Here is a 72089-nt window from a genome sequence, read left to right on the forward strand (position 1 = left end):
TCGATTCCGAATATCCATAGATGGAGTATTTAATGCCATTAAATACTTGATCCGTTTACGTACTATTTGTGTGACCCTACGGGTTCAGTCAAGAGTAAGATGTGGATTAATATAATTAATTCCACTTGAACTGAAGCGGCCTCTAGTCAGGCATTCAGCTCACTTGATCTCACTGAATTATTAACTTGTTAATTAATACTGAACCGCATTTATTAGACTTAACATTGAATGCATACTTGGACCAAGGGCACTATTTCCTTCAAGACTACCGTAAGTTATGGTGGACTTAGTAATGAACTGTGTAAATTCAGCTAGGTTGCAGATTCTCTGGAATGGGGAGGCAACGGAGTCTTTCAGTTCAAGTCGTGGGATACGGCAAGGGGACCCTTTATCTCCGTATCTATATGTCATTTCTATGGAACGGTTGATTTCTTTTTATTGAGAGAGAGGTACAATTCGGTTGCTGGAAACCTGTGAGAGCTAGTAGAAATGATCAGCCTATTTCTAATTTGGCGTTTCCAGACGATTTGATATTATTCCGTGAAGCAAGCTCGGAGCAGGCACTAATAATGTAGAAGTGCCTAGACTAATTTTGTATGGCGTCAGGAAGCAAGGTTAGTAATGAGAAATCAAGAATTTATTTTTCCCCTAATACTAACCTTAATACTAGAGATGAGGTTTGCAATACTTTGAATATGTAGGCTACTGAGGACCTTGGCATGTATCTTGGGGTTCCAACTATTAATGGGAGGGCATCCAAGAGCAACTATCAATACTTGGTTGATAAAACTAATTCAAAACTCTCGGTCTAGAAATAGAAGACGTTGTCAATAGCGGGAAGGGCTACATTGGCTCAAACTTCGCTTTGCTCGCTCCCATACTGTACGATGAAAACTACTAAATTACCTAGAACAGTTTGTGATTCGATTGATAAGAAAGTGAGAGGTTTTCTTTGGGGGTGATACAGAGGAAAAGAAAAAGATGCACTTGGTGGCTTGGGAAAAGATTACCAAACCGAAGCTTGATGGGGGTCTTGGGTTAGAGATCAATGAGACAAGCCAATGCAGCCTTCTTGGCTAAATTTGACGGGTCTTTTAGTTTGGTTCTTTAAGGTAAAAAAATAAAAAAATTATTTTGGCGGGAAAAAATCGCACCAGGAAATGACACGTCATTTCCGGATAGATAGATAGATAGATACGGAGGGAGTAGAAAAAACGGTTTTTTCATGAAATGCCCCTGAGGTTTCACGAAATTCACCAAATACCCCTGCGCGTTTCAAAATACATAGTATACCCCTATTTTCTCATATTGTTCATAATATACCCCTAGACTTAACGGACGTTAGTCCTCCGTTAGCTGCAATTTACCATTTTACCCTTATGTGTTGTTTGGTACGATTCTTTACTTAAATCCCCACTCAACAGCTTTACCCACCCAAACTTTCTCTCTCATCCCACCCAACCCACCCAAACACTCTCTCTCCTCCCACTGAACCAAAACCACTCCTCACCGTCGTCACTGTTAGGTTATGATACATATGACAATTCATAAATCATGCGGAAACAACCATTAAGCCAGGAATACATATTATTTACACATAATCATATAGCATAGTCTAGAAGCATACTCTTTGTTGCGTGCCTTCCCTAGCTGCGCCCGAACCGAACAAGAACAAGTCTTTAGGACTCCAAGTGTCGTCCCTCCGTAGATAGTCCACAGCACGTCCGGATCCGCCTTAAGATTGACCAACTAGAATCGCCCTTAAGGTACTAATAATTTCGGCACTTTTAGGCAAGGTATGTGACTGAATTTTTCTCTCAAAAACTCACTTTGAATACTTGAAAACTCGTTATAAATTGTGAACCCAGGCCACATATTTATAGGGGTATGGAAAGAGAATCGGAATCCTACTAGGATACGAATTAATTAAATTAGAATCCTAATGGAACTCTTATTTAATTAATTTATCTTTTAGGATTAGGAATTTAATCATTAAACGAATTCTATACGCTTTAGGATTCGAGTAACACACTTCGAGTAATACGCTAGCACCACACGCAGGCCTTGCGGCCCACGCACAGCGCCAGCCCACTCGTCGCAGCCCCGCGCGCGCGCCCAAGCTTCGGCTGGGCCTGGCTTTTGCGCTGGGCCTGGTCGCATGCTTGGCGTGTGGTTGTTGCGCTTGGCTTGCTGGGCGATGGCCCGGCTTCGTGCTGGGCCTTCGTCTGGCAGGCCTCGTCCGATGCTAATTCGTACGATGCGCTTCCGATTAAATTCTCGATTCCGGAATTCATTTCCGATACGAACAATATTTAATATTTCCGATTCCGGAATTAATTTCCGTTTCGAACAAATATTTAATATTTCCGTTTCCGGAATTATTTTCCGATTCCGATAATATTTCCGATTCAGACAATATTTCCGTTTCCGGCAATATTTCCGATTCCGGCAATATTTCTATTTCCGATAATATTTTCCGATACGTACCATGTTTCCGTTTCCGGCAACATCTACGACTTGGATAATATTTATATTTCCGATACGATCCATATTTCCGTTTCCGGCAATATCATCGTTTCCGGAGTATTCATTTCTTGCCTGTGACGATCTCAGCTCCCACTGAAACCAAGATCCGTCGATTCCGAATATCCATAGTTGGAGTATTTAATGCCATTAAATACTTGATCCGTTTACGTACTATTTGTGTGACCCTACGGGTTCAGTCAAGAGTAAGCTGTGGATTAATATCATTAATTCCACTTGAACTGAAGCGGCCTCTAGCTAGGCATTCAGCTCACTTGATCTCACTGAATTATTAACTTGTTAATTAATACTGAACCGCATTTATTAGACTTAACATTGAATGCATACTTGGACCAAGGGCATTATTTCCTTCAGTCTCCCACTTGTCCTTAGGGACAAGTGTGCATTTCCTAATTCCTTTGTCGCTCGATGCTTGCTCTTGAACATAAGGTAAGAGTTGTCATCCTTGTTATGTCCAGAGGTGTTCCTCGGTTTCAGAGTTCAACTGATCAAATAAACAGATAATCATAGCCTATGATTCATCCGAGCACGGCCATGCATTTCACAGTTTCTAGCTCTCCGAGTGGCCTTGTACAACTTTTAAGCATCTCATCCCGATTTATGGGAGGACAATCCCAATCTTGCGATCTTGAGATTAGACTTCGTTTGATAGGTGATTACCTGAGCGTTGCCTTTATAGCCTCCTTTTACGGTGCGACGGTTGGTCAACGTCAAAGCAACCAGTTCTCAAACAAGTAATCTCAAATCACTCAGGTATTGAGGATTTAGTGTCTAATAATTTTAATGAAATTTACTTATGACAGATTCTCATCTCTTACAGTAAAGTTTCATAGGTCTTGTCCGATACTAGTCTTCCCAAAGTAAGTATCTATGCAAATGATTATGACATTGCCATGTCCACATAGTTCAAGAAACAGAACTACTAGTCATCTTGCATTCTAATCGTCTAACGTTTTCTATGCGTCCAATTTTATAGAAAACTCCGACTAGGGACCATTTTCAACCTTTGACATTCAAGTTCACTTGATAGACATTTCTTAGTCACAGGACTGGTCCTGACAGTCTATCTTGAATATATCGTCAAATTGAAGGGACTCATCATTTAATACTAAACCAAGATTAAATGGAATATGAAAATACATTTCATATATGATAAATGTTCAACCCCATTGTTTTACAACCATGGGCCTCAAACCCATCTTTAAAACAGTTCATGGAATTCAAAGCTATGCTTGATTTCCAGTGCTACAACGTGAGTGTTGCTTCTCACTTGTTGCATAGGTTTAGTTATCATGCTTTGCCAATCTTAATATCCTTTTCATCGAATGTTCTTCGAGATATGATGATAAGATCTTTTCGAGTTTGTTTATTATGTGATCTAGTCTTTCTTACTTTGATGGTGGTTTTACTCATTTTGCAATGAAGAACCATCAAGTTAGCAGACGTTTTTCTTGCTTCAAGAGTGGTTCTACGCATTTTTCAATGAAGAACCATCAAGCCAGCAGATAGGTGATCTACCCAAGTTCAGTGAAGAACTTTAAACAACCCTGTTTTATTGCTTCTTAGGCAATAATTACTTTTACTTCAACTGTATAGGTTGCTAGTGATGCTTTGTTTGGATTTACCTATCCAAGCAGTTCATAGATATGTGGAAAACTCTCCAACTATATCTTAGAACATAGAAATTATTATTTTAATTTCCCACGCAACAACTCATGGTCTCCAATCCATGTTGCCATTTCAAAACCCGATGCTCTATAGCTCGTCCTTATCAATGGTTAACTCCAAAGGGTCTTGCTTGATCCTTTGCCAGTGTTTATGCGTGTAGCATCAATATTTAGCATATCTTTATTTCCTTGAATCAAGAACTATTCCTATGTACCTTTTCAAGTACCATAAGTATTCTTGATCTCAATCTAGTTGATCTTTACTTAGATCAATAGAGATTGGTATATGTTCGTCATGGCTAAAGTCATACGATACGTTTTTGGCGATCCTCATATTATATCATACATGATAAATTCTTTTGCAGAATAATTCCCAATTGAATTCTATTCATGTAACTTTAGCTCATCTAGTTTCAGTAGATACTAAATCCAGCTAAATTTTTTGACATATAATATAGGTTTAAGAATCTTACTTAGATTCTTTGATGTTTAACTTAGTAAATGCTTATACATAGTTCAAACATCCTTTACTTAGATTTATTCATATGGGTCGAATATCTCCAATGGAGTCTTTCGTGTTTGATTTAGTAAATGCCATTACTTAATCCAAAACAATATCATAAGATCTTTGTAAATAGATCTTAATACCCAGTATGTACTAAGTTTCGCCATGGTCCATCATTGATGAATAATTTCAAATCTAAGTAATTAGCATTTGAATGTTATTTCACAATAGAGAGATATGTGTGTGATACACATAGGACCAATTAAGTTTTACGTACTCCCACTAAACTTCTTATATATCTATAAGAATCATGTATATTTTATGAAACTAAAATACTTATTAGCTTCACTAAAATGCAATTCCAATTCCCAATTGCTTGCTTAAATCTGTACTTAGATTTCCTAAGCTGGCATTCATTTCAAGCATTATTTGGATCCACAAATCCTATGACATGCCATGTACATAGTTTTCTTCCAACATTTGATTGAGGAATATGTTTTGTCATCCAATTGCCATATGTACCAATATGCAATCATTGCTTGATTTATAGACTTGAGCATTACGATTATGCATGAGGTTTCAACACAATCCATGCCATGAATTTGCTTGTAATCTTTTAGCAACTAATCTAGCTTTGTGTTGTGAACACAATTTCATGTTTGATGGTTTTTATCCTTAAAACAGACTTGCAACCAATAGGTGTGAAACTATTCTTGCAAATCAACAAAATTTCAATTTTGTCATCAAAACATTGAGTATGTTTTATGGCCTCTAACCATTTAAAACATTTGAGTCTATATATGGCCTCTAACCATTTTAGGGAATCTGGGTTTCGTCATAGCTTTCTTACAGGTCACAAACTCATTAATCTACATGATAATAGTTTGACTGTAAGTTGTAGGTTTCTTCACTATCTAATAGAAGAATCGCATAGCTTTAGTGACCTGAACTCCATGTTTCTTCACTATCCAATAGAAGAATATCATAGTTCCAGTGACTTGAACTCTATGCCTACTTTGGGTATAGAACATCAAACAAATAGAATATCAATAGCCACTTGAAAGTCCTTTGAATATTCTGTTCTCCTTGAAGCACTTGTAAAGTCTTCTAAGAGATGTCTATTCTTTAAAAGCCACTTCTAAAGTCCTTAAAGAATACGTGTTCGGATTTTCTAAAGAACTTCGAAAAGCCTCCGGAATGTCCGTCTATGTTTGTTGTTCGCCTCGAAGACTTTCAAGGTCTATTTTCTCCCACTTGTCATTTTGGAAACGAATCTCCAAAAAGACATTATTTCGAGCAAACAAACATTATGTTCTCAAAAATTCGTGGTAGAAACAATACCCTTGTGTATCATTTGAATAAATCACAATGAAACATATATCTAGACTTGGGCCTTAGTTTGTTGAATAACAAACACTAAGCTCCCACTGAGTTTAGCAACTCTTTAGATATATATAATTGAAAAGATATCCTGAAATTACTTTTCAATAGCTTTGACGAATTTGGTTTAGTTTGGTGGTAGTTGAGCATTTTGTTTTAGAAATTATAGGAAAAGTCTTTATGATTCATCATTGATTGAATCAAGTACTAATTGACTTCGATTATTCCAACTAAGATATGCCATATCTTATGGACCTAGATTGTGAAATTACAACACACAATCATTGATGATCATATTTGGTCTCAAGTAATCATCAACATGATCTAACCTAGATCTTTATGATTTCTTGCCAAGTGGATTTTATACTTCTGAATCTTTGAACTAGCCAAACAGATTCAACTTATATCACTTTTGAGTAAATAAACCTATATTCACTCAGATCCATGTGAAATAATAAAGTCATAAAATCTTTCTTTAGCTTTGAACTCTATTGTCTAGGCGTTCTAACAATAGTTCATATCTTTTGTTACTTTCAACAAGTAAGACTAGTCGTCTTAAATTGATCTAAAATCAATGAACTTTCAAAAGTCCATTAAAATAGAGCTTTTGAATGTTAACTTGTTGATATGGTCTAAGCAACAATGCCAAAGATTAGTGGAACTCAAACCAAGGGTTTGATTTGAACCTAGTAAAGTTCTTTAAAGAGTTGTTTGTTTTAATCAAGCATATTGAATCAACCTGTAATTGACCATTTCATTCAAATAAACAAACAAACATTGTTTTTGTTTTTCTTGAATGTGAGTCTTTCTGTGTTTGAAAACAGAAATTTAGGTATGTTGATTATGGAACAAAATAGCCATTAAGTTCCAGCCTTTGAAAGGACTTAAAACAAACTAGATGACCCTACAACTAATGTAGCATTGCCATGCTTCATTTCCCACTTGTAGGTCATTAGTGTATCCTAGCTTCCATTGTTTGAGTTATTACCGAAGTAAGAACCTCAAGCGGTATATGATACCAAGGAAGTTTGATTGCTAGGTTACTTCTCTTTAAACATAAACTTATAGGTAGAAACGGAATCGTAAATTCCTTTCATTTGTTCCTCGTTTTCCTATTTCTTGTACCCTTTCTTATAGTCTTAAGAATTGAATTCTTTAGTGTTGACTTTTATACTTTGTTAGACATATCCAATGTCACCCCAACAAGGTTCTTACCATTTAATTTATGTTGAATATTAAGTTTCAACTAGATGATCTTACCAGAAGCTTCTAAAGTTCTCTAAGCATCGATCTATTCGAATGTCTAGGGACTAGACTCATTCGAGAATTAAATGGACAAAGATATTAGGTTGTTAACCATTGGTAAAGCTGAGCGTATTAAACTCAATGCTTTATGATCTCAAAACTACAGTGTATTTTGAATTCACAAGCACCAATTGGTTTGCCATTCGACTTTGATGTTCGAAAACAACCATAAAAGTCGCTATAAGAAACGTACATTTTAAATTGCTCACTTTCTCTCATTTCCGTGAATCGTTCTTGGATTCACTACCAATCGAGGAAATTTACTGTTACCTTTCTAAAAGGATTTATTGCAGTGCAAGATATTTAATTATAAACAATAATTAAAACATACATTGAAGCATGCAAAGTCTAAACATTTATCATGAATAATAACTTGAAAATGAAAGCAATCATGCAATTTAAACAAGTCATTAGCATTTTATTCGAATTATGTGTTCCGGCAGGTGTGAATAAAATGATTCCAAGACCCTAAAACCATTGAAGAATTAAGCACAGTTTGTCGACTCAATTCTAAAACATTTTAGGTAAGCAAAAGCCTTTTGCTAATAGTCTAGAAACTACTCTTGGTTGATAGGTACGTCTAAGAACTTATTAGGTAAACCTATCGATTTTGCCACGACATAAAAGGACTCCTTACTTACATCGTTGAGTTTCACCAAAACTAACATGTACTCACAATTATTTGTGTACCTTGCCCCTTTAGGACCAATAAGTAACACCTCGCTGAGCGAAAACTATTACTAGATTGATGTAAAGGATGTCCAAGCAAGTGTATATTTTGGCATGGCACCTTATAACTCAATTTTTTTTAAGTTTGGAACTTAAGGCTCTTACTATGTTGGTTAGATTTTAAGTGAACTAAAATCCTTAATCATGCAACATAATCAAGCCATGATCTCATGCATTTTAAGACATATTTAAAAGCAATAAATAACTTAAAACATGCATAAGATAAATGTGATCTAGTATGGCCCGACTTCATCTTGAAGCTTTAACTTCAAAGTCCATCTTGAAAATCTCTGTGGGAGGCACCATTTTCTTCAAATAGAATAAGCTATAATTAAAACTAATTACAACTATTTGATGGTACGCAGACCATATTTGAATTGAAAAACAACTTTGGTACTTTAGACCAATTACATTCAAATTAATGGTACGCAGACCATATTTTCTATCCTATTTGGGCCATACTAGTCACTTCATAACCTGCAAAACAGTACATATACAATATATACCATTCACCCATTCATTATCATGAATGGCCCACATAGCTGGTTAGTAAAACACATTATGCATCACATAAACATTTGCAGCAATTAATCAAGGGCACCAATAATCTACAAATTATTCAGTCCTTATTAATTCTAATCAAGTTGTTTTAACCTTAAGGATTTGTAGACCTAATCAAGAGTTTATGACTAAAAAGGGCTCCCACTTAAACCAATAAATTCATATGCTTTACTAATTTTAAACATAAAAATGTATTTCTAGTCTAACCGGAAACATACAAATTTAATTAAAATTTAAAGCTCATATAAATTTATAATTGAATCCATAAATTTAATTTAATTTCAGTCGTATTTAAATTAATTCATGATTTTAATTTTAGTAAAATAATTAGAATAAATAAAATTTATTATAATTATAATATTCAAAATTAAAATCCAAGAAAATAATTTAAATTATTAATTTTAAAATTAATTAAAATTACGTAAACTGAAAATTTCAAATTAAAATTTCAAAACGATCTAATCGCAACGCAAACACCTCACGCATCACACGCCCATGGGCCACACGCACACAGCCATCGCTGGCCATGTGCGCGCAGCCCATGCGCTGCGTCGCATAGCTGCTGCTTCTACCCTTCGCAAGCCATCGCGCGAGCTGGTGCTCGCTGCGCGCGCGCCCGCGCTCGATGCACGCGAGCATGTGCTCGCTGCGCGCGCGCCAGCGCTCGATGCACGCGAGCCATCGCTCGCTGCGTTCGCTCGCTAGCGCTCGCTGCACGCGGGCCAGCGCTCGCTTCGTGCACTCGCCAGCGCATGCTGTGCGCGCTCGCTAGCGCTCGCTTGGTGCGAGCCAGCGCTCGCTGCGCGCGGCATCGACGCTGGGCGCAGCACTCGTGGCACGCGAGCTTGCGCTCGCTGCGCGCGAGGCTGCGCACGCTTGCCCCAGGCAGCGCGCGTTGTGGCGCAGCTCGCTTGCTGCCCACACGCGACTGTCGTGCCTTGCCTTCGCCCATGCCCATTCGTCCATTGCTCATAGCCCACGACACAAGGCAGGGCTGCTGCCTTGTGCTCGTGCACCATGCCCTTGCTCATTGCATTCGTGCCGCATGGGCGACGAGCTCCCTTGCTCGTCGTCACATGCCCGCACTATACAACACCCCTTAAGGGTAACACGTAGCGTCCAATGCTTTGTGCGTGCAAGTTATATGAACGAATCGCATAAAATTTAAAAATTTATACTTAAAATTAATGACAAATTAATAAATAATATTAATTTCATAATTTTAGGGCGAAAAATCGAAAATTTATTATTCAATTGATTTCCGATTATCATGGATTCAAGTCTAGGTCATAAAAATTTAAAATTTATCATAAATTTACAATTTTTATGGTGGTTTTTAATCATAGGTATCTAATTAAATTATAATTAATTATGAAAATCAAATTAATTCTAAATTATTCTAATTTTCAACAAATTAATCATAATTACAAATTAGATTGCATAATTAACAAGGCTAGGCATTCAAACTTGTTAAACATATACAGTAGGTCAATCAAAAATTCAAGATTTACCAACAAGAATCGCAAATATTTAATTTAACATCTTAAATTTACGAAATTTTGCATTCGAAAAACTAAAACCTCCGAAAAGTCATAGTTAGGCTTCGAATTTGAGAATTCTGGGTTCGGCCGAAAAATGTTATTTTGTCAAAATTTTAGAATGCCTTTTACATGCGGAATTGACACAAAAATCACTCAATTTGAATGAGTAACGAAGAAACTGCCGAAAAACTGCGTACGTATAATTAAATAAACGCAATTTGCAATTAATTAACAATTACGAAAATTAATCACCCCTTTTAATTCTTGCAAATTTGTAATATTTAACCATGTTCATGCAATTTAGATTATGAAAATAATAAGAGGCTCGTGATACCACTGTTAGGTTATGATACATATGACAATTCATAAATCATGCGGAAACAACCATTAAGCCAGGAATACATATTATTTACACATAATCATATAGCATAGTCTAGAAGCATACTCTTTGTTGCGTGCCTTCCCTAGCTGCGCCCGAACCGAACAAGAACAAGTCTTTAGGACTCCAAGTGTCGTCCCTCCGTAGATAGTCCACAGCACGTCCGGATCCGCCTTAAGATTGACCAACTAGAATCGCCCTTAAGGTACTAATAATTTCGGCACTTTTAGGCAAGGTATGTGACTGAATTTTTCTCTCAAAAACTCACTTTGAATACTTGAAAACTCGTTATAAATTGTGAACCCAGGCCACATATTTATAGGGGTATGGAAAGAGAATCGGAATCCTACTAGGATACGAATTAATTAAATTAGAATCCTAGTGGAACTCTTATTTAATTAATTTATCTTTTAGGATTAGGAATTTAATCATTAAACGAATTCTATACGCTTTAGGATTCGAGTAACACACTTCGAGTAATACGCTAGCACCGCACGCAGGCCTTGCGGCCCACGCACAGCGCCAGCCCACTCGTCGCAGCCCCGCGCGCGCGCCCAAGCTTCGGCTGGGCCTGGCTTTTGCGCTGGGCCTGGTCGCATGCTTGGCGTGTGGTTGTTGCGCTTGGCTTGCTGGGCGATGGCCCGGCTTCGTGCTGGGCCTTCGTCTGGCAGGCCTCGTCCGATGCTAATTCGTACGATGCGCTTCCGATTAAATTCTCGATTCCGGAATTCATTTCCGATACGAACAATATTTAATATTTCCGATTCCGGAATTAATTTCCGTTTCGAACAAATATTTAATATTTCCGTTTCCGGAATTATTTTCCGATTCCGATAATATTTCCGATTCAGACAATATTTCCGTTTCCGGCAATATTTCCGATTCCGGCAATATTTCTATTTCCGATAATATTTTCCGATACGTACCATGTTTCCGTTTCCGGCAACATCTACGACTTGGATAATATTTATATTTCCGATACGATCCATATTTCCGTTTCCGGCAATATCATCGTTTCCGGAGTATTCATTTCTTGCCTGTGACGATCTCAGCTCCCACTGAAACCAAGATCCGTCGATTCCGAATATCCATAGTTGGAGTATTTAATGCCATTAAATACTTGATCCGTTTACGTACTATTTGTGTGACCCTACGGGTTCAGTCAAGAGTAAGCTGTGGATTAATATCATTAATTCCACTTGAACTGAAGCGGCCTCTAGCTAGGCATTCAGCTCACTTGATCTCACTGAATTATTAACTTGTTAATTAATACTGAACCGCATTTATTAGACTTAACATTGAATGCATACTTGGACCAAGGGCATTATTTCCTTCAGTCACCACCTTCCCCTGCTACCGTCGCTTCTTCCTAACTTTCCAAAGATGAGCCTTTGTTCTCTCATTTCACCCTACCCCTGCAACACCACCATTATCATCACCAACAAGGCAACAACAAAAAATGACGGAGTATCCAACAACTACACCAACAATTACAACCCTAATTTCAATTCCAGTCATCAAGAATCGCCTAAAAAATCTTCAATTGGTGTTACCATAGCTGCTGCTACACTCTCATTCAGCCTCTTATTATCTCCGCCTGTTTCGGCTGCTGCTAATTTGACGGCTTCTGATCAATCGTCCGATGAGTATTTCCGCGAAGATGAGGGATTATTGGGGGATGATATGGCATTATCGGTGCCGAAATTGTGGACGAATGAGGGTATTGTGAGGCGGCTCGTTCACCAGTTCTTCTTCAGTTTCATCTCTTCCTTTTAAATTGTGGATGAATTCTGGCACAATTGTCTCATATGTTGTACAGAATTCGAGGGAAGAGAAGGAGATGAACTCTGGTCCAACGAGTCCCACTGAAGATGGCAGTGAGGTGATTTCTTTGGTGGTATTTGTAACTTGGCTGAGATCTTTTCAGCTTTTGAATGATTTAGTTATAGGGTTTTTGAAATCAGGGGATGTTGATAGGGCATTGTGGGTTTTAGGTGTGGTTCAGGGAATGGGTTGAGTCCTAAAACTGCCATGCTGATTTCGGTTATTTCAGCTTTGGGAAATTCTGGGAGGGCCGAGGTTAAGTCGATGGCCAGGTTTGCGAGGTGGTGGTGGTTTGCCAAAGAGGCGTGGGTCAATTCTTTTCCCTTGTTTAAGCTATCGGCTGCTTTTGAATCACCAGAACTACTGTAGTTGGACACCGAGACCTCAGCCACACTGTCCGTGTACTCCGAATCTCACCCATGAGAAGTTAAAGAGAGAGAATTTGTTTGGGAGGATAAATTGAGTGACTCTGGCGACCAAAGCGATTGATCCAAGAGGCCTTCATTTGGGGTAGTTGATAAGTAGTCCTCCTTCTATGCAATGTTTTTTCCTCACCCTTGTCATCGTTAGGAAACACTAGTTTAGCTTTTAGCTATTATCTGATTCTTGAAAAAAGCTTGGCTTCTCAGCTTTTGATCCTTAAGATTATTCACCTCCACTTTCGAAGTCCTTAGAGACAATTTGGCAGTCGAGGAAGCAAGCTGCAGTCTTCATGACAGCAGGCCTAGAAGTTCTTGGATTATCACCAACATTAGTCTTACTTATCTTGTTAACGAACCTAAAGAAGATTTTTGTAAAGCTTTTTAAGCAATGTCATGTATCTAAAGTGATCTTGGAAGAATACAATACTCAATTTCTTAATTTACAGGAGGCTTAACTTTGTAATATCCCTGTTTATTGATGGAATATAATCTATGTTTATTGCTGGAATTTTTTTACAAACTGCTCTACTTCATTGCGAAGAAAATTAGATATGTAAACTAGCCGTTAGATTCAAATTTTGCAGTTTAAAAGCAGATTGGGTATTTGGTTCAAGCAAGTTTACAAATAAGTGTATATTATGCAAAAAGTTTATAAATATGTGCATTTGGTGAATTATAAACATGACTTAACGGAGGACTAACGGAAAGTCATAATAGGGGTATTTGGTGAACAGTATGAAAAAAATAGGGGTATACTATGTATTTTGAAACGCGCAGGGGTATTTGGTGAATTTCGTGAAACCTCATGGACATTTCATGAAAAAACCGAAATCAAGTACAAAAAAGTCGAAAAATGGCGCGGAAAACTAAAAGAAGGTTCAGCAAAAACCCTGATATTAGGGTTTAATATTATCCGGACAACAACCCAAAATACGTCTTCTTTCTCTCTCCTCAGTTCACAAACCCCTCAATCTCTCCCTCTTCCCATGGAATGAACATCCATTCCTTCAATTCTCACCTCTCACCTCCGAAACTCTCTTCCATGGCCTTCTCAGCCGCTGGAAGCCGCCTCTTCCGCTGCTATAACCACCACTTATGGCGCTCCCCTAGTTTCTCGAAGCTTCGGCCTTTCTCGGAGGTCCGTTTCTTCTCCGTCACAAACCCTCGGCGTCCGGCGATTCGGGCGAAGCGGAGAGAGGCGAGAATAGTGGCTGCTGTGAACGGGGAAGATGGCAACGGCAGTGTTTCGCTGAAAGATAGGGGTATTAGTGGCGAGAGGATTGTACCTACTGAGCTTCATAAGGAAGCTACTGAGGCTTACATGGCGTACGCCATGTCGGTTTTGCTCGGCCGAGCTTTGCCTGATGTTCGTGATGGACTGAAGCCTGTTCACCGTAGAATTTTGTGAGTGAAGTTTTGTTATTTAATTTTTGAAAGGAACTGAAGGATTTTCTGGAGATTGTATTCTGTTGTTTTAATTGAGTGATTTAAAGTGGATGTTGAATGAATTGAATTGAAATACCGACTTCATTTGACAAGAGAATGTGCAAACAGGAGGTTCTGTGAAGCTGTTACCAGGATTAATGGTATTTGTGTAGTGCTTCACAAAATGGTTTGTGAGGAAATGTGGCAAGCAAACGAGTAATTCACGTTCACTCGGTCATTCTACTTTACATAATGGGTTGGAATATTTAGTTTGCATTTACTGGTGTGTGTAGGTTGTGTTGAGAAAGCTAGGGTTGAATCCTTAAGATTACAATTAGGAAAATTATTCTTTTACTTATCCTGTGGATAGTCTGAAAGAAACCAATCGATAAGACTTTTGAATGAGTAACACCTCGTATTAGCATTTAGCAATACCATAAAGAGTAAATGAACTTCAATAAGAAAAAGAAAGGGGAAAACAAAAATACAGCAAATACAGGTGGTTTCTAACTTTCCTACTTGGATTATAGGACCTAATCCTTTTATGAGATATTCTAGATTTGTGAATGGTCTCTTATGTAACTACAGCCTTCATAGTTTGACTTCAATTCGAGTGTGCTTGTGTGATAGAAATCCTGCCATTCATGCTTCTTACAGCTGAAGTTTGCTTACTTTATGGCCAATAGAGGAATTATTTATATCTTTTGTTTTCAATTGCTTTGCCATTTATGGAAGCAAGTTACATTAAAATGACCCCCCAAAACCTCATTTATTTTGAGTGAAGTTGCATTAGAATGACTGGGGCTCAGGCTGTACCGTTTGCTTGTTCATCTTATTGGTAACTGAAAAGGTAGGGAAATGCTTTCAGTGTTCATGAGGCGACTCTTCATTTTTCAGTCTCCATTGTCTTAGTGGCAAATGAAATAAGTATTTGTTTGTCTGCTCTTGCTAATATTAGATGTATGGACAGATTGGACACCTTGGTAATGGTTGTTTGTCTCACTTGTCTTTTTCATGGACCGCTGTTTATGATACTATGGTTTGTGATTTGGGGACATTATACTATATGTTTATCTATGACAACAACTCAATATTGATTGGGTTTATATGATTTTCCTGGGTGCAGATTTGCAATGCATGAATTGGGCCTTTCCTCCAGGAAACCTTTCAAAAAGTGTGCTAGAGTTGTTGGAGAGGTTAGATAAAACAAAACAATCTGATTGACACTAATTTCTTTGTGTCCCAATGCATAGCTGAGCATGTAAATACTTATATAATATGCTTTTGTTGAAGGTCTTGGGAAAATTCCATCCACATGGAGATGTTGCTGTTTATGAGTCATTGGTGCGCATGGCACAGGTAAAACAGACAAGCACATGCTGTAGTTTCATACATTGCACTGGAGCACCGACTGTTCTGATTCTTTGTGGGTTTTAATTAGTCATCATTTGTTGTAAAATTTTCATTGCTAATTTTTGTTGTTGCAAAGTGTGTCACCTTCTGAGATAATGGGAGAAAATTAGATGAGGAGTTCTTCATTTGACTTTGCCTTGCCCTAATGATCCTTTTCATTCTTTTGGGACTCCTGCGAAATGAGATGCGATCAATTTGTCCTTTGGAATTCTTTTTCCAAAGGTCTTGTTCGTGAATACTGTAACTTTAACGTCTAGCATTCTGTCATTGGTATGCCCAAGAGGACCTTATGTTTATTATCCTTGTGATTAGTATTTATAAAACATGACTAGTCTTATTCCTAAAAAGCCGCTTCCTAGCATTCTGTCATTCGTATGCCCGAGGACCTTATATTTATTAGCCTTATGATGAGTATTTGGAAATTATGACTAACATTTTCCCTAATAAGCCGGGATTGTGTTCAAGTTTGTCATCGCAAAATGCATGTGGAATGTAGACAAATTTCTGTGCAGTCTGAAGTGGCAGGTGATATGTTGATTGTGAAGTGGAATCTGAAAGGGATGGTCTGAAGTGCCTGTGTTTGGGGTTGAAAAGAACGTATGATAGTTGATGCTTCCGCCCAATTTGTTATATAAATATAACCATTAGTAATTATTATGGCAGAATCCTATTTTGTTTTCTCTATTAGGTTTGACAGAATCCCATTTTGAAATTATGTTGATCTTTAATGCCTTTGGCAAAGGAACTCATCTTTCTTTTCCATCATAAAGGACTAATTATTCTTAAAGGGATGTTGGACACCTTGATTTGAAGGCCTTTCAAGTTTGCTTGACAGTGTGTTGACTTGATATATTTTGGCGTTATTAGATGCTGTACTAAGTGCATCTAGTCTGGTAACAGAGCAACATTATTGGCATGTTTATACTTAATGTTTCTGAGTGGTCATTCCTGTTTTTGGCATTCTCTGGGATTTGTTAGTTTGTTATTATGGTTCAAAGCCCAGAAAAGAAGGATTTGAGAGAATACCTGGCAGTATAAATATCTTTCAGAAAACATCTAAGCTCGAGCCACTATATAAACAACCTTTTCAGCTCTTTAAAGACGCCATATCTTCATTGTTTTGATTTATTTTCATAGTCTTTAAGATACTCCATTTGCTCCATGCTTCTTTCTTTGGCTTATCTATATCCCTGTAATGATTTATTCTGTCGAGACAACTCAAGCATCATCTGGAAACTTGTGCTCTATTTTGAAGGATTTCTCTTTAAGGAGTCCACTCATTCAAGGACATGGAAATTTTGGTTCAATTGACGCTGATCCTCCTGCTGCAATGCGATACACAGAATGTAGACTAGAAGTAAACTTCTCATTCTGCATTGTGCTTTCCACAAAAATCATTCTGATGATATTGGGTTTACTTTTCAGATAGACTAATTAAATGCTGCTAAGCTTTTAGGTGTAAACTCATTTGTTCCATTTTCTTTTGCAGGCATTAGCCGAAGCAATGTTATTGGCTGATTTAGAGCTAGATACTGTCAGTTCTCAATGAAACCACTCTAAACAGTCTATACTATCAAGATCTAAGCATTATAAATTATACTTACTAACTTGTTGAGTTTTTAATATTGGCGCAGGTAGATTTTGTTCCTAACTTTGATAACTCACAGCAAGAACCATCACTGCTTCCTTCTCGTATACCAAACTTATTGTTGAACGGTTCTTCTGGAATTGCAGTACTGTTCTTACCAATGTTTTATCTTATTTTTTATCTTTAATTTTTATCTCCTCCTTATGTTTTCTTCATAAGTATGTTGCCTGGCTCGATTTTGTATCAAGAATTCGAACTGATGCTGCTGCTGTCTTATATCCAGGTAGGAATGGCAACAAATATCCCCCCTCATAATCTTGGAGAGTTGGTTGACGCGCTGTCTGTCATGATTCATAATCCAGAAGCTACAGTATGTTCAACTCTTCAAGTCGCTAATATTTTAGATAATCACCCTTTAGTTAGATCCTTGATGCAATATTATGATGTTTAGGATATTTTGGGGTAAAGTAAATTTCTTTCGCCCTTGTTCTTTCTTTGTTGGAGATGTTCTGATATAGACTTCAAGTCTACAACTTGCTGATCCCTCCACTTTGTCTTGTGGATCTAAATTATGGCGCCTTTGTAGCAAGTCCAGGGTTCATTACATGCTTTTGCATTGTAGTTTCTCTTTCCTGTAGCAATAAACAAACGTTCAGAGGTTTAATTTCCTTTTTTTTTGTTTGTTCTTGCCCTTCCTTTTTTTAAATTGTGGTTATATTCTGCTGGGTGTTAAATTCTTTTTAAAGGGACCTTGAGATACTTCAATCTGAACCACACCTTTATCAAGGTACAATCAAAATTGAGCTGCCAAACATCAATCAAGGTCTTATAGAACTCATCATGCTTAGTGAGAATATTAGAAATCTAAATGGAGTTGATCTGTTGTGATTCTCAGAAGCAAAATCAACGAGGAAGGGACAATGATCAGAAATGCCCTTTTCAGGAGCTCCTCTATCAATTCTAGAGTATTTTCTGTGCTCACCATCTTGGTTATTACACCAAGTGTAAAAACACTCAATTTTTCTTATCACAGTCAGATCACTTTGAGTCGAGCACTCCTCAAAATCCCCTATTTCTGCCTCAGTAATCTTTCGTTGATTGCTTTACACACTTGGATTTTTGAAGTCCTCATTTTGATGTGCAAATGTTTATTCTTCATTGCTTTGCTTCCTCAGTTTAAATTGATGTGTGGAAGTAAAAACTTGAGGAATTGCTGATTTTATTTATAAATTGTTACAGAGGCTACATGCTATCTTTCCATGCTTCAGTAACCATGTGTTAACTGTTCCTTTGTTATTGTATGAACACAAACCTCTTATCCTGCCATCCCTAATGTCAAACTGAGGAAATAGAGAGTTCAATAAGACAAATGAGAAGTGCAAAGCAATGTCGCTCAGGCTAATTCATGTAGTGTCTTCGACTATCTATGCAATACGTGTTAAATGGCTTATCTCCTTATCCCGCGTCAATATCTTCTCAAAGTAGATGTGTGTATCTGCTTCAGTTACCATGCTTTTCTATATTTACTAACACGGATATGGTTTTAAGAGAAGCACATAGTTTTGATAAGTCTGTTTCTTGTTTGAGATAAGCACATAGTTTTAGGTTTTGATAAGTGGATTTCTTGTTACTAGATGTTGTGTACTTTTTGTAATAGTTTGACTATTACTTATAATCGTAGAGGATATAGACAAGATTCTCTTACCCTGATTTACCTATATGTTAAGACAACTAAACTTTCCTTCTGCTTTTAATTTCTATTTATTTAACAATCTTTTTTGGGGTTCTTGTAACAGCTTCAGGAGTTGTTGGAATCCATGCCAGGACCTGACTTTCCAACGGGAGGTCTGATAATGGGTACTCTTGGGTAAGCTTGTTATTTTCATCTTTGTCATTTTCACTTTATAATATGTTGACTGACAAAATTCCTGACTCTATTTTGTAAGTTCTCTGCTAAGTTACTTTTGAAAAATGGTAGAGTTTCATGTTGAGTGAAATTTCTGTCTTTCTCTGTCATTTGTGTAGTGATTATGGAGCCTGTTAAATTGGAACACCTGAAAACAAGATGTTTGTTGGTATTACATATTCTGCAAGGAGGAGTCTGTATAAATATTCTTTTTCCTTTCTTTAGATTCTAGAATCTTCTTCAAAGTAAGGGCACTCTGTCACTCTTGTGAATATAGTAACAGTTAAAAACACATAAGGAAATTATTTGCGTGGTTTTTGTTGGTGGGATTTGCCAAAGACACTATCATTGTTAATTCATGGTCATCAGGAGTAATGCTGGTGTATGATGTGACATACCCAGTCCCTGGCCTGGGTGCGTCAGTGGGTGTTTTTATACTCTTCAATGATTATATGTTCTTATTAGAATATTAGATCCTTTAATGTTCTGTTATTTTTGGAAAGGAATTCAAATCAGGGGTCTTTTGTTCAATATCCAGGAGTTTAGGAAAGGGAAAATCAGGGGTCCTTTTATCGACAATTGCTTATTTTGAAAAGATTGCTGCTGGATTACTTCAGGATTCTGTTTCCATGCCATATGTTGGCTGTACTCCAAATTGGAAAAAACTGACTACTACCGTTCTGTTGCAACTTGCAAGCAAGTTATAGGGTCTTCTTGAATGTTTACCAAGGTTGTAAACACGACTTGGCAGAGGATGCTTGTGTTCTTTTCGTTTATCACTTTGGGAAGGGTCCAGTGTAATTCAGGATTGTGATGGGGTGGACAAATATGGAGAATCTTCAGTGGGATAGGCATGAATGTGGTTTAATCCGTGGGTATAAAAAATGATTCATGTGAGAACTTGTGTGGCATATCAACCCTGGGGGGGGGGGGAGGGAGGGAAAACATAAAGTTTTCCTTTTGGGATGATTAAGGTTTTATGTACTTTGAGATGTCAGACTTTGGAGCCCTTTTGAAAATTTGCCCCATAGATTACAGAAAAATTGCTGAGTGATTTGCAGGTACCCACCCCACTTTTCAATGCAGCATTTTAACGTAGCTGCTAATATATTTGAATAATTTCTTGTACGAAGCATATAATACTGAAAACAAAAATAAAAAGACCCTGTCAAGACCTCATGACTGAAGTTATCTACTAATATGATTTGGGGAATTAGTGGTTTTGTTTATTGCCATTTCTGTTGTTTTATGAACTAGCAAATTAGCAGAGCAGACAGAAACTAGGAGGGAAAAGGAAAAGAAGTATCAGTTCTCTTTGTTCATATTGTATGCAAATGTTGCCGATCATTTTAATAATTAGTAGCTCGTGGTATAGATGATTTTCTGCTAAACCTGAAAGAGGTTGACGTAAAGGAAATAACACTGTTTCCACCAGACTTACTAATGCTTGATAAGGGAAAGCTAAATGGGACAAATAGACAGGGAATAGAGGGGAGGACAGATCTGAAATTGAGGATGGGAGAAGAGTAGAAGAAGCATAGCAGGAAGAGAGAGAAACAGAGGGAAATTAATTATTGTTATTATGCTCTCATCAGTTTCTTAAAACAGACAGGAAACAGAACTTACTAAGGAAACTACTAGAAAACTAAAATGTGGGGAAAACTCGAAACAAATCCATTTGTTGATTTAAAACTTCTTTTAAAACTTTGATTTCCATTGAAGGTGTTTATGTATCTAGTATTTTGGTTTATAACCTGGATTGGTTACTAATGCTTGATAACTTTTATAGAATCCTTGATGCATATCGGACTGGAAAGGGACGGATTGTCATCAGAGGAAAGACTGAGATAGAACTGTCTGATTCCAAGACAAAACGTACGGCTATTATTATAAAAGAGGTCTGCCTTTATGTCTTTTGTTACCTTTCTCTTTGAATGATGATTCACTTCCTGCCAAGCATGATTTAATTTGTGTATATACAAATGCAACAGATTCCATACCAGACAAACAAAGCCACCCTAGTTGAGAAGATAGCTCATCTTGTTGAAAATAAGGTACTGTTTTTGTTGAAAATAAGGTACTGTTTTTGTTGTTGTTGTTGAAAGCATAAAATTCGTACGCTGATGAAATTTCAAGTTCTCAATTTCAATGGTCCTCCTTAAGTGGCTTATATTGTTTCTTTGTAAAAAACAAAATTCTTGATGGCAATCAAGGATAGACCACTCAGACAACCAGATGCTGTATTAACAGATATTAAGATTATTAAACTAAATTTTGTGGCAGTCCCCTGTTAAAAGGGCATGTCAAACTGCAAGGAATACTGATCTGATGCTAGAGGATGGGATGCGACAGTTTTAAACTTCTATGTGCTCCATCAGATCCTGATATAGGTCGTTTTAGCAGATTTCAATATTTCATATACTTCCAAATTTGTTGCACCATGGGGGTTGGGCACTTGGGAACTAGATTTTTGGTTAAGGGGAAAAGTAAGAGAGAGAAATGCCAAGATACAAACTTGCCCATGTGATTGAAACATTAATTAAATCAACAAGAGTTAACATGAAAGGGTATATTGGGTATTTGTATTGTGAAATAAAATATTTTTTAAATATATATGGTTCAATATTTGTGAAACTTCCTCAAAAGACAAATGGTGTAATAATATTGGAACGGAGGAGTTATACTAATAGACTTGTTAAATTTTACTAAAAAGTCTAAAATTGCATTGGTAGGGTAGGCGTGTTCGTATTATCTTCTGAGCTAGAATAAGTAAAGTAACATAGAAATATATTTGTAATATAAAAAGTTACTTGTAGTTACTAAGCTGTCAAGTCTGTGCATAGCCCGAATCGCTCGCCTCACGGTTTTATAAGACGTTGTTGACTTGTTGCTTTGTGGTCTATGATAAAAGAAGTATAACAATACGTTTGGATTTTCTAAATCCTCCCTACCTACAAGTGTAAAACTTTTATTCAATAGTCATAGTTAAAATGTAAGTCCTTTTCTTCTGCATGAAGACATTTTGTTGAATTTGCATCTTCTACGTTTAGTTAATTGTAACTTATTGCATACAAAATAAAATAAATTATTTCGTGCAAAAAGGTGGGTGGGTGTAACTGTGTAAGAAAAAGGGGGATACGGTAAGAGAGAGTGGAAAGGTGTAAATATTGTAGGGAAAGGGGTAAGATGGTAAAAGATGTTTGCCAAAAGTAGATGAACTTGAAGTAGAAGTGAGTAGAACTTTATGGAACACCCCAAAGTGGAAAGTGAGTAGAACATTAAGGAACGAAGGGAGTATTATAAATGAATCTTGTTCTAAAGTATTTTTCATGCCGTTTTGAAGGTATGCATATTATAATTTATTGAACCGTTTGTAATGTTATATTCAATTTGCATAACATAAGTATCTATCACGGTTTATTGAGAATTAAACTCTATTTTTCTCGTATCTTAAGTCTTTTTCCGAACATCAAACTCTATTTTATCTTGTTAATTTCTCTTGTAATAAGAATTTGTGACATCACGCACTTATGTGTCGCTTTCTTTCGCTACTGAAATGGTTTTTTTTTTTTTTTTTTTTTTGTATAGATAGTTAGATTAGATTGATATTATAAAGTGATATTTATGTTGTGTTGGTAATTGTAAAATGCCTTATATTTTGGAATTAAAAGGAACTAGTCAATTTTTGATTTTTTGTTGGATCTTAGGGAATTCTTCTTTTTTCACCATTAGAGGAAGCAATGAACACTTATTGCAGATCTTGAGGGCAAGGAGTGGAAACTCAATATGTGCAGCTAAGAGACAATTTCAAAATATGTGAGTAAGATATTAGCGGTTGCCTTTTCGGGTTTGTTGGTTGCCTCGTCTTACCTCAACACTCCTCTCCGAAAACTATGAGCTTCACTTGTTGACCAGCCTTGGCCTAATGTTTTTTTTGGGGTAAGAATTATGATGACAATTTCACTTTAAAGAGAGGAATCAATTCAGAGCACCAGTTTCGGCCATAGGCAGGGTCAAGGAGGTCACACTGGAAATATTAAACAACAACAATATTAGAAAATAGCATGTATTTCTCCAAGGCAGGGTGTGGAATGTTTAGGTATATTCTATCTTTAAATAGTCTAGAAAGATATTGGCCACTGCGTGACATGGGCCAACTTGTATTGTTTCTTTGCTCATTGAGTCGATTTTCTCCCCGAGATTTGTGAAAGGTTGTGTTTTACTTCATTTTTCCAACAATTGTCTTCTCGTTTTGTCTGGGCACACATTTAGGAGAGATCTTTATGTGTGGTAATATTGTGTAAAGAAAGAGTAGAAGCTAAGTTGGTAAAAGTGAATATTTTTAACAGGAAGAAAATTTTGAGTGAGAATGTGGGAGGAGAAGAGTGACAAGGTAGAAAAGTGATAATAAAAGGAAGCCAGGGATAACAAATTTTTATTCGGTGAACCATACCAACTTAAGAAATGGGAAGACTTCTTTGGACAGACAGAAATGGAAGAATGGGAAGACTTTGGTGGGGCAGAGAGAGTAGTTACTACTAAAACTGATATGGTGGAAGAACCGAAGAATGGAAGACCATTTGCACGCCATTGTGTTAGAAAAGGCTTCCATGAAGCATTGCTGTTACCGCAATAATGACCTTATTCGAGAATGATGTTCTGCTTATTGTTGGATGAATAATAGTATGTTGACATATTTATCAAAAACCACCCTAAAAATATGGGCACATATTTGAAAGATTTTATCCTACTTTGCAGTTTCTGTTTTATAAAGACCCCTTAATAAGATTTTACTAGAAAAGATCTAGCATATCCAAAATTTCTTCATATTGATTCTCTTAGGTTATCTTGAGAACTTAGGTTATTTTGAGACACTTTCTCTCCCCTTTTTTTTGTACTTCATTGATGTGGTGGGTGGTAGTTTTAAGTTTTGTTATCAGTAACCAACTAGTAGTCTTCAGGGTAGGGAAAGCTGGAAAGGTAATCAAGACCCTTGTTTCCCCTTGTATATAGCATGGTTGATATTTTTGGAATTCCCTTTTGCGCTATTTTCATTTTTTGTTACCCCCAAATCTCTTAATTCTGAACAGCTTCCCCCAACCCCCTTCCATGGTATTATTAATCCCCTAACTGCTCTCTAGATGATGACCAACCTTGGCCTTGTCCACCATTAACCCCAGTTTACCCCAGCTACACCATATGGAGGACAGGAGGACGAATAAGATGGTGGCAAATAACATTATTAACTGCCTGAGATTTTTCGTTCCATTTATATGTGCTGAAGGCAACTCTTCCGTGCTTGTGCACGGATTAGATTCTGTTTATATATGAACCTAGAAGGAATATTGTTTAATTTTTTCTTCTGCTGGTCTTTCGTGAATTGGTTATCTAGGCTAAACATTTGTGAAAACCTGAAATGTTACTTATTCCATTTTAATATGCAGAGTTTAGAAGGAATAAGTGACATCCGTGATGAGAGTGATCGTTCTGGGATGCGCGTAGTTATTGAGGTAGGAAATCCATATTCTGTAATTTTGTAAGCTGGATAAAATATATGTACCTTTATTGCTATATCCACTGATTCACACGTTATTGCAGTTGAAGCGGGGAGCTGAACCTCCGATTGTTTTGAATAACTTGTACCGTCTTACTGCGCTTCAGTCCAGCTTCAATTGCAACATGGTGGGGTAAGTTCTATTAAAAGATTCTCCTTTCTCTGAATTCACGTGCTGCTTATTTCTCAAATTCTCTCTGTTACAATCGTCAATCTGGAATGCGAGCATAGAAAAGGAACTGGCTGGATGACTTCTTGGCTGTATGAATTTATGCGCCGAAATTCTGGGGTGGTTTACGTCTAACAACTCTAAGGAGGGACCTTGAGTTTGAAAGTGTCTAGAAACATTGATAGACGTCTCCTCTGCGAAATTAATCTTTGTTCTGTTGTCCTGCTGATCTAAAATAAGAGTTCTCTTTAAAAGTTAATGTGCAACAAAAAACTGAGGAGTAGGTGGGCATTGACTACTGTAGCACAATAGCAGATCTTACACAATCATTAGAGGAGTAGAATGTTAATACCCAAATAAAATATTACAATTGCTCTCAGCAAATTTTTCATTTCTTTTGGAATCCATTTTATACAATTGCTCATGGCACACATATCCTTTTTGAGTCGGAATAAATATGTTCTGAAACCCATTTCATAAAATTCAAGGTGGATATCCTTGTGTGATATCCAGCAATCGTTTGCTCGGTTCAGGTTCAGTATATGAGGTTCTTGGGTGGTTTGTTAAAGTGGATTGATAGGATTTTTTGGGGTAGATGGACTACTCTTGTTTCCATGTGGGACCTAGTGTTGTAGTTATTTTTTCTTTTGGATTTTTCTGAGACCTTGACCTGGCGTGTCCTTTGATCCTGTACATGATTGGATTTTGCTCGTTCCATTTTGCTTGATTTTGGTCTTCTTCTGGTCTTACATCGTTGTACTTCTTTTTCACTTAAAATTTTTCTTTTATAAAAAAATTATGCAATGGGGGCATCCTTACTAAATCCACTTGTGTGCTTTCCCTTTTTTACGAATTAAGTTTAAAGTTCACTTCTTTTCTGAGGCTCCCTTCAATAATTGAATATCATCAAATATGCAGGATTCTTGATGGACAACCAAAACAGATGGGCTTGATAGAGTTGCTTAAGGTAACAAATTGATTCTGTTATTAACTATTTATATTTTTATTCTCTTAGGTAAATAGCCGACTCAAACACTTTGACACGTGCCCGTGTCCCACATGGTACCCGTGTCCGACATGGGTACCCGAGTCCGAGTAACATAGTTGGGGTGTGCTTTTCCTAGTTTACCTACACACATTTTCCATTTGGTAGAGTCTTATTCCCTCTTGGTGACTTCTGCCTGTATCCGTGTAATCCACAACGAATTTCCACTGTTATGACCTCTTGAACCCTAGATTGAAATAATAGTTGTTGGCATCTTAATAGTAATGTAATAGAGGACCTTCAATAGTTGACTATAAACTTAATTGAGAATATCCTTCGTTAAGTTATACTTTGACCATACGATTTCTTATGTAGAAGGGTCATGGTGACATCTAATGGAGGCAGAATATTGGAGGAAATTGGTTTCTAATGGCGTTGCTTTAGTTGTGTTTTCCTTAGAGTTAGAATTTGCCGATGCATAATGGACTATTTCCAAGATCTGCGAGTTGCTACTTCACTAAACTGATGCCAATTCCGGGTTTTGAGCTCTTAGTTTTTATCAATTTTGATCTTGCAGGCATTCCTCGACTTTAGGTGCTCAGTAATTGAAAGGCGTGCTCGATTTAAGCTTTCACAAGCACAAGCAAGAAGCCATATTGTGGAGGTACTCCAACATGTAGAAGCATAAAACGTTTCTTATGTGGTTCTCTTGTATATATATCTTGTGCTTGATGTTTTTTTATTGTGTTGCTATACCAAGGGTATCATTGTAGGGCTTGATAATTTAGATGAAATCATTCAAGTAGTCAGGAAAGCGTCCAGCAATGCAATGGCATCAACAGATCTGATGAACAGTAAGCTTTTGATACCAGCTTTTGCATTGTGTTTAAGCATGTCAGGTTTTTACTCTTGAGTACAAGGCTTAAATGGAAGATGTGTTCAACACTTTAAGCAGTTATAACTTAAGGTGATCAAAATTTTGAATATGCTTTTATATGTTGTTTTATCTCCATAGGCTCCTCTCCTCCAAAACATGCATCTTCCACTATCTCCAATTCCCAATCCAGTTATGAAGGACTAATAAACTATACCTTCCCCAGCCTCCGCAACTTCTATCCAACCCCATCCTCCCTCTCCTTTTTCTCTTTCTAACTCTTCTTCTCTATGTCCTCTTCAAAATCTCCCATGCTTCTTCTTCCTCTTTGGTACCACTGTCTGTTCTTACATCTCTTCCTCTGTTCATGATTGCATTCACCGCGTTGGTGGTTGGTAACAATGTCCCCTTTCCGATTCTTTTTCTTTTTTTTCTTTTTTTCTTTTTATTTTTACAATGTAAACTATACTCCTGTTTCTGAATTGATGCATCACTTGCATCATTCGACCGTTTATAAATAAATGCATCACTTCTATATATAGAAACGGAAGGAGTATAACTTCTAACAAGACAATGTGCGTTATTTTTACTCTTTGACCAAAAAATTCAAGCGGAAAGTTTGTTTGTGGAAGGTTCATTTAAAATGTCATGTTCATGTCTAGGTACAGTGTTTTACATCAGAAATAGGATTCTTGGTTGCCCCTTCGGCCTATGTTGCTGCGGTCATTTTTTCTTTAACTATTTAATGTCTCTAAGGGGCTTTCCATTAATATATTACCTCCGTTTCTAAAAAGTTGCACCATTGACATTTGCACTATTCGCTTATTTTTCTTTCACCATAATTTTCTACAAAAAAATAAAACAAATATTATAATGTAAAATGTTTTTGGGTTTGTCTCAATATATATTTTAAATATAGCAACTTTTAATAATTTTACTATACATAATTACAAATATTGATGGTCAAAGTTATGCGTTGACAAACATGAAAGTCAAAATGGTGAACTAGTTTGAAACGGAGGAAGTATAAGACAACTAATCAGTAACCATCTTGATGTCGCAGAGTATAGTTTGTCCCAGAAACAAGCTGAAGCTATTTTGGATATTAATCTAAGAAAGCTTACACTTCTTGAGGTGTGATATAAATCTTTCGCCGAACATTGGAACGTTAGAGTTCAGGTGCCATGTTATTTGTATTCTAAAGATTATCTTTCTTATAATACCAGAGAAACAAATTTGTTGACGAGGGTAAGTCGCTGATGGAACAAATCTGTAGACTGGAAGAACTATTGTCGAGCAAGAAACAAATTCTTCAGGTGAAATAATTTCTTCGATAGAGATGCTGTTCGATATGCTCTGTTCTACCATGTCACACATTGCTTAATCAACCTCTGCTGGTCTGTATCAAATAGCTAACCAATTCTTTCCCAAGGAAAAAGTAGAGTTGTATAAGAATAAGATTAAGAAGGTGTTTTCTTTTTATTGGTTCAAAACCATACCCAACTTTTTGTAGATTTTTTTCCGAAAGTACTATCTTATAATTGCCGTTTCTCTTTTTTCCTGCTTTACAAATAGCTGTTTTCATGTCCCCGTTCCAATTTTGTGTATATTTACATTTGCATGCTACCTCGCCCCCAACATGCCATGATCTATCTGGATCACATGGTGTTCTTTCTTTCAGTTCGGAGAATTTTTCATAATCAACTTAATCTGTCAAATGGGTGGCAGCCCCCTATGTGTATTTCTAATATACTTAGACACAGAAAGCAGTGTTCATTTGTCATACCTTCACCATAGTTATGTCGCTTTGATTTTTTGGTGGAAAATTTCCTGGGGAGGGCAAGGTATTTACTGCTTGCCTTCTGCCTTAAAAAGAGAAGTGACACAAGAATATCCATTTTTTGTTGCTTTTTAAAAATTTAAGGTTTGAGTTTTCTGTCAATGGACGTCAAATGAACGGTACTTTAGGTGATAATGTGACAGTATTTTGATATCTTAATTGTACAAAACAACTGTACCCTTTACTTCCTGGATTGGTGTATTCCTGTACTTATTTTTAAATATAATGTGCTTGATATTCTTCTCGTATGCCTATTGCTTTTTCGATGGAAAAAACTATTCAAGCTGCAAAATTGCTAACCTCCCATATATACTAATGCTGTAGTTAATTGAACAAGAGGCTATTGAACTGAAGAACAAGTTCGCAACTCCCAGGCGCTCCATGCTGGATGATGATGAAGGGGGTCAGGTGGAAGACATTGATGTTATTCCCAATGAAGAAGTGATCTTGGTAGTTCATTCTTGGTTTCTTACTGGGTTTTCTTTGTCTTATTTGACCTGTTGTGGGATTTTCAATCTTATTGACAAATATAATCCCTTTACATTCCAGGCTATCAGTGAAAAGGGTTATGTTAAGAGAATGAAACCCAACACCTTTGTTGCTCAAAATCGTGGTACTATAGGTAAATCTGTTGGGAAAATGCGGGTGAATGACATGATGTCTGACTTCCTCGTCTGCCGTGCTCATGATCATATACTCTATTTCAGGTATGAATTATATTCTTCTGGCAATCTGATGTATTATGGGTCATGTTTGGGCTAGACCTGGTTATTGGGAGGGTTGGGGTGGGTCCGGTCATTAATGGGGCGGGTTGAATGCGGACCACTTAAAACTATTATTGGACAGAGTCAGGGTCATACGGGCTAGGGACGGATCAATTTCAGGTATGAATTATATTCTTCTGGCAATCTGATGTATTATGGGTCATGTTTGGGCTAGACCTGGTTATTGGGAGGGTTGGGGTGGGTCAGGTCATTAATGGGGCGAGTTGAATGCGGACCACTTAAAACTATTATTGGACAGAGTCAGGGTCATACGGGCTACGGACGGGTCAGGGTCAGAGCTAGAAAAAAAAGGTTCATTAAAGGGTGAAGTTAATTGCAATATTTTTTTTAAAAAGAAGCCAAGTATGTAGTTTTACAGAGCATAACATCGTATTTGACATTGTTCTTCAGTGTGTTTCACATGGTTCAATCGTCTCAATTTCGTTTGATTTTGATGAGAATTTCTTCAATTAATTTTGTTTCCTTCAATCGATTCTCTCTCTTCTCGAATTTCATTTTTGCAGTTCTAAACAAATCTTCAAGTAGAAATGATTGTTGTTTGTTAGTTTGATTTAAGCCTAAGTGGATTGTAGCAAGGCCGACTTTGGTTTCATCTTTAAGGGCGCCACAAGCTTTTCGCCATTTCTAATCACTCTCGAGCTTTCTATCTCTAATTTTCTCTCTCTAATACGTACTATGAGATCGGGGAATTTATCTCTCCTGAAAAGGGGGGAAGAGTAGATGAAGAAGATGATGAAAATGGAAAGGAGAGAGAAAAGGCAAAAGCAGTGCCTCTAGCTTCTGAAAATGGGTTTTGTGGGTTTTTGTTCTTGCGAAAGTGATAGTATAGTTTGAGATTTGGGCCTTCCAGCACACAAAGCTATATAAATGGGGTGTCAATAGAGACCCTATAAGAACCCTGTATTATTTGACCCTGCAATCCCTGTCCAATAAAAAATAAAAGGGTCAAAGCCCTTTAATATTTGGCCCGACCCTTTTGTCATTGGACAGACCTGTCCAAACACCACCTTTAGTTTGGGCTATGATTTGTGCAATGTCACCATTGACTGCTTCACGAAGATCTTTGGTTTAGGCACTTTATTTGATAGTGCGACTTACCCTTTTTTTTTGTTTTTTGTTTTTGGGGCCGGGGGTGAAGCATGGTACTCATGATGGGCTATGATGAATTTGAAACTCATAGTACTTTGGTGCTGTGATTCTTTCATGCCTGTTTTTATAGAGCAACATGTGTGCATAAAAGTGGATTGGTTTGCCGGAATACGATATTAGTCTTTCATATCTAAAGGTCACTTGAGTTAATATGCACCACTGGAGAGGCAGTTTGTCAGAACTTACATGTACAAATTATTTAGTTAGTGTTGTCAATTCTCTAATTTTGGGCTATTTAAGGCATATATCCATCCTGATATCCTCTTTTGCTGACAATTAATAACAAATAGTATCAGAAAGGCACGAAGGGAGTGTCACCCATACACAAAAGGAGGGCTAAGGACAAAGAACGTCATGCTAGCTATCATTAAACAATTTGTGTACAAAATCAAGAACCATTAAGCAACCAGAATCTTTCAGAAAATAAGGTTATCTTTAAGATGCTTATGATAAGTCTAAATGAGAAGTTATGTTTTTAAGTTTCCCAAAAAAATTCAAATGAGAAAGAACCAAGATTAGAAAATGATTAGTAGACTCTCCCCATTAAGGCACAATTACAGCTGCTTAAACAAGTATTTTGCATATCTTAAGAACATCCTTTGTGGGATCTTCTCTCTGGAAGTTGTCCCAGTGAATAGCAAGTGGTTTTCTTTCAAGTGCCAATAGAAGGAACACCATACACAGTTATGTTCATACTTCATACTCAAACTTGGAACTTTAAGCGTTTCGTTGTATCCTCACCTATTAATGTTCATACTTAAAATATGCCTGAAACTTTCCCTAAACAACAAATTACTTAATTTATGCAAAAGCTTGTATGTATATGTATGCAGTTGTTTCAATCATGAATTGGTGTGCATGATTTGTTTTGTAGTGACAAAGGTATTGTGTACTCTGCCCGTGCGTATAAAATTCCAGAATGTACTCGTACTGCTGCCGGCACACCATTGATACAGGTACATTTAACTTTCTTGTTTTAATGGAATATTGTGTTCACTTCTGATTTGTATTGGATGTCAGATCTTGACTTTGTCAGATGGTGAAAGAATAACATCCATCATCCCTGTAAGTGAGTTTGTCGAGGACCAATTTCTGGTAATGCTCACGGCCAATGGGTACATCAAAAAAGTGTCACTGAACTATTTCTCATCAATCAGATCAACAGGAATAATAGCTATACAGTTGGTCTGTCTTCTCCTCTTGTGCATTATCTGCTATTCTTTAATTGAAGTACTACTTACCTTTCTCCAAGTAGCTCTATGTGACGTGTTTTTATGGTTCGTATGTAATTTGACAGGTTCCTGGTGATGAGTTGAAATGGGTAAGGTGTTGCACAAACGACGACCTTGTTGCCATGGCTTCCCAAAATGGCTTGGTCATTCTTAGCTCTGGTGACACGGTAAGTTTCATAGTTTAAACCATTTGTGAAATTCAAAACTATGTTAGGCACCTCAAATGTTAGGTAGGTTTAATTATTTAATATGGGCAGTCTCAATCCAACTAGGACCCAAAGCAGTTACGCTTGGAAACTAGGGCGTTTAGTAGCACTTCATAGTTTTTCTGCTGATGCAAGGAAATGTTAGTGTTACTAACATTTAGCAGTTCAAATCATAGTAGATTTGTCAGCTAACTCAGTAATTTAGACAATTCTTATGAAATGCATGAATAAACGCAAAGCGTGCTTAAAAAACACACATTAACTGCTTGTACAACCACTTCTGAATTGATAACACTACTGAAGCGCGTAATGCTGAACGTACTTGCAATCATTAGTAGTGCAGTTTATGTTTTGTAAGTACAAACTTCTTAACTCTGTCAAGACATTTATCCTGTAACGATTCGGATGTCATACTTTCTGCAGTGGATCAATCATGCTGCAGCGGTACAGTTTACAATAGTATAACTAGCATGCCTTGGATATTATTACTAATGTTTTTGTATGGATGTTTTCAGATCCGATCACTTCAAAGAAATTCAAGAGGCCAAACTGCCATGAGACTTAAAAATGGGGATAAGATGGCATGCGTGGATATCATACCTGCAAGTCTGAGGAAAGATCTGGACCAAGAAGTAGATGAACATGGTATTTGGTAAGATTATGTACTCAGCACATTGACATGTCTGTTGCTTCTTTTTCTCCTAATGCATCTTTATTGAGGCATTTGAGGAGTTGCTTTATCATCCTTGTAGTCTCCATAAGTAGCTTGTGTTTGTTTGATGCAGGAAGAAAGGGACGAGAGGTCCATGGCTACTTTTTGTTTCAGAAAGCGGCTATGGGAAGCGGGTACCATTGAGCAGCTTCCGCTTGTCACCCCTGAATAGGGTTGGCTTGATTGGGTATAAAGTAAGTTGGATCGAATAGAACAATATTTCTGGGCTTTAGTTTGGTTATAATGTAAACATTATTCTTGTTTGCATTTTCAGTTTGCAGCTGAAGACCGCTTAGCTGCTGTTTTTGCGGTAGGATTTTCACGCTCAGGTAATCTCGAATGGCACCTCTGTATTATTAATCTTCACTTGCCTATACGTTTGTGCTCTATTAACTTTGTACACTTGCATATCTTAGTAGAAGATGGAGAAAGTGATGAAAATATCATCTTGGTTAGCCAGAGCGGAACTATCAACAGGATCAAAGTTCGGGATATCTCCATTCAATCCCGCTTTGCCAGGTAAACACAACATGACAAATAACTCTATATTTATAAATTCAGGAATAGAGTTCAGTCTTGAATTTTTTTGTGAGTGTCAGCTTGGTGTTTTAAATATGTACATTATTTTCCTTTCAGGGGCGTTATTCTCATGCGGCTTGATCATCTTGGGAAGATTCAATCAGCATCTTTGATTTCTTCAGCAGAAACGGAGCCTGATGAAGATGAAATTATTCAATTGCTAGGTGAAGTTTCTGCATAAGGGGTTTGAAGACTTTAAGCACTTGTGTATCATACAGAGAAACTATCCATTTTTTGTACCGGATATGTATATAATTTAAGAACTGTGGTTTAAATTCTCACTAGTATATATCATGTTACATGTCACATGTCAATCTAGTGTTCTGATCCTCGCCCTATTTCAGTCTTAATTTATCATATTTTGCTTTTATTGCAACACAACACCGCATCCCCCATCAAAAAGTGAAGTGGTTCTCATGCTTTTTTACAACATTGAAGTATCAGTGAAGTGGTTCTCATGCTTTTTTACAACATTGAAATATCACACTATGATCGCTACTTTCTTGAATAAATACTCCATTTAGACAATACTCCATTTGTCTAAATGGATGGGAGTCTTAGGCATTCGAGGTATATATAGTTGTAATTTAGCTTTTTTTTGATAAAACAGGCATGTAGGTTGCATCGAAATCCACAGCTGCTTTCCAAGATTAACATGCAAAAGATAATTATGCCTTGTTGCTAGGAAGAAAGACTAAAATAAACGCTGGGACCTCCTGGGATTTTTGTAGTATTCAGAAGGTAGAAAACACTCTTTTCTAGGGTTGTGTTTGGAAATTTTTGGTTTGGTTGTAATGTTTTTGCATGTAGACAAATGGATGAATGGTCGGGTTTTTATTTTCTCATCCCATATTTATTTGCGAGATGATTAAAATTGGAAGGTATCTGCTTTTTTAAACCAACAAATATTTCAATGAGATGCGGTTAAGGTATGAGAGAATTTTGAAAGAAGTGTTGGCTCGTGTTATTTTATCAACAGAGTTACCTAGGGAAGTGGGAAAATGATTACCTAATTTAGCCACGGCATAAATTAGGTAATTACATAGTTAAATCAGGTTATGCATATCTACATGATCTAAACAAGGAAGATACAAATGTGAACTTTATGCAATTGAATCAAGCTTTCTATAAACAACTTTGGGCTTTGAACATTCCCCCTCATTGTATTTAAATTTGTCATAATCATCCACCAAAAAGTGTTGTTATATATATTGTCATTATTTATATAAATACTAGATTTTAGCCCGTGCGATGCACGAATTCTATTAAATTGTTAAGTTAAAATAAAACTCCTATATGTGCCAACTTCTATATTTTATATATTTTCATTAGATTAGTTTTTTTTTTTTTTTTTTAGATTGAATTTCATTTTAGAATTATTTTTTAATTATTAAAGTGTTTGATTTTGGATGAAGTTATATATGCTTATTAGTAGTTAGTTAATAAAAATATATACGTGACACCTAATTATTTACCTACGCGGCACTCGACTTTTTTAATTCAAAAATAATTTTGAAATCTTATTTTTCATTGGCCGAAACCATTAGATTTCCTATGTGACGCTCTAATATTGGATTAATGTTTGATTTTGGATTGAATTTTATTTTAGATTAATTTTAATTTTGGATTAATTTTATTTTAGAATAATTTCGAAATCTTGTTTTTCATTTTTCCTACGTGGCTCTCTAATATTGGATTAGTATTTGATTTTGGATTGAATTTTATTTTAAACTAGTGTGTAGCTCGGGCGATGCCCCGATCGCTACATTGAATAGTTAAAATTTTAGATATTTTTCGAGCTCAATATTTGACGAAATGCATGTATACCATAAAGTGAAAAACACCAATTAAGTTTTTCAACTAAACAGACACACCGCGTCATTTATCATGCCAAATAATTTTTCTATTAGATCATCTTACAATTTGTATAATTTGTTTTCTAATGGAACTAAGTGCTTCAAATTAATAACACCAAATTAGATATAAGCAGCCATGCAAGGTATTTCTGTAGTTGATGCTTATGAGATTCATGACATCATGTTTCTTCATAGTTGTCATAATTCTTTATTTTTATTTTTTAAATATACCATACAAAATAAAACATCAAATAAAAATTTAGTTGGTTTAGACTTCATATTAACATTTATTTATAAATTAATGTGAAAAAATAAACCACAAGTGGTGGTTGGTTAAGATGGTAATGAGAGTTATCATTCATACATGAGGTCTAGAGTTCAAACCTCATTGTATTGATTTTTGGTGAGTTCATAACATACCACTTGGTGAGTGAATGATGTGGCGTGAAGGGAAGAGTACTACATGACACATAGACGTTTTCCACAACGCCTTTTAATATATTAGTGTTAAATTTTAGACTTATTTTATAATTATTAGAGTGTTTGATTTTGGATGGAGTTGTAAATATTAGTAATTAATTAATTAAAATATCTATGTGACACCTAATTAATTATCTACGTAGCAGTCAATTTTTTTTAATTCAAAAATAAATTAGAAATCTTATTTTTCATTGGCCGAAACTATTAGATTTTCTACGTGACGCTCTAATAATTCAGCAAATATGCCTCATTTATATTAGAAATATTTGGCAAAAACTATCAAAACGGTGTAGTTTTGATGATTGTCATTGGGGTACTTTCATTGACTCATTTGTTGCCGATACTTTGGTATTATGAAAATACTATTTTAGCCCTGGTATAGGTAAAAAATTCGCTGGTGACCGGCCATGTATAGAGCTGTCAAAAACTGACCCTACCCGAAAACCCGACTTGAACCGACCGAACCCGTGACTGTCCATGACCCGAAATTACCCGACCCGAAAAAATCGATAACCGATTTTAATCCGATGTTGTAACACCCGACCCCGAACCCGACACCTGACCCGAAGATGACCGATAACAGAACTGACCCGGCCGAACAATGACCCGAACCCGATTAGATACCCAACCCGATGTCAACCCGAAACCGATTGTAACTCGATGAAACCTACTATTGACCCGACCTGTGACAACCCGCTACCCGATTTACCCGACCTGTTGATAACCCGACTTGTCATTGACACGACCAAATATTAACTTCAACGATAAATCTATTTTAACTATTTATTACTATATACTGAAAAATTAAAACGCTAAAAAATTAAAACGTGTTGAAAAACTTAACGTTTTTATATAAACTAGTTTTTACCCCGTGCGATGCACGAGTTTCTTAATTCAAAAATTCGGGTACATCATATATGTCATATAAAGTAGGATACGCAAATTTTGAAAAAATAAAATGTGATACATTTGGAGTATAATGAAATTAAATTTAGAATGTGAAATAAATAAAAGTGTTTTTGAAATAAAATGAATATCTAAGTAATTAAGGAGGAGAATGGAAAAGATGAATATAAATGATGATTTAACAAAAAAATAAAATAATATAAAAGATATGACACGTGGCATCATTACATGCAAACATTGTGTTTTAAAATATTAGAATAGATAAACAAAAGTAAAGTAAAACTTGTTTTGTTTTTACAATAATTTCGAGTTATGTTTTGCAATTTGGATGAGATGAAAGGTAGGAATTGAATCTAACATCCTAACTGACAGTCTTTCTATTTGTCTGCGCGACCTACGTCAATGTGCTCAACAACGAGAAAAACGGTTACACTATCACACAGGAGACTCGCATTGGCTCGAGAGCCACTCACTTACCCCTCATTCCAAAAATGAAATTCGAGTTGCCGGAGTAAATGTATTTCACTTTCACATTTTGAGATGACCAAATCGATCATTGGTTAGTAATCCATATTTACCTTATACATCTATTGACTTGACAAAAACACACGATTATTTGGTCTATATAAAATTTAACTCTAAAATAAGTTAAACAATATTTTTTACAATATAAAATAATTAAAATGTATAGGTTAATTATCAGACCCGAGTTTGACCCGTCCCCGAGAGTGACCCGACCTGAATTCTATCTGATCCGCTTATTATCCGATCCAAACCAAGACCCGAACTCGAAAAAATAACCGTGTTGCAAACCGACTTAAACCCGACTCGATAAGACCCGAACCCGAAATTACCTGCTACAAACCGACTTAAACCCGACCCGATAAGACTCAAACCCGAAATCAAACCTGACGAAATGTGACCCTACCCGAACTGAACCCGAGATAGGAAAAAACCCGACATGACCGACCGAACCCGAACTCAGCCCGGATGGAGTATTAACCGGACACGAGCCATATTATGACCCGAGACCCGAGATGACCCGACCCAAACCCGATCCCATAACCTGTTTTGACAGCTCTGGCCCATGTATCATACGTCGTATGAGGCCTGCAAAATAATTTTTTCATGGAAGATTTCGAGAGGAAGGTGACAATTTCAGAGGAAATGGAAACTGGTAATCCCAATATCAAATCCTTTGGAGAAGATTCAAGATCGAGCATCCTTATTTTGCTTCGTAAGTTTCTCTCTATTCAGCAACGAAGAGCCGAAGCTTATGCCAAATTACGCGAGTATAAACCCTAAACCCTTTCTCTTGGTATACGTTTTCTAATTATATTGATTGCAGTAATTTAATTTGATTTGTACAAATTCTACATTGACTTACTGCTCATTTGATGTGGGATTAATACAGCATATCGATTATTAGCAATTTAATTCACTTATATTTTAATTCATTAATGCATTTACCCATTCAAATGTTGGAACTGAAATTCGTTGAAGTTATGCGGCAACTTAAATTAGGTTTATGATGTTAACCTGGTTGAAATTGATATCTTGTGTATTCTGAAGGAAGCTGTGGTGTGATGGGAAGATACCGTTTTTGTCGATTTTTACTGCTATATTGAAGGTTCTTTTCTGGTTATTGGTTGGATGATCGGTGTTTCGGATTTGAGTATTTGGGTTGTTAATATATTATGGATTGTATGAGTTGATCCGATGTCTGAACACTGATGCATTCTATTATTCTATTAATATTGGTATAAGGATAATATAGAACTTTCGTAGTTGTATTTGCTTCAAATAGGTTGATGTATATGTAGAAAAACCTCCTTTTGTCCTTGGGCTGTCAAGCATTATGAGAGAATTTCGCCATACCAGTATTGGTTGGGAATTAGTTGGTGTGGGATTTTAAAAGTAGCGTCCATCTCTGTGTCAAATGGTAAACTCCCAGTTTCGTTGGCAGCAGTGGGCACCGGGCACTGGATACCCTGCCTAAAGGTTTTTGGATTTGATCTAAATAGTACTCATGTTATTTTTCAAGTTTCTTAATTCCCGTGAAAAAAGTCAAATGGGCACTATATTATGGGACGGAGGGAGTAAAAGACTAAAAGGTTGGATTTAAATAATTGAAGTTAATATCTTTTGGAAACAAGAACCATTTTATTTTGAGTTGTTTCTAGAAAAACCTTTTCTATGATCACTAATCATTGCTTGATGAGTTCTGGAGATGCAAGTTCCTCTTCTACAGAAATTACTTTTTTTTCTCTTTAAACTGGTGCATGCAGAACACCTGGTTAGATTCCTTTAATTGTGAGTGTGGCACAAAAGTTAATATCATTGCAGCCTAAAATTTTACATAATTGCTCGGTGATGGTTATTCACTGCTTTATTACATGTGCTAGCTTCAATGTAGTTTTTCCATCTTGTATTATCTGATATATGGCATTATGGAAAAACACAACAGTGGTTTTGCAGAGTACATGATCTCAGGGAAGGAGTCAACTTACCAACAGCTTTGCAGTGAGATCACAGAGGAGTTCAGTGATTGCTCTAAACAAGTAGGACCTTTGATCTAATAGCTTCTTTGTCTTTTGCTTTTCTGTTTCTTTCTTTTATGCTTTATGTTCCTTTGTTTCCCCAATCAATATTGAAATTCTTTTTTGTTCGTGCAGGTCCGGGAGATGGAATCTCAATTTCTGAAGCCTGACTGCTTTAGAGATGATCTTGCTCGATTACTAAGGGCTGTTCAGGAACTGGAAAAGCTAAAACTTCATCTGGTAAAATAGTTTATTTAGAAGTTCATTATATTTACTAAAGGAAATGGAGTCTTTCCATGGATCTATTTTGGATTTGCTAATACAGTAAAAGTTATTTGTCTTACACATTCTAGTTGGTGGTGAAAATTTGATGTACTTGTTCATCTGGTTCATGCACCTATGTTTAATATTTTTATTTATCATGTGCATTTGAAATGATCAGGGGCAATTTTTTTTTGCTCTAAGCATATTTGAAGATGTCTCTACATGAGAAGGTCAGAAGAATATTGTCTTGACAATCCAGATACTATATCCATCTATTGTCAATATGTGGTTTTTTTTTTTACTATAGTACACTGTGCATCAAATATCATACCATGCCTTCTCTTCTTCTGCCCAATTGACTTTTTTCAGTATGATTATGTTTATAGGATGGTAGAGATCTGGTTACATATTTTGACTTGCTTTTAGAATCTTTTTCGTATTTCACTTCCATAACAGAAGCTGCAAACTAGGAGTGGGTATTTATTGTTAGCTTACATCCTTGAATAACACTACTTCATGAGTAATGTCCTTTACGTTTTTGAGCACTTCTTACGCTCCTGCTTAGGTTGATAGTTTTATTCCTAATATGAGTTGAACACAGAGTTAGAAAATAAAAATGGTGTTTAAAGGTTTCACTGGACATTAGCAAGAATCATTACACTTAAACCTGATACATTCACAAACTCAACAGCTCGGATATTATCGTAGCCGAAAGTCTAGCAAGTTTCTATAAAACTGGAAACAAATATTTTCTAAACACAGTCTCTAATGCAGGATTAATGAAATATAGAAGTTGGTACATTACTCCAGCACATTTTATTAGAACAAACTGTATTCCAGAGTACTTGTTTATGAGTATTTCTGTTCATAATGTTAACTTGCAACAAGAAATATAGATGCTGTTGCTCCAACTCATCACTTGACTCTTAGGTGTCTGTATCAACATGATGCTCCAGTAAACACAATGCGGTTTGTTGCCTGGGATTCAGGTGTTTCCCAGGATGGAGGTTGCGTGATTGACCGGGGAGAGAGAGAGATAGAGAATTAGCAGGTCTAAAGAAATTGAAAAGAAATCAGGGTTTTGGTTTTTTAGTTGTTACTGAATATATGATACTAAAATCTCACTTCAGCTTTCCCACAACTTTGGCACGAACTTCTTGTGTCAGACTACCATCCTTAGAGAACTTCATCCTCCAAAGTTAGGGTTTACCCCTATGAGCGGTGCAAATCCTGATTCCTGACTCGAATTTTATACCATTATTCTGGCTTGCATAAATAATAAGCTTATTTTGGGCTATTCTCACATGAGCTTTATTTTGATATTTTCTTAGGCATGCTGCTACACTTGTGATTGAGTTTGAGTTTTAGTTTTAGGTTAGAGGAAAGATGAGGAAGACAAAGTTTTCCATGGATTTTAATTAAAATTATGCAAAGATCTCTTTTAGGATGAGGGGTGATATTACATGTGTGCTTGTTACGTTTTTTTTGTCTTGCTATTCTAATGGGTGATACCACATACAGAGATACCTATTTCTGGATTAGTGTAAATGGCGTGATTTCTTCTTGACTTATGAAGCGTCATTTTCACTTGTCAAATTTAGTTACTAATTTCTTCATCAAATTTTCGTGTTAGTTTTCAATTAGGTAAGGTGATTATAAAGCCTGGGTGATTTCCTTTAACCTGAAACTATCGGCTGATTTTAAAGCCTGGGTGATTTCCTTTAACCTGAAAGGCTGAAACTATCATAAAGTTATAGTATTCATTCATTATCATTCATTATCATTACCCCATTGCCTCAAATAGGCTCCCGCAAGAAGCGGGGTAAGGGGGGGTCGGATGTATGCAACCTTACCTCTACAATTGCAGAGAGTTTGTTTCCAATTGACCCAAAAGCGACAACGGGACAACAACGGGACGACTATCTTCTACTTCATGGAAAGGAAGCGAAGAGGTATTAAGAGCCATTTTGATTTAGTCCATTACATCCCACGGCCAAAAGAACAAATGAATCTTTGGCTCCATCTTAAATGAACACCATAAAGTTATAGTATTCACATGTTAAAATCTTGAAACGTTTTAGATATGACGACAACTATGCTGCTGGAATAACTTACATATATTGTGAAGCGTAAACACTATCAAGCTTTTCATATTGTCTATTTTTATTACACTGGATTAGTTAAAATCAATTATCAAATTTTGTGGGGAAGGCCTGTAAGAATTTTTCTGGACTAACTTGCATAATTGTTGTTACAGCTGCATAATTTTGAGCTTTTCATCTGTCTAATTTTATTACACTTAATTGGTTAAAAATCAATTTTCAAATTTTGTGGGGAAATCCTGCACGAATTATATTGATTGAGAAAATACTATCCAGCCTTCTAATAATTTAAATAACTAATTGATTGGACTGATAGATTTTACTCTCTGGATTCGTCTTGGATTCTTTCTGTGTCCTCCTAAAGTGTGAAGTCCTTTGTTTATTGTGGAGTAAGATTTCTTCTTTAAGGGCTAAATCTGTAGCACACCCACTAACCATATGCTGCGCAAGAAAGCATATTAGTATATTTCCCCCTAAATTATGTATTGTGCTTCCATACTGCATATTACCCTACCTTGATGATCCTACAGGACCTCTTAAAAAATGACTTGTTTTAGTTCAATTCAACAAACAGATGAGTCTATTCTTATGTGACACTTTTTTGTCTGTTGGTGTTGGTCGAAAGACTCTAATAATGCAGGTGTTGAAGAAGGCTGGGCGACCATCAGAACGACTTGTAACTCATGAGAATTGCAGGTTTAAGAAGGCAATGCATCATGAGTGTGTGCATGTCCAGGAGTTAACTGATGCTGCTGGAACTGAAGAAGCAGAAGCAGACGCAGAGTATGATAATGCTGTCAAGGAAGCCATTGTAGGCGTGCAGGAGGCTGTCATTTCTATAAATGAACACTTGGAAGAAGTTAGGTATGAAATTGCTGCCCTTGAATCTGACTGAACTTCTGAGGGGCCGGGAGATATTGCTAAAGCCTTTTTTTTTTTGCTTGTTTACAACAGCTCATCTTACCAGTTGATTAAATACATGTATATTTTTAGTAACTTTTTCCTATAAAGATAATGAATCGTTCGTGACTAAACTGTATGTGCACTATACAGTACCGTAGATCTTATTACTAGGTGTTCACTGCAGTATTCAGGATTACTAATAAGAACATGCATAATAGAGTGTATGTTCAATCTTATGAAATAACCGATGAACATATAGGGTTTTAAATTATTAACCATTAAAATGTCAATATTGATCCATTTGGATTGTCCATGATGGCCTTTTCATTGATTTTAACGATAGGATTTATCTATGAATGGAAAAGGGGTGCTTCGGATCGGGAGTAATCACTGGTGATAGGGAATAAATAGGGTGCTAACCTCACTGAAAGGAATTCAACGATACCACTGTAATGCCTCAGTTTGAATCAATAACATAGAACACTAGCCATTTGTATTTTCCACTCAACCTTTTGTGTACAATAATTTTATTATTGGGGACAAAGTAACTTTTAACCAAGGTGGGTGTGACTTTATCTATGTTGATTATCTTTGTAAATTATAAGGGAAGTTTTTGTCATTTACTCCCTAACAAACTAGATTTGTCACATTTGACGGCCCTGTGCTATGCATAAAAATTATAATAGCATTACGTGACAAATAAAATGGAGTATTAAATAAAAATTAGCGAAAGAGCTTTATATTCATTACTATTTACTAATCTATACTTAGGACGAGTTACTCACTTTTTTTACATGACTAGTCACTCCAAGGTATATATAAAACCGTCTTGTAAAAATGTTACATAAACTAAAAGCACTTACAAATTTATAGAAATTCCAATTAGTAGAAGTAATTATCTATATTTTTTGTGGGGAAAGTACGTATATAGAAAATGACAACACAATAGAGCCACTTAAAAGAGTATGTAGCTCTATAAAAGATAAACTTTTGGTAGGATGTAGATCATCAAGTTTATGTGCTTGAGTTCTCTATGTTCCTCTACAATGCCCCTGAACTCTTATAAGTTGTACATTTAACACATAAATAACAAGTCAAACTCTTTGCAAAAAGAGTGAGGGAAAAAGCAGAACAAAGGGAGCGATTTAACTAACTACTGCATTTTTTTCATACAGTTGATAAGAGAGAAAAGCATAAAATTGAATATCCCAACTGTCAATATGATTGAGTGCTTACAGTCCATAGAGATAAAACCATATGTAGTAACACAAATGGTTAGAATAGCAGATACAAACGAGACCATTAACCATATTTTGACCGCTTTATACTTTCTAACTTGTTCCACATGTAAAAAAAACTGAACCAAAAGGGATACAGTTAGTGACTTTGGTCCTCAGCAAGGAGTGCGGGTAGCTGCCGCGTTTTCATTGATAGTAAAGGGTATGGGATTTGTTGGAGCAGGTAAATGCTCAATACTGTCGACTTCACCTACAACCTTTGGTAGAGGCCGTGTAGCTTTTGGAATTAGCCTTCCCTTCTTGGCAAACCACTCAGCCTTTAGTAATGCTTTCAAATGTAACTTATTGTAGTGCACTTTCCTCAATGATCCTCATGCAGCCTCCACGACTGCCTTTGCTCGCACTGCCACCCTAAACCCCTACAGCAGCATATTCAACCAAAGTTTTCAGTTTTCAGTTGACATTTTATATTTTTCATATCGATCACATGTTTTGCTGATAAATCTATACAACTTTTCTAGTTGAAATCAATTCAAATAACGTTGCATCTCACGTAGAAAATATATAACTAGTGTCCGCTTATTCTTACAGAGATATCTTTATATGTTGACTTTATTCTTTAAAACTATGCTAGCTGGGGAGCAAAGGTCATTTCTAGGTGGAAAGAAGGAAGTCAGGCACCATGTAAATTGTAAGTAACTACTAACACAAAATTGGACTTGTAAAATTCACAATAACGGTGAAGAGCATGCAGAAGAAACGAGACATATAGCAGACTACGACAAAAACATCATTCATTTCCAACATAGCAGAAATTCTTTGACACACAATTACCTCAAGCTGGATTGACCATATTACTTTTTATCGCATCCCATCAGCCTCACTCCATCCTCTATCTACTTTCTTATCGCACTTGCCTCCTATTGGTGGCAAGTGTTTCAAATGTAAATCCAATAAAAATCAATGATGATGAAAAGAAGTTAGCATACTAATTAAGATAATATTTTACACAAACCTTGAGAGTTATCATCGTGATCAGCTTAAATAAATCAATTGCTCCCATATTTATGAGCTTGGCAATCTTCCCCAACCCTACTGGTTGCCATAGAGACATCACAAAAGATTTAAATGAAAGCAAAGAATTAAGCAGAAAAAAGTTGAATTAGATTAATATTTTTTTGTAAACATGAAATTCAAAGTCAGCAATAATAACAAATACAAACCCTGTATAATTATTACAACATATGTTCCCCTATACAAATTTACCCCCCTCCCTCCTCTGCCCCTCTCACCTCAGCCCATCCCTGCCTTAAATCACCACCACCACCACCACTGCTCCTGCGGCACTGCACCTGCGGCACTGCACTACTCACTGGAATTTGTCGCTGCCTCTGTAGCTGCCCCTGACTGCCGCTGTCCTTAGGGCTGAGCAAAACTATCTGATTATCCGAAAATCTGAAAATCTGAAAATCTGAAAATCTGATCCGATTTTTTGGATACCCTATCCGAAAATTGATATCGGATCGGATATCCGATCCGAAAAGTTTGGATATCGGATACCTTTTGGATATTGATTTTCAAATTTTCGGATATCCGATATCCGAAATATATCCGAAACTAAATTTTTAATCCCTTAACGTAAATCAATTGTACCCATATTACTTGGGCCATTTAAAGTTATTCTTCCATCTAAGGCCCAATTCCATATAACTATTTCATTTGTGGATGTCTTTACCCATACAGCCGTACTTTTCTTCTTCTTTTTTTCATTTTCCCCCTGTACAAACCTAACATTTTCTTCCTCCTCTTCTCTTTCTTACAAATCCTCCATTACCATTTACAACTACATGCTCCGTATATTTTTCCCAACTAAAGCCATGACACCAACTCCTTAACAACATCAAACTCGTCGATCTCGCCATCGTTCGTCAAGTGACTCCAGTAAAAGCACGATGCATAGATAGATCTAGATAAGCTAAACTGCCATTTTTTTTAATTATTCTTGTAGATTTGATTATATTTCTTGATTCTGAATTTGTAGATCTGATAGTTTTTTTTTTGTAATTTTGCTTTTTTAGATCCGCACATAGTTGTCTCCTTAAATTTATACTTTGTATGATTTGGGGAAAGAGAAAAGAGAACTATTTTCTGTAAGTATCAATCTCAGTGGATCTAACAAATTTGCTGATGATGATAAAAATTTGGCAAATTTGTCAAAAACTACCTTATAAAATATGATTTTTGCGAAAAACAACCTTATAAAAAAAATATTGTAATAAACTACCTTATAAAAAATTTATGTTGTAAGATACTACCTTTTTCCGAATTATGAACGTTTGATCGAAATTTCGGGATTGACTTTACCATATATATGTCACGTGCCATTTAATTACGTCTTTCCCGTTAGATGTCGCGTAATATGCACCTAGTAAAGTCAACGTCGTAATTTTAAATTAATGCTCATAATATGGCCAAAGGTAGTATCTTACAACATAAAAATTTTATAAGGTAGTTTATTACAACATTTTTTTTATAAGGTAGTTTTTCGCAAAAATCATATTTTATAAGGTAGTTTTTGACAAATTTGCCTAAAAATTTAAATGATTATGGTTCTATACTTCTTATAAGCTTTAAATTGATTGAAATAATAGCGGTTTAATATTTGACTTTCAAGCCTTTAGATAGTAAATGATAGATCTGCAATTTTTTTTTTCTTGATAAATAAGCGATATTCGAATTTCGGATATCCGCCTATATCCGATCCGAAATTATTCGGATATCGGATATCGGATACCCAAAATTTTCGGATCAGATACGGAGATTAAAAATTGCAAATTTCGGATACGGATATCCGATCCGAATTGTGATTTCAGATCGGATATCCGATCCGTGCTCAGCCCTAGCTGTCGCTGCCTCTGCCTAAGTCGTTGTCGCTGCTGGAGAAAAGCGCAACCACCTGCGCCGTGTGCCCCTGTCGCTCCCCTGCTTGAGAAAATCGGATCTAATTCTTCCGCTGTCACTACCCTGCTGGAGAAAACTATCCACCCGTAGATGGATCCTAGGTGAACGGTCAAGAGAAACCCAAAGATGCCGCCAAAGAGGGTGACAATGGTTCAACCGTCCCTACCTTCGCCGGCTTCGCGTAGTATTGTTTCGATTTTTTTTATTTTTTAAGTTTAAGTTTCTTGTGCCGCCCAGAAATGGCGGTGGTGGCCATGGTTGTGCCGTCGTGGAAAAGAGATGGCGACCATGGTTCAGCCGCAGATCTAGGGCGACTGAACCATGGCCGGCGCCGCTTTTCCACGGCGGCACCACCATGGTAACAACCGCCATTTTTGTGCGGCATGATACATTTTAAAAAAATAATTTAAACAGATTTGTTAAATGATTTTTTTAAAACTAATTATAAATGTCATAATATTTAAGAAATATAAAATTAAATAAAATGCAAACACAAATTTAAAGAAATATTTTTTTAAAAATCAAACACATAGGCGCCTAAAAAGGGCTCGAATTTTTTTTTAATAACAGAGCTGCAGCCAAGAATTGGCGGCAGAGCTCCATGGTGGCCCTCCCAGAAAAGGCGGCACCCACCATGGCTCAGCCACCCTATATATGCGGCTGAGCCATATGGTGGGTGCTGCCTTTTCTTGTCGGGCCACCATGGAGCTCCCCTCACAATTCTGGGGCGCAATGACACTCAATTTAAATAAATGTATAAAAAGTTTGAACTTCCGACAACGAGGCTGCCACATGGTGAAGGAGGTGAAGGAGATGGTGGTGAAGGACGTGAAGGAGATTGTGAGGGGGTCGAAAAAGCACGAGGCTAATGCGTGACCTCGTCCCTCGTGGGCGTGACGTCGTCAGATCAAGTCTAGTTAGATTTCCTGTGAGTTTACACCCAATCGACTAGTAATATAGGAGTCGCCATTCAGTTTTTAACGACAATGAGAAAAACTGACAAAATTCGGTTATCGTGACATAAAGGGAGTGCAATTATGTTCGACCATGACGGCTATAGGTTCCCTTGTGATCCCTGGTGTGGGGATCGCTCAACGTACACCCGCAGGGCAGAGATTGAGAGTTCGGGGGACTATAACTACCGAGAGGAGTGCTCATCGATAACTTCAGAGGCAGGTTATCCTTACTAGCTCAGCATAAATAATTGAAGGGACATGCGTTTAAACTATTAAACTATTCTGAATTGATTTTAGCAATATGCAACACATAATACTAAATCGATCATGATTATCTTATTTAGATTGATTTAAGGTACCTAGCATGGTAATTCAATTGTCCAAGGTATTATCTTATTAGGCGTGATAGATCAATCAAGTTAATAGTTTGACAATGTTATAAAAGGGTGATGAAAGCGATTAAATCATATGAGGGACACATTACAACGCACCCTTGAGAGGTGCGTTACGGTTCTCAGAAAACTAACCACTTGGTTTTGCTATTTCTCCTTTTATTTAACGAATCTCGGGTTTCTAAGCAGTGTTCCAGTATTTAGGCTTAATTCATCAGCTACAAGAGACAGGATGCGTTCTGTTCGACTTTTGGGCCGATTGCGACAGAACGCCGGATCAATTTTGCAGCGTGAGGCTAGGCTTAAGGCTAGAGTCAATACTCAGGTTATGGAATTGTGTGTTGTGTTTACGTCGGTTTTTAGGCTATATTTATAGGGAAAGAGTTTGTGGAAAGATAGATCTTTAGAAAACGAATCCAAAAGGAATTCGGAGACGACACGGCCCCAGGTATTTTCAGCGCCCAGGGCTGGGCGCCGAAGATTTCGGCGCCCAGACCCAGGCGTTGAAAATAGGATCTGGCCGAGCCTTTTGTCAGATTTGGACTCTTAAACACGGAGCTTTTGAGACTTATCCGAGTTTCTTAGTGCGTATTAACTTATGACGGAATGCGTCTGGGCCCGTTATGAACTCTAGGTTCGTTAGGAATTTAATTAATACGTAACTCTTATTTTCGAATTATAACAGGAATATAATTCCTTTTGCCAATTCTATCTCTTTTAGGACTTATGTTGGAGTGCAACACCTAATTATGACAGATTTCTATCTTTTATGACTTTGCCACTTTTAACAACTACTTCTTGCGACAGTTACTATTCTTAGCAGGTTTTTATAAATAGCAGTTTTGGCTGAAATGAAAGGGTGATTGAGATTTGTTATTTTACAGGAGATGCGTTGCCAAGTGGAGATTTATGTTCTCATCATCAAACCTTCCCTTTCGGGAATGGGGAAAAAAGCAGGTGTCTACAGTTAGCCCCACTTTGACTGAGTCTTGGAGTAAGACGATGGTCAAAGTATCAGACGGAGTGCATCATACAAGCCATGGTGTATGTGACCTGTTTTGCTAGGGTCTCACGAGCCCCCGAGTGATAACATTTGACTTAAGGGTCATCACTTGAAGTGTTAACACATTCCTCACGTGTCATTGGAATTTGTTAAGTATAGAAACTCCCTCACTTTGTCATTGGAAGTACCTACAGATGTATAGAAACTCCCTCACTTTGTCATTGGAAGTATCTACAGACGTTTTCGAAATCAAAGCTATAAAGCGTAACCAGGCCTGGCCAAGCCCGATCACGAGGTAAAAATGTTTTTAAAGATTCTCATTTTCAGGGTTAGCTAAACGAGAAAACCCCCTTGTTTTCATAGGACGTAAAACGAAGGAAAATCCAGTACATCGCTCTTTTTTGGAAAAGCGGAAAACCAATCCTTTGATTTTTGGAAAAGGGAAACCATCTTTTGATTTTTGGATAAAAATAAACCATCCTTTGATTTTTGGAAAAAGATAAACCATCTTTTGATTTTTGGAAAAAGATAAACCATCCTTTAATTTTTGGAAAAGGGAAACCAGGAAAAGTTATCGCTGCAGCGACTAAGGACCTGCGCGGTTAGTGACGCAGACCCCGCCCGCTGAAGGTGGGCGAGCCTGTCCTGCTGAGGGTGGACGCCCCGTCCGATAGAAGTGGACGAATCTGTTTTGATGTTTTGAAAATAAGGACCTACGCGGTTTGTGACGTAGACCCCGCCGGCTGAAGATGGCGAGCCTGTTTTTTGAAGATTTCATTTTATTATTATTTTTTGTTTTCGAAAACTGAGGACCTGCGCGTTTTAGTGACACAGACCCCGCCCGCTGAAGGTGGGCGAACCCGAATTCGTTTTTCTTGATTTGGGACTCGCATGGTTCTGACGCGATCCTGCCTGATCGAGGTGGGCCAGAACCTATTTCATTTATCCTTGGGATTTCTTTTGAGAAATTTTCATTCATTCTTGTAAGAGCGAGTTCTCTCGAGAAATGATCGGGTTTAGTTGTAACCTGAATGTGGGTTTGATGAATCACATTTGTATAGGGTATTTTAGGCGCATTTAGGTTGCATTTCTAGGCATTCGTCACGTTTTATTTGCATTTAAGGTCGTTTTTGCATAATTTGTCGCTATTGTACTCTATTACGCGTCGTTTGTGTTTTCCTTAATATTTCAGGTGATTCTATGGTCATTTGGTTGCATTCGAGTGTTTAATTAGGGTTGGTTTGAACGATAAAAGAACGATATGTTGACTCGAGGATCATTACATGCCTCTTGGGATAAATTTCGAGTCAACAACGAAGCTAAACGCTACTTTTCTAAGCATCAAAACTGACAAGCGTTCACTCTTTTGATAATATCTCAAGTTCTACTGATCGGAACGAGACGATTTTGATTGGGTTAGAAAGTAGACTGAAAGAGCTTTCCAACGATGGGTCACACGGCCTTAGAGGACCTCTAGATCAAGAGTTATGGCGAAAACAAGTGTGACGATGCTGCTGCGGCAACGCTACGCCCACCATCTTCACGAGCACAACAGTTCCCAGCGAGGGATGGCTCGACACCAGCGAGGGATGGCTCGACGCCAGCGAGGGATGGTGCGCGAGATCCCTCGCTGCCTCATTGCTTCGTTGCTTTGCTTTGCTATACACTTCACCAGGCCAACGAGGGATGGTGCGCGAGATCCCTCGCTGCCTCTGCCTTGCTTATGCTTTTACATGCTTCATCGGGCCAGCGAGGGATGGCTCGCCAAGATCCCTCGCTACCATATTTCGCGGCATATTATCCTCTTGTCCGTCCAACTTGTTCGTGCTCGGGTTTTATCGCCACGTCATCGTTCCATCGACCAATCATTGACGACTTCTTTTTTTATTTTCTTATTTATTTATTTATTTTGTTTTAGAAAAGAGAAACTATAAATACTTAAGGGAATTAATTTATTTCTCTTATGTTATTATTTTCCTAGAATTCTTTTAAACGTTCAGTTTTATTTCTCTCTCTACACATTATTGAGCCCTAGTTCATTCCATTCAATTAATCAATCTAGAGGTAATTCAATAATTTCTTTTGCTTTTATTCTTTCTTATTATTTTCGTTTCTTAGATTAATTCGTCCTTTGATTATGAATCTCGTTTTCATTATGTATTTCATGCTTGTTAATTCAATTATGAGCGAGTAGTTATATTCTAGGGCTAAGTTAGGGAAGCCATGTTTATACCATGATTGTTATGCAATAAAGTTTGCTAATCTATAGGTTATTGCTTGAGTAATTCCAATTGATTTGTTCTTAATCGTTGATTCATGTTATCGGCCAATTTCATGGATTAATTATCTAGCTAATAGGAATTAGAATCGAAAGATCGTGTTTTTAGAGGCTTTGTACAATTGGCAATTCTGATTATGTTAGCGATCGTACTGCATATGTTGAATTGAAAGTGTTAAGACCCGACCGTAGGATTAGCATGTACTTTAATTACTCGACCTAGTTTATTCGTTGTCGAATTGAATTGTGTTATTGGATTGGTATAAGCATGGTGAACCGAACAGACACCCTAGACCTTTAATTCATTGATAAATTACGCATTTTTATTATTGTTTTAGCTTTAGTAGTTAATACTCAAACTCAACTTTCGTTATTGAAATAGTTCGTATAATTGGGCAAAAACTAATAGAACTTGTCTCCCTGTGGGATCGACCCGTATTTGCTAAGTATCTGCTAACAACAGACACCGTGCACTTGCGGTATCACTTTTTAATTCATCAAGTTTTTGGCGCCGTTGCCGGGGAGACAGTTTTATTTTTCTTTTTAGCTTTTATTTTTGGTGAGACTACATTGTATATATTTTTTCGTTTGTGTATAAAATTTCCCCTTTTTTTATAATATAAAATGGCATCTATTTGTTTTCCTCAATTTGAGAATGAAGTGTTTTGGAGATATTATTATAGGCTTGGAGATTTTCTTGGTCCAAATCATATTTTTGAACAATGGGAACTATGTATGGTGATTTATGAGGGATTGAATGAAGATACAAGATTGGTGTTGGATTCCATGAGTAGTTATGTATTTGTGGAGAAGACTCCAGAAGAGTGTTGGGACTTAATCGAGCAATTAGCTAGAGATACATATGAGTGGGAGATGACAATGTTTGTTGAACCTACTCTGCAAAAAATTTCTTTTCCTATTCCTCAAACTCACACCCCTCCCCCGTATTATTGTTCTTATTGTCATTGTCATGACCATGATACTTCTCTTTGTCCCTATAACGAGTCATATGTTAGTACTGTCAACCCTTTCCTTCGATTTGATATGCAAAATTTCCAACTCGAACCATCTTATTGTGACATGAAAATCCTTTATAATGATGATGATGATGATGATGATGATGGTGAATTTGTTGAGAATGTTAGTTCGTTGGAGGAAGGTTATCATTTGACTTTTGGCACTGATGAGGAAAACTTGGATATAACGGAGACTTTGGAGGATGAGGAATCACTAATGGTTGTAGAATCGATGGTTGAGGAACCGTTGGTTGCGAAACTTTTGGTTGACGATTTTAGTGATGAGTTTGTTCACGGGGGTGGAATTATAGGTAAAAGCATTAATGTTGAGCCTATATCTCCTCTCGCCTATGTCCCGTTCTCGCGGAGGCTTGATCTTTTTCCTACATCCCCCATGTTAAGTCTTTCGCACTTTATCAATAGGTCTCCATTCCATGATACATTTGACCTTGCCGACCTTGATGCTCATTCTAAAACGTTTACATTGCCTGAGGAGCAATTAGAGGGAAGTTGTATATATTCTCCTTTTTCTTTTTCTTTTTCTTCTTCTTCTGATTCTTTTTCTTTTGAGTTTGGTTTTTCTGCTTATTTATCTAATACCCTATTTGAGAGGATGAATGTGGTTTTACTCAAGCCATATGTAGTGCTCAATGATATGTTTGCAGGGGCATTTGATAAACTACTCAAGGCGTTGGATTCTTCTGATTAACAATTTGAGTAGGGTCGCGCGGGACCTTAAAAATCAGCGCTTACCGGGAGGCAACCTGGTTTACTGTTTTAATTCCTTTTTTTATGACTAACCACCTAATGTGTGCTTAAGTGATGAAATATCTCTCTAGGTACAAGCATTGTTAGGTTTCTTGGCTAGTTTCATTACCACATCGTGGCAGTGGCGTCAAAATCTTTTGGTGCTAAGCTCCTTGTTTGTGAGTTGTCTTTCTCCCCTATTCTCATGTTGTTTTTTGCATCCTCTTTGTTCACATTGAGGACAATGTGTTGTTTAGCTTGGGGGAGGATATTTGTCATCATCAGTTTGCGCATGTTAGTTGCACTTTAGTCTAGTTTTATTGTTTAATAGGTGTTGTGCGCTTTGTACCACTCACTAGGGGTGGGAGTTTACGTACAACGAAAAAAATGTATTGCTTTCTTAATATTAATGTTTCATTCTAGTTGCATTTCATTTTCATTCGTGCGCCTTTGTGTCCTGCATTCGACTTTCAAACCGTGTTCGGGCTTTATTTGACTCTCTTGAGCTTCTTTTTAACTTAGATATGATTTCGAAATTCAGTCGGTTGTGCTATACATTGATAACTGCTTAGCATTGTGTGAAACAATTGAATGGTACGCGGTAAGATGTTGGTCTCGCGTCAAGAATAGCTAGCCAATTACCTTGTAGGTCACCTTACTATGTGTTTGTGTGATTGATGTGACTTGTTATCGTATGATTTTGGCTTGAGATTCATTAGTAGTTTAGTTGCAACTCACGCATGCCGCGTATGACAGAGGCCATTCTCTTAGGAAGCCTTCAGACGAATTTAGAAACATTAGTTCCTGCCTTTCATACCCATGTTGTAGCCTTGTCCTTTTATTCTTTTAACTCCACATAATTGAGCCCTATTAGCCCCGTTGGTTACTTGTCCCGAGTCTAGCTTGGGGGAGCTTCGGTGTTCGTAATGGTTTCATTGATGTTGATTGATTGGCATACTAAGCCAATAGTTCGTGGTTCGAGGCTATGGTTGGATATGTGGTTTGGAGATGGTGCATATTATTTTTGGCACCAAAGCTTGTAACAGTTATGTACTTTCGATTTCATTATTAAGTTTCATTTTTCATTAAAAAAAAATAGAAAAAAAAATAGAAAAAAAAAGTAGAAAAAAAAAATAGAAAAAAAAAGAAAAAAAAAGAAGAGAAAAATCAAAGAAAAATAATAAAAAAAAAATATGTTTTTCGTTTTTGTATGTAGTTTGAAAGCAGGGAAAGGGAATGAAGAAAGATCATTGACATTATATTATGTTTTTCCCTTGGTTATAACTTGGTTGATTGTTCAGGTTTCATGGTTTGATGGAGTTGGATTTTCGGCATTATCACGCCGACGCATATTGTTCAAATTTGCTCCCCCAGTTGGACCTTACTCTCACTTTTTCCCAAATTATACCCTACCCTTTCTTTTTACCTAGCCCCATTACAAGCTTATTTTAAAGACCTCTTGATCGGCATGTTTGTTTTGTGATTGAATGAAAATCGTTTCTTGCTATTCTTATCTTACCCCATGTTGCATCATATATTCATATTCTACAAGGTATGCGGCGACAACTAGCTTGATTGAGAATAGTTTGTGGCTAAGATTGGTTGTTTCAATTGTGGATCATGATGCTTTGTGGTTCTATTTGTATCCGAGCTAGATTTCTGTCTCAATAACTTTGTTTGATTGTTTGCTCGAGAGTTGAATCGGTCTTGCCATGGTTTAATGAAAGTCACGTGCGTCTCATTTCTTTGTCTTTAGTTCAGTGTTGCTTGGGGACAAGCAACAGTCTAGCTTGGGGGAAATTGATGAATCACATTTGTATAGGGTATTTTAGGCGCATTTAGGTTGCATTTCTAGGCATTCGTCACGTTTTATTTGCATTTAAGGTCGTTTTTGCATAATTTGTCGCTATTGTACTCTATTACGCGTCGTTTGTGTTTTCCTTAATATTTCAGGTGATTCTATGGTCATTTGGTTGCATTCGAGTGTTTAATTAGGGTTGGTTTGAACGATAAAAGAACGATATGTTGACTCGAGGATCATTACATGCCTCTTGGGATAAATTTCGAGTCAACAACGAAGCTAAACGCTACTTTTCTAAGCATCAAAACTGACAAGCGTTCACTCTTTTGATAATATCTCAAGTTCTACTGATCGGAACGAGACGATTTTGATTGGGTTAGAAAGTAGACTGAAAGAGCTTTCCAACGATGGGTCACACGGCCTTAGAGGACCTCTAGATCAAGAGTTATGGCGAAAACAAGTGTGACGATGCTGCTGCGGCAACGCTACGCCCACCATCTTCACGAGCACAACAGTTCCCAGCGAGGGATGGCTCGACACCAGCGAGGGATGGCTCGACGCCAGCGAGGGATGGTGCGCGAGATCCCTCGCTGCCTCATTGCTTCGTTGCTTTGCTTTGCTATACACTTCACCAGGCCAACGAGGGATGGTGCGCGAGATCCCTCGCTGCCTCTGCCTTGCTTATGCTTTTACATGCTTCATCGGGCCAGCGAGGGATGGCTCGCCAAGATCCCTCGCTGCCATATTTCGCGGCATATTATCCTCTTGTCCGTCCAACTTGTTCGTGCTCGGGTTTTATCGCCACGTCATCGTTCCATCGACCAATCATTGACGACTTCTTTTTTTATTTTCTTATTTATTTATTTATTTATTTTGTTTTAGAAAAGAGAAACTATAAATACTTAAGGGAATTAATTTATTTCCCTCATGCTTTATTTTTCCTTTAGGTTTCAATTCTCCTAGATTTCTAATTCACGTTCTTTTTTCTCTCTTTTCTTTTTCATGAACTATAGTTTTTCTACAAACTCCATTAATGTAATTCTTTGAGGTATTATTGATTTTCCTTTTTATTTTATTTATTGCTTTTAATTATGTTTTCATTCTTAGATTTGATTTTCATTGTTCGTTTCATGATTGAGTAGTTTGCTTTCTAGGATTTGGGAATCCATGTTTATATTATGAATCCTTATTATTATTGTTGATGGTTTGATTATTCATTGATATTTCTAGTTGATTAGGTTTATATTGTTAATCTTTGCAATCTGATCAATTGTTTGATTAAATCATGCTAATAGAATTTAGAATCGAAAGATCGAATTTTAGAGGCTTACCTACAACTAGCAATTCTGATTATGTTAGCGATCGTACTGCATATGTTGAATTGAGAGTGTTAAGACCCGGCCGTAGGATTAACTTGTGCTCTAGATAATTTGAATATTTGAGTTGTTGATGATGTTTTGATTGATTCTGAACTATGAACATGGTGAACCGTTGCCCTAGATCTTTTAGTTTATTTTTCTATTTATTTTAGTTTAAACATTCAATCCTAAATTTTGTGACATTGTTAGTTTCGCCATACCTTGAAAGCTAGATTTAAATAGCCATCTCTCTGTGGATTCGACCCTGCTTACCCTACTGCATTGTTAGGAGGTTTCGCTAGGATTTTATTTTTGACGGGTGTACGACAGCCTATCAGGGTTGGCAACGTGTCTAAACGGACCATCGTTTCGTGGCCGTCTGCCTTTCATGGTTTTGAACAAGTCTTTGCGGCCCATAGGATGTATGTCACCGTTTAGAACTGACCTAGTTATGCCATTACTTGGGTCCTTGCGGAATGACTGGTGGGACCATATGCGAATGTTAACGGAGACCTTTGCTTTGAGATCGAGTCCGTTTTTTGAATTTGTCCAAGCACGGGACGCAGCCTGAAAGTGTTGTTTCAACTTGCATCGTATATTTTCTTTCTTTCAAGCCCCCAAGCATTCGTACTTGGTGGTCGCTCTTTGCCAAGAAAAGTGCGTATTTTATAACGTCCTTGATCGTGTTTGAGATCGTGCTCGTAAATGCGAGCGACCTTTGTAGTGGTATGCTACTTTGATGAAATCGTGGAGTGCGACTTCATTTTTCGGGCGACAAAGTTTGCTTCATTTTTTCAATGATTAATACAACGAGCTTACTTTGGCCCGGATTGATCTTTTTTTGACAAATAAACGCTTTTAACTAGAGAAACCAACGACGTAATGATTTTTTTTTGTTTCGAAGAATGACCTTGATTGTTATACGTTTTTTTTCTTCTTTATATTGCTTTGAAAAATGGACATATATTTTTTGAGACGAGTCTAAGTTTCGACATTTGCTTTCACTATTTGGGCTCTAAAAGTGCTTTGGGCTTGACCTTGATTACAACAAGGCCCCGTGTCTACTAACACGGTTTTAGGCATTTTCCTGGTTCGCGTTTTGAAAGATTTGGGCTTTGGGCTGCATTTTCATCGCTCCAGGACAAGCGTTAGATATTTCGGCGCCTGTGAGGGGGTCGAAAAAGCACGAGGCTAATGCGTGACCTTGTCCCTCGTGGGTGTGACGATTCTTTTTATTCAATCAAGTGTAATTGGATTTCCTGTGAGTATACACCCAATTGACTAGTAATATAGGAGTCGCCATTCAGTTTTTAACGACAATGAGAAAAACTGACAAAACCCGGTTATCGTGACATAAAGGGAGTGCAATTATGTTTGACCACGACGGCCGTAGGTTCCCTTGTGATCCCTGGTGTGGGGATCTCTCAATATACACCCGCAAGGTAGAGATTGAGGGTTCGGGGGACTGTAACTACCGAGAGGAGTACTTCGCTCGTCGATAACTCCAGAGGCAGGATATCCTTACTAGCTCAGCATAAATAATTGAAGGGACATGCGTTAACTATTAAACTAATCTGAGTTGATTTTAGCAATATGCAACATATAACACTAATTCGATCGTGATTATCTGATTTAAGTAGCATTAAGGGACCTAGCATGATAATCCGATTTCCCAAAAATATTATATTTGTTAGGCGTGATAGAACAATCAGATTAGGTTAGTTTAACAGTTCATAAAAAGGGCGAGGAAAGCAGTTAAATCATCGAAAAGGGACACATTACGACGCACCCTTGAGAGGTGCGTCACGGTTCTCAGAAAACTAACCACTTTGACTTTGCTATTTCTCCTTTTTATTTAACGAATCTCAATTATGGGACAGGATACGTTCTGTTCGATTTATGGATCGATTGCGACAGAACGCGTGAACAATTTCGCAGCGAGAGGCTTAGGCTGAGGGTTGGAGTCAATACTCAGAATAATTGTGTGTTGTTGTGTGTTGTTTCACGTCGGTTTTAGGGGTCTATTTATAGGAAAAAGTGGCGTAGAAAGATAGTTTTCCAGGAATTTGAATACGAAACGGATTAGGAAAAGAATCCGTCCCAGGTATTTTCGGCGCTCAGCTCTGGGCGCTGGAATTTTCGGCGCCCAGGGCTGGGCGTTGAAAATAGGGTCTGGCAGAATTCTTTGGTCAGATTCGGATTCCTGAAATCCGTAGAGTTTGAGATTAATTCGAGTCTTTTAGCGCGTATCAATTTTATGACGGAATGCGTCTGGGCCCGTTACGAACTCTAGGCTCGTTAGGATTTTAATTAATACGTAACTCTTATTTCCGAATCCTATTAGGAATAGGATTCTCGCGGTTTTCTATCTCATTCAGGATTTATGTTGGAATGCAACACCTAATTCTGACAGGTTTCTATCCTTTATGATTTGCCACTTTTAGAAGCTACCTTTTACGGCAGTTACTATTTTTAGAAGGTTTCCATAAATAGCAGGTTTCGGGTGAAATGAAATGGGGAATTGAGAGATTCGTTTATTTTATAGGAGATGCGTTGTCAAGTGGAGTTTTTATGCTTTCATCATCGAACCTTTCCCTTGCGGGAACGGGGACAAAAGTAGGTGTCTACAGTTAGCCCCCACTTTGACTGAGTCTTGGAGTAAGACGATGGTCAAAGTATTTAGACGGAGTGCGTCACACAAGCCATGGTGTATGTGACCTGTTTTGCGAGAGTCTCACGAGCCCCCGAGTGATAACATTTGACTTAAGGGTCATCACTTGAAGTGTCGACATATCCCTCACGTGTCATTGGGATTTGTCAACTGATAGTATAGAAACTTCCTCACTTTGTCATTGGAAGAATCTAAAGGTGCGTAGAAACTCCCTCACTTTGTCATTGGGAGTAGCTACAGATGTTTTCGAAATTAAAGCTGCAAAGTGTAATTGGGCCTGGCCAAGCCCAATCACGAGGTAAAACGTTTTTAAAGATTCTCATTTTCAGGGCTAGCTAAACGAGAAAACCCCCTTGTTTTTATAGGACGTAAAACGAAGGAAAATCCAGTACATCGTTCTTTTTTGGAAAAACGGAAAACCAATCCTTTAATTTTTGGAAAAAGGGAAAACCAATCCTTTAATTTTTGGAAAAAGGGAAAACCAATCCTTTAATTTTTGGAAAAAAGGGAAAACCAATCCTTTAATTTTTGGAAAAAGGGAAAACCGAAAAAGGTTATCGCTGCAGCGACTAAGGACCTGCGCGGTTAGTGACGCAGACCCCGCCCGCTGAAGGTGGGCGAGCCTGTCCGCTGAGGGTGGACGCCCCGTCCGATAGAAGTGGACGAATCTGTTTTGATGTTTTGAAAATAAGGACCTACGCGGTTTGTGACGTAGACCCCGCCGGCTGAAGATGGCGTGTCCGCTGAGGGTGGACGCCCCGTCCGATAGAAGTGGACGAACCTGTTTTGAAATTTATTTTGCTTTTTTTGAAAATAAGGACCTACGCGGTTTGTGACGTAGACCCCGCCGGCTGAAGATGGCGAGCCTGTTTTAATTTTGAAGACTTTATTTTTTCGAAAACTGAGGACCTGCGCGGCTAGTGACGCAGACCCCGCCCGCTGAGGGTGGGCGAGCTTTGTCCGCTAAGGGTGGACGTCCGTGAATTCGTTTTTTTGATTTGGGAACTCGCGTGGTTGGTGACGCGATCTTGCCGACTGAAGATGGGCAAGTTCCTATTTCTTTGGTTCTTTGTGATTTCTTTTGAGAATTTCTTTTCATTCATTTTTTGCAGGAGCGAATTCTTTCGAGGGATGCTCGGATTTAGTTGCAACATGAATGTGGGTTGAGAACGTGCTTAGACGGACCATTGTCTTGTGGTCATCTTCTTTCATGGTTTTGAGCTAGTCTTTTCGGCTCAATTTTGCCACTACATGGGTCCTTGATTAGGGGATTATGTATAAGTATCAACGGCGACCTTTGTCTTGAGGTCGTAAACCGGTTTTATTTTTTGAGACATCCAAACACGGGACTTCGTACAACGTAGTCTGGGAATATTGTTTTTAACTTTGCATAATATATTTTCTTTCGAGCCCCCAAGCATTCGTGCTTGATGGTCATTTTTTGTCAAAGAGGTTCCTACGCATTTTGTAATGTCTTTGATCGTGTTTGGAATCGTGCTCGTAAGTGCGAGCGATCTTTGTAGTGGTGTGCTACTTTGACAAAGTCGTGAGGTGCGACTTTCGGAAATTTTCAAGTCGAATGAGTATGGCAGGGCCCACTAGAAGTTAGGGCCTTTTTTGAGCCTGGGTACATTTTCGGCGCCCAGGCCTGGGCGTTGAAATAATTCACGCCCAGGTGGGGCGTTGAAAATGTTGTTTGGGCTGGTCTTTTGATGACACAGTTGGCCTCTTGTTCATTCGTTTATTTCACTTGGAAGTTCTATGTATTCTCTTCTCTTTTGTTTTTTCTTTATTTTTAGAACGTGATGATTTTCTTGAGAAGCCGTAGCCGATTGGTGGACTACGGTGCTTGTCGCTTTGGGGCGATTATTTTAAGGAACTGTTGCTCTTTAAGGCGTACAGTTATTGCAATAGTTGGGCGAGTCTATTTGGCCCGAGGAACATACCTTGAGGCGTAAGATTTTGATCGCTCTTGTATATATTTTTTTCTTTTGAACGCGTTCGTGAATGTTCGATAATTAGAATGATGATATGTATGTGCGAACGAGCGTTCATAGAATGGCCGTCGTGTGCGGTCCATTAATCAGTTTGCTTGAATCATTTTTTTTGAGCAATGACTGATTTTGAATAGTTTGCTTAGAAGCTTGATAGGGTTCAGGCCCATTCATGAAGTGGGTTCAAACATCGTGCCCTTTCGTTTGTTCAAACATTTGCTTCGAGATTTTTTATTTTGCTATGGTTGTTTCGTAGCTTGGAGCCCCCAAGTATGCATGTTGGGATGCTTCCTTTTGGCGTACGATTTTTGTAGGTTCTTTCGAGAAAGATGCCCTGGGGTTCCGCTCGTGTAGGTGCGAGCTATCCCTTTCGTGGTAGGTAATACTTTGCTACTTTCAATCCTTGATGTAGAAGTAGTGTGGCTTGCATTTTGAATTTGGGCGATAAGTAATTTTTGCCTCTTCTACACATGCTCTTTGGTCGTGCCTACATTAGTGCAATATGCCTTACTCTTCTTTTAGACTTGTACCGTGGGACGGTTGAACTTATGGTGCGACGTAGGCTTGTGTGGCCTAACGGCGTGTCTTAGAACATTTCTCCAGGTGTTGGGATATTATTATTTTTTGCATTGGAGTACTTCATCATGCCTCGTTCAGGTGTTCGAACAAGTGTAGCATCTTCTGCGTGGGTTTGCACGGCTTATTACTTCGTTCGATGCGAGGATTCATAGGTGTTTCTTCCCCCTTTTTTTTTACATCTGGGCAAAACGTGACTAGCAGAAAGATTCAGCGCCCAGGCTGGGGCGTTAAAGATATCGGCGCCCAGCTCTGGGTACTTCGCTCGTGCCCAACTCCAGAGGCAGGATATCCTTACTAGCTCAGCATAAATAATTGAAGGGACATGCGTTAACTATTAAACTAATCTGAGTTGATTTTAGCAATATGCAACATATAACACTAATTCGACCGTGATTATCTGATTTAAGTAGCATTAAGGGACCTAGCATGATAATCCGATTTCCCAAAAATATTATATTTGTTAGGCGTGATAGAACAATCAGATTAGGTTAGTTTAACAGTTAATAAAAAGGGCGAGGAAAGCAGTTAAATCATCGAAAAGGGACACATTACGACGCACCCTTGAGAGGTGCGTCACGGTTCTCAGAAAACTAACCACTTTGACTTTGCTATTTCTCCTTTTTATTTAACGAATCTCAATTATGGGACAGGATACGTTCTGTTCGATTTATGGATCGATTGCGACAGAACGCGTGAACAATTTCGCAGCGAGAGGCTTAGGCTGAGGGTTGGAGTCAATACTCAGAATAATTGTGTGTTGTTGTGTGTTGTTTCACGTCGGTTTTAGGGGTCTATTTATAGGAAAAAGTGGCGTAGAAAGATAGTTTTCCAGGAATTTGAATACGAAACGGATTAGGAAAAGAATCCGTCCCAGGTATTTTCGGCGCCCAGCTCTGGGCGCTGGAATTTTCGGCGCCCAGGGCTGGGCGTTGAAAATAGGGTCTGGCAGAATTCTTTGGTCAGATTCGGATTCCTGAAATCCGTAGAGTTTGAGATTAATTCGCGTCTTTTAGCGCGTATCAATTTTATGACGGAATGCGTCTGGGCCCGTTACGAACTCTAGGCTCGTTAGGATTTTAATTAATACGTAACTCTTATTTCCGAATCCTATTAGGAATAGGATTCTCGCGGTTTTCTATCTCATTCAGGATTTATGTTGGAATGCAACACCTAATTCTGACAGGTTTCTATCCTTTATGATTTGCCACTTTTAGAAGCTACCTTTTACGGCAGTTACTATTTTTAGCAGGTTTCCATAAATAGCAGGTTTCGGGTGAAATGAAATGGGGAATTGAGATTCGTTTATTTTATAGGAGATGCGTTGTCAAGTGGAGTTTCTATGCTTTCATCATCGAACCTTTCCCTTGCGTGAACGGGGACAAAAGTAGGTGTCTACAGCGCCCAGCCTCGGGCGCTGAAAATTCTACCTTAGCAGCCTTTTTTATTTTTCCAGATTTCTCAACGCGTTTCCGAATGGGATCAGGATGATTTCGTGTATATATAGGGGGTTAAGTACGTCTTTCTTTTTCACCACTGCCAACTTCTTCTCTCCTACAATTATCTAGCTTTATTTTTTTCTACTCTTGCCATGTCGATTCCTCCTTTCTCCCTCCAACGAGTTGTTAGGCGCTGGCTTAGAGCCCTTAATTCAACAGACAAGGTTTTGTTGAAAGGATACCACTTAGAGGCACTTTTAGGCTTACAACAAATTAACATTGATTATAACTTTCTGTATGCCGCCCTAAACTTTTGGGATTCTGATCACCACGTTTTTGTTTTTCGGGGCAATGAGGTATGCCCTTTGCCAGATGAATTTGCCGCAATCCTGGGTTATCCTACCAATGCTACTCCTGCTACCCCTGGCACTGTTGAAGAGGGTAAAACAACTATAGGGGCTTTCCTAGGACTAGATGATGACACGCTTGCTGAGATCATCGTGGGTGATAAGGTTAATTTGGCGAAGCTTGCAAAACATCACTTTAGGCCTAGTAAAAATATGACTGAACAGAAATTGAAAATCCGGGCACTTGTATTCTGCTTGTTGAACCACTATTTACTGTCGAATAACAATGGTGAGTTTGGTGACATAAGGTTGATTCCCCTGATCAGTCAGATGGAGAGTTGCTATTCCATTATGCCGTTGATTGTTGCCGAGACCTTGTTGGGTGCGGATGAGTTAAAGAAGAATGCCAAGTCTGAAAGTTTTAAGGGGAGCCCCCTATTGCTGCAGGTAATTGATCGTTTATTTGCGCGCATATAATTATTTTTTCTTTTCGTTTGCCTCTGCCTGGAGCTGATTTTCAGCGCCCAGGGCTGGGCGTCGGAATTTCTGGCGCCTGGCCCTGGGCGTTGAAAATGCATCCCAGGCCTTATTATTTTTCTGATCGTACCCGTTTTTTTCGCAGACTTGGCTCATGGAACGACTTAGGCTTCTAGAAGCTCCTGCCGATCCTAAACATTATCGCCCTATAGCCTTAGGCAACCGAAAGTATTTGCACCAAGGCCAGGACGAGGCCGAATGGGCCTCTTATTTTACTCATGGCATATGCTCTATTAAGTGGGTGGTACCGTGGTGGGGTTTGACTAATATGACGGGGGGTTCCGAGACGTTAGTTCATATTTCTTTGTTGGGATTATCTCGGCCTGTTTACATCTTTCCTTACCGAGTCATGCGACAATACGGCTTAAGGCAGACTATCCCATTTGCTGATACGGTACCACCTAAAGTAGCGGTCTTTTCACGAGCACGGGGTCAAGCGTGGGCTAAGTATTATGGTGGCCTCCCGCGTTGGACCGTGACTACAGATGACTTTGTGGGTCTATCCGAGAATTATAAGTTGTGGATGAGTTCCGATGATAAGGCTGTGAGAACTAAGGCTCGAAATGAAGAGCCGGCTGAACTTTTGATACCTCGAGGTAGGGCTAAGTATTAAAACCGTAATCCTGCTAACCCTCGCGAAAATGGCATTAAGACTGTGAAAGCTCGTCCTGATCGAAAGCGAAAGGAAATTCCTCCTCGTTCCAGTTCTAGGCCTAAAAAGGTACCTAACGTGAAGGGGCCTGCTGTTCACAAAAGAAATGCAAGCTCTCGCGGAGATCGTCGCCGGTATAGTGTATGGGTTAGGAAAGTTCAGCCCCCAGTAGAACCAGTGGCTGATCGAATTGATGTCGATAATTCTTCCCCTACTATTGTTTGTGCCCTTGAGGCTGAGCGGGCTATAGCTGTTCAGAATGACGATGTTTCTGAGGCTTTGGCATCCTTGGAAGTTAGTGTCAAGGAGCATGTTCTTATGGAGACCGACATATGGGCAGCGCAGAAGCCCGTGGGGGTGGACCCTGCGAACATTGCCCTATACAAAATTTTATTTGATGATCCGGAAGAACTCGAGTAGTGTAGTTCTTGCTAGGGTGTAGGTGCCCTTTATTTATTTCAGTTGTGTTTGTTTTTCATTCCTTAGCACTTTGGTTTTCCTTCTTATTATTTTTAAATATTAATAAAGGCGTAATTTTATTTTTCTGGTTTCTTTGCTTTCTTGTTCTCGCTTTGCTTCTCTTTTTTTTTCTCTCATTTCCAACACTTATGCACATTATATTTTTTGATAGGACCGAATCCATAAATAGGATTGCCTATGTATCCTTGTTAAATAACTTTAACTTAGAATCAGGTCGTGCGTAGTTCTAGCTAGAATGAATTCTAGGATGCCGAATTTGATAAGTATGTTCTGAGATGGAAACATATTTTTTGAAACGGTAGAATAGGCGAAGTTTATTTTAATCTGCTGCTTTGCCGTAAGTCGAAATTTGCTTTATGATTTTTTTTGAGTACATGTATTTTGCGCATTGTTTTTTCATGTTTTGTTTTTCTTTTTGGTATGTATATCTGAATACGTGAATACGTGCTGTACCCCCCAAGTGTTTGTTATTTTTCCGTGTATGTGCGGATAAAATGACGAACACTTCTGGGTAAACTTCGGCAAGCAGAGAGTTTCAACGCCCAAACTGGGGCGTTAATGATTTCGGCGCCCAGCTCTGGGCGCTGAAAATGATTTCTGGGGTGATTTTTGGGCGTGTTGCTTCTTTTCTTTCACATGTTTCTTGCTTTTATTTCTTTTTCTTTGTTTTGTTTTACTTTTTATTCGTCAGAAATCAATTTTGACACTATTTCGGAAGCTTTTTGGACTGTTAGCGTAAGATGCATTTTTGTCCGGATTAATTTTATCTATTCGTGACTCAAAACGGCTTTGAAAATGGAGTTAGGGTGCGAAAGATGTGAAGATCTTTGTGTAGGGCTTTTGGGTGGGTTGAGGTGCGTGTTGTTAATGAAGGGTATGGTGGGGTTACGTTTTATTAATATTCTTTTTAAGCAACATTTGCACTTGTTTTGGATTTGATTTCCTTTGGTTTCTTTGGGTTGTACGGGTTGACTTTTATGATTGCACGGGTTGACCTTTATGTCTTGGAGGTACGGTTTATTTTGTGGATTTCGAGAATTGGTTTTGATGTCACGATTCAAGACCGAGTGAGTCTTGCTATTGGGCCTAAAGTGGGCCGCTTCCTTATATTTTTTGATTTTATTTTTGCAAATATGATTAGTGCTTGTTTAGTGTTAGAGCAATTTTTTTTAGGAGAAATCTTACGCCTTTATTAATTTGGAAAGTAAGGAAAACACACTGAAATAAATTAGCCTATATTCTAAGGGGTCTTAGGACTATCTCTAGAGCTTTATTTTTTCTATCATCTAAAGAACTACTAGGCGTTTTGCTAAAGTGCTCTCTATGGCTCAAGCCTTGGGTTTAGTCTCGTAGAACTTTGGTCCTTCGCCTGTACTCATCTTGAATTCTATTCCCTTTGCGTTGACCCACTGATATGTCTTCACCCATCCGTTCTCGGTCTCTTCTGGTGTTGATGTAGGAGTGATTAACCGGGTTGGATTGAAACCTTCATCTTGCAGGGCTAGGGTGGTTATTACAGTCTCGTCCTCCATAGGCCTTGATTCGTTAAACAATGTCCATAGCGCTTGGTTGTTAGTATTTCAGCTGTTTCAGTCTTGGTGAGGTGGGGTGCCTCATCCATAGTATGAAAAATCTCAAATCCGGGTTTTAGCAGGCCATTCTGAACAAAGGGTTCAGGGAAGTCGCAGCATGGGTGTTCTTCTCCTTCTCGGACAAACATACCGTTAAGGGTTCTTTGGTATGGGGGAAGAAGGGTGGTTTGTTTTGTCTTGGATGGCTTAAGGCGTAGCCTAGACAAGTGGTCAGCAATATCTTCCTCCGTTGGTGTATAGCCTAGACCAAAGGGAGTAGTTTTGTTGGGTGGGGGATGGAACATGTTGTTCTTCTTCCTTATGCCCAATGGAGTTCCCGGGAAATAGCCTTGAGCTAGCAACATTTTAGGGATGACCCGGGACGCTCGTGGATCTAGAAATGCTAAATTGTAGTCCTCAATGACTTGGATGACTTCATACACTTGAAAACCGTAAAGGTCTTCTGCAGCATCGGTCGTTCCGACCATAGTAAAACTGACGTCGAGAGGAGGGGCGCGTATTTCTAGAATTACCCCGTTATGGTTAAGTTTAACCATCTGGTGCAAGGTAGAAGACACACCTCCTAAGTCATGGAGCCAAGGGCGCCCTAAGAGGAGGTTGAAAGTGGGCTTGATGTCAATTATCTGAAACTCCGTGGTGCGTGCCACAGGCCCGGTTTGTATTGTGAGGTTGATTTTTCCCAACACAGGCCTTCGAGAGTTATCATAGGCTCGCACCCCTTGCGTGGAGGTTTGGAAGTCATCATTTCCTAGCCCCAAGCAATGGGCGTTTCGCAATGGGCAAACATTTACCGCTGAACCGTTATCTACGAGTGCTAGGGGGATGTTTTGTCCTTTGCATCCAACCACTAGATAGAGAGCCTTATTGTGGGCGCCTCCTTCTTTAGGTAAGTCTTTGTCAGTAAAAACTATTGCTTTTTCCTCAACATCTCTCGTGACGTGGTTAACCAACGAGTCAGGTGTGATGTCCGTAGGGACTGAGATGAGGTCAAGTGAGCGAATAAGTTTTTCACGATGTTCCTTTGAAGTGCACATGAGATCCCAGATGGTAATCTCGGCTTTGGTTCTTTTTAGTTGCTTCAAGAGAGGATTTTCGATGACTTCTGCGACGGTGGTGTGCCGCATGTTTTCAGGAGTCTGTCTGACTGGGATGTCTTCCACGGGAGGTGGGCGAATATCCTGTTGGTATACCCTTCCGGACCGAGTGAGATTGTCAACTTCGGGCTCTTGAGGGGTGGTGTCAATGGGAGCATGCCCGGGCTAAGTTTCAGTAAAGAGGTTCTGGCCCGATACTTGGGACAGGTAGATATCTTCAGCATCATCATCCCACACACCGCACACTTCTCTCTCGATTTGATCCATAGGGACCATGGCGAGTGGTGCACCTTGGGGCGTAATATACACCGTAGGGTCAAAGTTCATATTTTCCGGTTGATCGAGAGAGATGTGACAAGAGCCGAGTGGGCTCTTGTTGTTGTTGGGTTTGCCAACGTTAGGGAGGGGTATTATTTCATCCTCTATCATATCCTGGATCGTGTTTTTTAGATTCCAGCAGTTTTCAGTATCATGCCCATTTCCTTGATGGAACTCGCAGCGGGCGCCCTCGACCCAATATTTATTTTTGAATGGAGGGTCGGGTGTGGGGCCTATGGGCCTTAGTTTTCCTTGTTTGGTTAGTCTTTGGAAGGCTTGTACGAGAGTCGACCCGAGTGGGGCAAACTTTCGGTCTCGGGTCCACCTTCCGGGGCTCCTTCGGGTTGGGGTTTCATCTACGGCGTGGACCTCTTGAGCTTGAGGCGTGTGGCCCCTGTTGTAGGTATTACTTTTGTATGCAGGCTTGCTTTGTACTGTTTTTGTGAGGTCATCCTCGATCTTTATTCCTACATCGTAAACCCTCTTGAAGGTGTCAAGGCCCAAGTATCTAAGATGTTGTTTATAAGCTGGGTCTAGGTTGTCAATGAATTTTTGGACCGATTCAGTTTCAGGAGGCCTATTGATTAGTTGGTTCGCTTGGTCCCTCCATCTAGCGAAGTAGGTTGTGAAGCCTTCATTTTTCTTTTGGAAGAGGACTTCCAGCTCGCGTATGGTGACTTGAAAATCCATGTTCGACGAGTATTGCTTGATGAAGACATTGACAAAGTCCTCCCAAGTGGGGAAGAGCTTAGGGTCCTGGTGGTAGTACCATTTGAGTGGCACAGGTTCCAAGGACAAAGGAAAGGCAGGCAGATACATGGACTTGTCCACACCTTTCAAGTTCATGGCATTCACAAAGCTCAAGAGATGATCACGGGGATTGTCCATGGCTTTGAACTTTGGTAAGTCGGATGAACTAAACTTTTCCGGTACTTTGCCGGGAAAAGGTTCAGGATCGAGGGAGAAATACTTGCTCCCCATAGTTTGCTGCAGAACCATTTTTTCGATCTTTTTCTCGTTATCGAGGTCATGTTTGGCTTGCGCAGCCGCTAAGGATTCGTTTTCCATTTTCAGTTGATTCATAAGTAGGGTCATTTGGGCCATTTGGTCCCGCAGCTCTTCCATGGCCATGTTTGAGGGTGCGAATCGAGGTTGGGGAATCGGAGATCCTTGAAAGGGGGAGTGACGGATGGAGCTTGGAGTTGCTAAACCTTGTGTTGGTAATGTATCTTCGAGACGTACTAACCTTTGATTTTCAGATCGACGCCAAGTGGCAGAACCAGCTCTATGCATAAGACAAGCTAAAGTTTAGGCCCAAAGTTAAACATTACTTAGTCTAGACTTTTGACTCTTCCTATCGGTTTTCTATTCTCACTCTCGTTGGTACATTTTGGCTTTTCTTTTGGTCATTCTTTAGGTTTTCGAAACACTTGCCCGCGTGACATTCAAAGTTATATTAACTGGCATGCTTGGTTTCGGTGCCGAACATTATCGTCATAGGAGGCCTAATGACGACGCAAGGAGTTATTTATTTTATAAGTCGTTTTTAGAATTGAGTGCCTTTTTCATACGTCCTCTTAGCAAATTTGTTACGAATTTTTTATTGTTACGTATATTTTGTGTGCGGGCACCGAGGCTGCGGTGCCTGGCCAAAAGGCCAAGCAGCAACTTCAGCGCCCAGCAAGGGCGATGAAATAATTGGTGCCCAGCCTGGGGCGCTGAAAATGCGTCCCTAACTGGTACTCGTATTCTGTTCGTCTATTTTTTTTGTACATACGAATTAATTTTGCGTGCTTGCCCAATAACGTCCTTTGCGCGTTATGCAGCGTCGTGGGATCCGTTACAGGCCGTCCTGGGCGTCGCTTATTTTTGTGGCGATCGCCCGGGACTGCGGGACACGTATTGAGGTATAACTCTTTGGCCAATTGGTGTTTATGAATGTTTGGGAAATTTTTAGGGTCGTTGGTTTTCTAGCGTTATTTGTCACACACAATCACAACACAATCACGTAATTCGCTACACATAACTAACATTACAACATGAAGCAAAAATAATATGTCACGTAGTTTATGATAGGCTTCTATGGGTAATATTTGCGCCGGCTTGGTACCGCTTCTATCGTAGATCCAACACATGCCCCGGTCGAGGTAGTGCATTCAACAGACGAATTTCGTCCCAAGAGGCCAATCACGATGTAAGCCAAGGTGGCATGCACCAATGAGAGGGACCTTAGTGGGCGAGCGATTGGGTTTGGGACGGGTGTACTACTAGCGAAAAGTGCCGAGTGGACAACATTCGAAGCGTATGCACCCCCCGGTTGGCGATGGGTATCCTTAGTCCCAACTCCCGAGATGAAACATGCCAAGGGAGCCGAGATTCGTTATGCGGTTCTGTCCGTTCACATTAATATGCTGATTTTCAGGTCGTCCCAACTTGATAAGGAAATAAACGCGGAGTAGGATCGTTTCACCCCTCGGCTATTTTGATTACCTACGAGCACGAGTATTTCATTAACGTTCCCCAGCGGAGTCGCCACTGTGAGGGGGTCGAAAAAGCACGAGGCTAATGCGTGACCTCGTCCCTCGTGGGCGTGACGTCGTCAGATCAAGTGTAGTTAGATTTCCTGTGAGTTTACACCCAATCGACTAGTAATATAGGAGTCGCCATTCAGTTTTTAACGACAATGAGAAAAACTGACAAAACCCGGTTATCGTGACATAAAGGGAGTGCAATTATGTTCGACCACGACGGCCATAGGTTCCCTTGTGATCCCTAGTGTGGGGATCGCTCAACGTACACCCGCATGGCAGAGATTGAGAGTTCGGGGGACTGTAACTACCGAGAGGAGTGCTCATCGATAACTCCAGAGGCAGGTTATCCTTACTAGCTCAGCATAAATAATTGAAGGGACATGCGTTTAAACTATTAAACTACTCTGAATTGATTTTAGCAATATGCAACACATAATACTAAATCGATCGTGATTATCTTATTTAGATTGATTTAAGGTACCTAGCATGATAATTCAATTATCCAAGGTATTATCTTATTAGGCGTGATAGATCAATCAAGTTAATAGTTTGACAATTTTATAAGAGGGTGATGAAAGCGATTAAATCATATGAGGGACACATTACAACGCACCCTTGAGAGGTTCTCAGAAAACTAACCACTTGGCTTTGCTATTTCTCCTTTTATTTAACGAATCTCGGGTTTCTAAGCAGTGTTCCAGTATTTAGGCTTAATTCATCAGCTACAAGGGACAGGATGCGTTCTGTTCGACTTTTGGGCCGATTGCGACAGAACGCCGGATCAATTTCGCAGCGTGAGGCTAGGCTTAAGGCTAGAGTCAATACTCAAGTTATGGAATTGTGTGTTGTGTTTACGTCGGTTTTTAGGCTATATTTATAGGGAAAGAGTTTGTGGAAAGATAGATCTTTAGAATACGAATCCAAAAGGAATTCGAAGACGACACGGCCCCAGGTATTTTCAGCGCCCAGGGCTGGGCGCCGAAGATTTCGGCGCCCAGACCCAGGCGTTGAAAATAGGATCTGGCCGAGCCTTTTGTCAGATTTGGACTCTTAAACACGGAGCTTTTGAGACTTATCCGAGTTTCTTAGTGCGTATTAACTTATGACGGAATGCGTCTAGGCCCGTTACGAACTCTAGGTTCGTTAGGAATTTAATTAATACGTAACTCTTATTTTCGAATTATAACAGGAATAGAATTCCTTTTGCCAATTCTATCTCTTTTAGGACTTATGTTGGAGTGCAACACCTAATTCTGACAGATTTCTATCTTTTATGACTTTGCCACTTTTAACAACTACTTCTTACGACAGTTACTATTCTTAGCAGGTTTCTATAAATAGCAGTTTTGGCTGAAATGAAAGGTTGATTGAGATTTGTTATTTTACAGGAGATGCGTTGCCAAGTGGAGATTTATGTTCTCATCATCAAACCTTCCCTTTCGGGAATGGGGACAAAAGCAGGTGTCTACAGTTAGCCCCCACTTTGACCGAGTTTTGGAGTAACGATACACAAAAATATTGCCCCCAAGAAACCAGGGGCGGACGTATATATACTTGACGGGGTTCCTCTGGACCCCCATTTATTTGAAATAAGATTGAGAACATAAGAACTGGTGCAGAAAGGAGAAAGAATTGGTGAAATTTGAGACCCAATTCTATAAAAATATAAAAAGAAACAAGGACAACATCAGATAGATCTGCACATTTTCAGATTTCAACATAGCTGCTAGCTAGATGCTAGAGGCCTATAGCCTATGAGTGCTATGATCACCATTTTGTAACT

The 72089-nt window shown here is 38.3% G+C and overlaps 2 protein-coding genes across 4 annotated transcripts; both read left to right on the forward strand.

The window, feature by feature from the left end:
- The first annotated feature begins 13742 nt into the window (after nucleotides 1-13742).
- Nucleotides 13743-33655, forward strand: LOC110798078 (DNA gyrase subunit A, chloroplastic/mitochondrial). 2 transcript variants are annotated; one of them, XM_022003214.2, is made up of 27 exons: nucleotides 13743-14261; nucleotides 15409-15478; nucleotides 15576-15641; nucleotides 16951-17052; nucleotides 17185-17229; nucleotides 17330-17428; nucleotides 17567-17653; nucleotides 19080-19150; nucleotides 20979-21087; nucleotides 21181-21243; nucleotides 24634-24699; nucleotides 24788-24876; nucleotides 25831-25879; nucleotides 26475-26561; nucleotides 26658-26751; nucleotides 27835-27905; nucleotides 27998-28087; nucleotides 28936-29061; nucleotides 29161-29318; nucleotides 31420-31501; nucleotides 31566-31730; nucleotides 31843-31944; nucleotides 32499-32635; nucleotides 32769-32889; nucleotides 32970-33024; nucleotides 33112-33214; nucleotides 33332-33655. In XM_022003214.2, the coding sequence occupies exons 1-27, from the start codon at nucleotides 13849-13851 to the stop codon at nucleotides 33453-33455; spliced, it is 2844 nt and encodes a 947-aa protein (XP_021858906.1). In that variant the 5' UTR covers nucleotides 13743-13848; the 3' UTR covers nucleotides 33456-33655. The 2 variants fall into 2 exon arrangements, with proteins under 2 accessions (XP_021858906.1, XP_021858907.1); XM_022003215.1 differs by having other exon boundaries at nucleotides 13759-14261; nucleotides 33115-33214.
- Nucleotides 33656-37607: 3952 nt separating this feature from the next.
- LOC110798077 (uncharacterized) lies at nucleotides 37608-43065 on the forward strand. 2 transcript variants are annotated; one of them, XM_022003213.2, is made up of 5 exons: nucleotides 37608-37808; nucleotides 38984-39077; nucleotides 39192-39296; nucleotides 42048-42286; nucleotides 42669-43065. In XM_022003213.2, the coding sequence occupies exons 1-5, from the start codon at nucleotides 37645-37647 to the stop codon at nucleotides 42679-42681; spliced, it is 615 nt and encodes a 204-aa protein (XP_021858905.1). In that variant the 5' UTR covers nucleotides 37608-37644; the 3' UTR covers nucleotides 42682-43065. The 2 variants fall into 2 exon arrangements, with proteins under 2 accessions (XP_021858905.1, XP_021858904.1); XM_022003212.2 differs by lacking the exon at nucleotides 42669-43065 and having other exon boundaries at nucleotides 37609-37808; nucleotides 42048-42456.
- The last annotated feature ends 29024 nt before the right edge of the window (nucleotides 43066-72089 follow it).

The sequence above is a fragment of the Spinacia oleracea genome, chromosome 4 (genome assembly GCF_020520425.1).
Source record: "Spinacia oleracea cultivar Varoflay chromosome 4, BTI_SOV_V1, whole genome shotgun sequence".
Classification (NCBI taxonomy): domain Eukaryota; kingdom Viridiplantae; phylum Streptophyta; class Magnoliopsida; order Caryophyllales; family Amaranthaceae; genus Spinacia; species Spinacia oleracea.

Bases quoted from the DNA above. Each gene is read 5' to 3' on its own strand.
- LOC110798077 (XM_022003212.2), top strand. From the start codon at position 37,645: ATGGAAGATTTCGAGAGGAAGGTGACAATTTCAGAGGAAATGGAAACT. The intron at 39,078-39,191 runs GTAGGACCTTTG...TTGTTCGTGCAG, and splicing joins TCAGTGATTGCTCTAAACAA to GTCCGGGAGATGGAATCTCA. The intron at 39,297-42,047 runs GTAAAATAGTTT...GTTGGTCGAAAG, and splicing joins AAAAGCTAAAACTTCATCTG to ACTCTAATAATGCAGGTGTT.
- LOC110798078 (XM_022003214.2), top strand. From the start codon at position 13,849: ATGAACATCCATTCCTTCAATTCTCACCTCTCACCTCCGAAACTCTCT. The intron at 21,244-24,633 runs GTACTGTTTTTG...TTTAATATGCAG, and splicing joins CTCATCTTGTTGAAAATAAG to AGTTTAGAAGGAATAAGTGA. The intron at 25,880-26,474 runs GTAACAAATTGA...TTGATCTTGCAG, and splicing joins GCTTGATAGAGTTGCTTAAG to GCATTCCTCGACTTTAGGTG.